Source organism: Wyeomyia smithii, chromosome 2, assembly GCF_029784165.1.
Source record: "Wyeomyia smithii strain HCP4-BCI-WySm-NY-G18 chromosome 2, ASM2978416v1, whole genome shotgun sequence".
NCBI lineage: Eukaryota > Metazoa > Arthropoda > Insecta > Diptera > Culicidae > Wyeomyia > Wyeomyia smithii.
Window position 1 is genome coordinate 268,990,184 of NC_073695.1, and position 72,089 is coordinate 269,062,272.

Sequence of the window (72,089 nt, forward strand, 5' to 3'; positions counted from 1 at the left end):
AGGGCAGCTCAAAAGTTGTAATCAGTAACCGATTTTGTACCGCAAAATGCTTTTTTCAAGGAAAATAAAAAAATAATTGAAGGTTAATAATTTTCTGGCATTAACACAAGCAGACATTCTGTGCGGGATGCAATCAAATTCTGTTGTAGTTGTCTAATTTTTACTTTATTTAGTAAACCCCCCACTGTAGGGGCAGCGCAAAGGCTGCGATCAGCATAACCGACATTGAATAATAAACTGCCCTGTTAGAAGGCATTCACAAAAGCAGTTAGTTCGACTATGCAGAGCTAATATGAAGTCGATTCAATCAATCAGCAGTAACAGAATTTCGTCGTCTCCCAGTTGCAACATGATGCAACACGCAACAGCGAGCAAACGAAATCGCTTGATGTTACAAACCGCAATAAGATACGGGTTAAAACCGTTGCGTGTGTGAGAGCACCATCGGTGTTTATTCGATGGATACAAAAATCAAACGCGAATTGTGGAATAATTCGTCTAAAGAACATAAGGAAATGGTAAACCTGAACTGAAAGGCGTGGCCTATTACATAGCACCCTTCGGCTATAAAAGAGTGTTTCTGGGAAAACTAGCTACATTCATTAGTCGGAAGGTGAACTGGATGGACCGTCCTTCAAATTCAACAAATCACTTGCCCTGTGGTTGTTCACCACGTCTCAGGCCTCTGCCAGGCTGACTTTCGTACGATAGCGACGGTATTAGCGGTTGATGCATTTGCCAACACTTACTCCAGTAAAGCCGTGTCTAATTTTCAATGTGAAAACACCTTTCTAAGCGGCGCGAACCGATTCGCCCGGCCGTAGGTTAATGTACAGTCGTGAGTAGAGCTATGTAAAAGTATTCTACTTCAACCTTGCGGTCGTGGCTTTGCACACAACCCTCCTGTGATTTTTTTGAAAGCACAAGGCTCGGAAATAGATAATGCGTTCTCCGTGAAAACGCTATGTTATATTTGCTTCACCGCAGCAAACATGAAATATTAAAATATAAGGCTTGATAGAATTCTGTATTCGATTATCTTTTGCCTGTTTCTGAGCGTCACTTACTGTTTATAAGTCCATGAAATTTAGCTACCGAAGAAATATTTGCAGAAAAATTGAGACTTTACATCTCACATATGAACGTACAATAGAGATAGTTAGAGCCTGTATTTTTTAGAACAAAGATTTGCTAGACCAATGCATAGATTATTCACATCGATAAACGTCTGGTTTGGTTAAAAAAAATTGCACACCCCCAAAGCAAAACCAAACGAAGTTAACTTCGGTTGTGCCCAGTGCCAACCGGGTGGCACAAACAAAGTGCTGATCGCAGCAACTGATGCAAAACAGTCCCCATCCATCGAATCGAAGCGAGCAGTAGCAGGTGCAGCGCTGCGAAGCGCAACTACGGGCGCACTGTTTTTGTTTACACAAGTGGATAAAGGTCTAGCACTTGGCTGATGCTGATTTGGCTTAAAAAAAAAACGCGAGTCGCCACCGGGGTTGGCTGCTGGCGTGGCGCCCTAGACTGAGTCTTTCCGTGGTGTGTCCCGGTTGCAATATCTAGTCTCCGCGTTCGTCACCGTGTTTTTAGCGTGTTTGGACCTCGTTATCTATTATACTTCGCTCTGGTCTTTGGCGGCACCTGATAACGGCCCGTTCCATTCATCGTATCACCAAACCAAATACCCTCGACAGCTTGTCCAATTGGTCTGTCAACGAGCTTGTCGGGGTTCAGTTCGTCATCAACGATACGCCGTTTAAGTATGGTTCGGGTAAATTGCTGTCGGTTTCTGATAAGCGAGTAAGAAAATTCAATCTTGAATTTTGATCTTTCTTTACCGCATTCGACGTGCGTGGCACTGGGATGTGTATTAGGCTTTTAAGAAGAAATGGATTGCGGTAGCGTTGCTGACGATTGTGGCCGTGCTCAGTTTGGTCACCCTGTTCGGATCCAGCTGGGAGATTGCCGACTTCCAAAGGATTATTCAAGCAAGACACCTGAAGCACTTCAAATATTCTTTAAACGGAACGGAACCATGGACGACGACTGGATCGAGTGAGCTGCAGATTGTTACAGATTTCTCCTATGTTTCGCAAACTCTTGACCCGAGACTGCCGACTCCACCTGGTGACATGGGAGCGGCTGTGACACTTGGTGTAACGGAGAAACAAGTAGCCGACCTTATTAAGAATGGTTACGACACTCAAGGTTTGAACCAATATCTTTCCGATTTGATGTCCGTCCAAAGACGGCTTCCCGAAACGCGTGACCCGTGGTGCAAGGAACCGGGTAGATTTCTACCTCATCTACCGGAAACATCGATCGTGATTGTGTTCTACAACGAAGCTTGGTCCGTGTTGGTTCGAACGGTACACTCAATCCTGGATCGTTCTCCGCCGAATTTGGTGAAGGAGATCATCCTGGTGGACGATTGCTCCTATTTGCGTGAGTAGAATACTACCCGGATTGTTTCGGTTCTGGATGTAATGATCGAATCAACCTTTTGTTTCGCTGCAGCACACACCAAAACTCAGTTGGATGACTATTTTCGGCCGATGCGGAAAGTGCGCGTGCTAAGAGCCTCCGAGCGGCAAGGACTGATACGAGCCAGGCTGATGGGGGCGAAAAATACAACCGGCCAGATCATCACGTTTCTCGATGCCCACGTTGAGTGCACAGTTGGTATAAACTTGACATTTTTTTTGTTCTATTTTACTTTTATGCTAGATAGGTGGTTGTGGAACACAAACGTTTCATTCAGAAACATGTGTTTCACAAAAAATGCGGTATTGGTGAATAGTGAAACTTATACATGCAGACAAATTTCCAAATATTCCAATTTCGAATATTTAGGATCAATTCGGACTCGCTGAAGTTGAATTCATTGCTGACTTAATCTTTACATTGAGTATCACCTTTGTTTTTGAGACAGATTCTATAAACTTTACAAAGTTCTGGTAGTAATCTTTCGAACTAAAATTATGTGTTTCCGTTTTTGTTTTTGCTCTGATAACGTCGTATTATCAGCAACTAGCTTATCGTTTATGACTTGAAACAAGCTGACCTGCGGCCTTTTTGTTGCCATTGATAAAAAACTGAAATCGTTTTAAAAGCGCATACTTCGAAAGTCGCGAGAAAATACTGCATAAGGGTAAAGGAACAGAAATGCGAAATCCATCTATGAAGATCGCTTAAAAATAATAAAGATTAATAATAAAATAATAAAAATAATAAAGATTAATAATAAAGATTAATAATAAATAAAATAATAAAGCCGCGTCGATTCCAGAGTCAAGTGAAATGACACGTGAATTAGCATCAAGTCCCAAAATCTATACAAATTACACTTATAAATTTTGAAATTTGTGTAAAAACGCGTAAATTTCGAAATCCATGTAAACAAACTGAAAGAATCCCAAAATTGGGGCTAAAATCCTATTTTTAAATTTACGTGTAAGTTTAAACCGCGTACATTATGAAATCTGTGTGGAAAATTCGAGTTCTGCGTTCTGGTGGAATACTAACTTTCGCGTACAAAAAATCCTTAGTTGAAAAACCATCAAATGTGTTTATTCTGAAACCAATGTTTATAAACCTGGGTAAAATCAGAACACTGTGTAGAAACATTATGTAAATTCCGAAACATGCACAAAAAAGTTTCTGAGCTTACGTGAAAACCCGTATAAATTTTGGAGATAACGAAAAACAACTTCAAAAAAATCTCAAATTCGCGTAAGATATTGCGCAAGTTCCTAAATCCGTATGAAAAAAAAATTAAAAACTGAGGGAATTAAACAAAAAATGGGTTGATAAACTTGATAAATTCCTTAATCCACCAAAAACGAAACAAATGCGAGCAAGCCCAGCATAAACTTTGAAATCTGTGCGAACAATTATGGAACTTTAAAATCCACATGAAAAACCGTAGACTCCAAAATCTGAAAAAAGCTACGTTAATTCCTAACCGCGTAAAACAATTGAGGGATTTCGCGTTCACTCGACCAAATAGTGACAGCATCCTGTCAGAATTCAATGAAACTTTGTGTGTAGGCCTGCTTTTACCCATGCTGAGCAACCTTAAGCTGAACAGCTAAAGCCCTTGGTCTCCCCGGGACCGCCGTTAGGCATTACTTCAGGGAGAGGGCCAGTCGTGCTTTTTGCACTTACCTCTACGGGTAGCAGAGCAGCCTATACAGGCCAGTTAGTTAACTGCTAACTAACTGGGGCACATCGATGGTTTTTCGTCGATACTAACGATCTGTGATGCGGCCTTGATGACCGCATCCCAGATTTCCCTATTCTTGCACATCCCACGCACAATGTTCTCTGGCATGGTGTCCGTCCCACTTATTGCCAGCATTTCGTACCTTATCCGCTCGAAACGCAGACATGTGAACACATGCTCCGCGTTTTCTTCCGCATCCGTACAAGCGGGGCACATAGGGGACTCGGCGTACCCGAACCTATGCAGGTACTGCCTAAAGCAGCCATGGCCTGACAGGATCTGTGGATCAGGTTACTTCGCCATGGCGCCTATTAATCCAGCATGCTAACTCTGGAATGAGTCGGTGTGTCCATCTACCTTTTGTAGTGTTGGTCACTCCCGCTGCCACCTGACCTTTGAATATGACCGTATGGTGTTGCGTATCCCCCTCGTGTCGCGTTGTTCGAAGCACTCTACATCCTCTTTGACGATGATGTTGATGGGCATCATGCCAGCCAAGACACAAACCACCTCGTACGACACTGTTCGGTATGCGCACGCGACCCTTAGGCACATTAGCCTGTACGTACTCTCAAGTTTCCGCGATGGCACGAGGTACCCAATATTTTGGACCACACTGGTCCTCCATACCTGAGTATGGACGTGGTCACGCTAGCAAGGACTTTGCGCCTGCTGCTACGGACCGCCGAGCTATTTGCCATCATGCGAGATAGCGCCGCCACAGCCATGGAAGCTTCCTTGCAGGTATAATCGACGTGGCTCCCGAACGTGAGCTTGTCGTCGATCATAACCCCCAAAAGCTTCAGGGAGCGTTTTGAGGCGATAGTGCATGCACCAGCACTGATCGATCATCGATGCCTCCTGCTCCGACTTTCTATTATTTACAACAATAACTTCAGTCTTATGGTGCGCTAGCTCCAGTTTCCTGGAGTGCATCCAGTATTCCACTACGCGTATGGATAGCGCGGCCTTTAACTCCACCATTCTAATTGACTCGCCATAGACCTCAAGAGTTATATCGTCGGCGAAGCCCAGAATCTTGTACAGCGGCGTCGGCACTCTGAGGCTCTGTAGCGCTAAGGCTATGGAGTCCCAGCTGGCACTGTTAAACACGTTCTTCACGTCGAGCGTGACGATCGCGCAGTAACGAATGCCCCTCCTTTTGCGTTGGATTGCAACCTCAGCCGTTCTGGTGACGGAGAGAATTGCATCCACCGTGGACCTACCTTTTCAAAAATCGAGCTGGTTGCTTGATAGACCGTTCTCACTTTCTGTATATTTCACCAGTCTATTGAGGATGACCCTCTCAAGCACCTTGCTCGCGTGTCCAGCAGGCAGATTGGTCTGTATGCCGATGGGTCACCTGGTGGTTTCCCAACCTTCGGCAACAGTTCCAGCCTCTGGCGCTTCCACACGTCCGGGAAGAGGCAGTCGCCAAGGTATTTCTGCATGACCGCCTTAAACAACCCGGGGGATTCTTTGATGGCCGTCTTGATGGCCAAGTTCGGGATTCCATCTGGTCCCGGTGCCTTGCCTATCTTTAGGGACTTTGCGATCTCGATCAATTCATCTTCTGTCACCCTTACCGCATCGTCTGCCTCTGCACGGCTACCGTCACTCACGGTTGGTGGTAACTCGTCAGCCGGAGGCCAGGGACTTGGTTCGTGGTTTGGGAAGAGACCCTGAATGATCGTTTCTAGCATCGTTGGTGATTGTTCAGCCGGGGCTAGCGCACCTCTAGCCTTGGTCATAACGATCCTGTAGGCGTCACCCCACGGGTTCGAATTGGCACTGACACAGAGTCGTTCGAAACAGGCTCGTTTACTGGCTCTGATTGCGCTCTCAAGCGTTGCCTTAGCGGATCTAAATGCGGCACCACGTTCCGCTCTTTGCTCGTCGGAACCCGGGAGTGGTCCACCCCCTTCGTGCTTCCATCTAATTGTCTGCCCAAAAACATCTGCATCGAAATGCAATGTTTTCCAGCCGTAGAAGGATGGAATATTGGCCCTACTCGCTGCTTGCTTCCGCACGCCTACCTCATAGCGGACCGATTGGTGGTCGCGATTCGTGTAGCTGTCTTCTACCCTCCAGTTCGTGATCAGTCCCGGACTGCAGAACGTCACATCTATAATCGATTCCGCACCATTCCTACTGTAGGTGCATTTCGTATCAACGTTAGCCAAGTCTAAGTTGAGCTTTGCCAAAGCTTCCAACAAGACCTGGCCCCTCTGGTTCGTACAGCGACTTCCCCACTCGTCAGCCCAAGCGTTGAAATCACCCGCAACCACCAACGGCCATAGGCCCGTCAGTTCCACGGTTGCTTAATCGACCATCTGTGCGAACGTTTCGGTAGACCAACTTGGCGGAGCATAGCAACCGTCCACTTTGGCTATCACGTATCCCTCTCTGGAGGTCGACACAATCTCCTGAACCGGGGACCTGCCTGTCGTGCAAATGGCCGTCTTCCCAGACTTGTCTGATACCCAGTTACCGTTTCCGGTTGGGATGCGGTAGACCCCTACCAAGACGATGGCCACTTCCGACAACGACTCAGCAGCTGCTTGGTGTAGCAACTGCTGCGCCGCAAAGCAGTGGTTCAGGTTTAACTGTATCACATTCAGGCCTGCGGCTTAGTAGCCGGCCGTGCAGCCGGACACTTGGGGCCTCCCATGGCGTGCTTGGCGTCCCGTTTACCGGTGCATACCAGGCACTTGGGAGGTGCACCGCAGTCCCGTGCTTTATGGCTTGCGCCACCGCAGCGGCGGCATAAATTGGACCTGTCAGGCCCTTTGCACGACCAGGATTTATGCGCCCGCTCAAAGCACCTGCAGCAAACGTCAGGCTGTTGGAAGGTGCCCAGAGGGCAGACCGACCAATCCACCCTCAACGTGGCCTTCTTCAGGGCCTTGTTACTCTCCGCTAGTGGAAGCTTTATGGTATCAACCTGGGTGCCGGCCGGGCCCCTGCGGAGACGAACTGCCTCCGCGGTCACTACCACTCCACACTCTCACTCGAAGGCTTGTGCTATGTCACACCCTTCGGTGATCTCGTCCAGGTTTTTAAGCTGGAGAGTCACTTCAGGGGTGAGGGCTCGGATTTGAACCCCCTCGCCTAGCACTTCCTGGGCCGCCTTTTTATAGGCACAGCCCTTGCCCTTCGCCTCTTTGCGGAGTTCGAGGATCATCTCACCGGTGCGCGACCGACGAATTGACCTGAAATCCGCGCCGAGGTCTTTGAGCTTGGACTCGCCTTTCGTGGCCTTCAAGACTTCAGCTTACTTAGACGCATCTGTCTTGAAAATGAGCGCGTCGCCCTTGATCTGCCTCTTCCCCCCCTTGCGGTTTTTTATTGCGGATGCTGCAGCTGTTTGTGTGTATTTAGACACAGCTGCAGCATTCCCTTTTTGAGGCTGGCTAAGCCTTGCCTCCAGCGCGAGTGCCTTGCTTTCGGCATCGTTAGCCCGCTTAAGGGCTTCCGAAAACTCGGAATTCGCGCTGCAAATGTTCATGCGTAGCAACAGAAGACATTGCTTCAAATCTTTCGGAATGTTGCTACGTTCGTCCGTGAACTTGAGTATTTCATCAAGTCGTACGGCCACAGCCTCTACGCTCGGGAACTTGTTCGTTTGGCTTTCTACCGCAGAGAGTAGCATAGCCTCAGATATCTGTTCCCGTTCCTTGGCGGTCTTAGGTGTTTCCACCTTGCCGCCAGTCTTCGCCGTTCCGGTTGGTGCTGGCTCAGGCGTGGCCGCAATTGCCCCAACTCGGAACTCCCCTGAGAACCTCTTCCTGGCATCCTTTTACAGTCCTTACTGTGACTGTTGAGCTTCCATGATTGCAAGTTATTTCTCTTTTTTATAACATTTCAAATATCCAATCGACGATAGTTTTGTCGAAGTTACGTTTTATCATAACACCTTTCATTGAATTATAGGATGCATTATCAAATTCAAATATTTCTTTGACTTTGAAGGTTTTTTCAATTTTTGTTACTAGTGCATTAAGTGCTGTTACTGTGGATTTGTTATGCTGATAAGCAAATGGATATTTATTCAATGGTTTTGGCTTCAGATATTCTGACCTTATATAATCATTTTTGTTTCCATCAATTGCAACATGAATGACGAAAGGATAATTGGTCTAAACGGTTTTGGGCTCGCTTTGTCCTTTTTATTAGCTTTCGGAGTAAAGACAACACGAACTTGTCGCCAGCCTTTTGGAATATATTTTAGCCTTAAGCTTGCTTTGAACATCTCAGTTAAGCATGAGGTTAAACTTCCTTCGCCCTCTTGAATCATGATAGGACGGATTTCGTCAGAACCTGGTGATTTATATGGTGCAAACGAATTTATTGCCCATTCAACTCTCAAGAATAATAAGTGATATGCGGATAAGCTCCGAAACTGAAGAACATTATGGTTTTATGATTTTTTTAATAAAATCTTGTAACCATTTCAATGGTTTTGATGATATGCTTTTAAAATAGTCCTTCCGGCATAGATTGGGGCTTCTAGAAGTCATGCCATCCAATATTTATTTTCGCAACCAGAATGATGCCCCAGACGCCATTTTGAATTTCAAGATGGCGACTTTAGGTTACCAAAAAACAACCTAAGATGGTCAAATACCTCCCAATATGTGTATTTCCGTAATCGAGATTATGTCCAGAGACTAAATAACGATCCTAGACACCATTTTGGATTCCAAGAGGCAACTTTCGGTTTCTGAAAAACAACAAAATGTGGCCAAATACCAGGTAATATGGGTATTTTTGGATCGGGATGATGCTCTGCTACCATTAAATGGTTCCAGACGCCATTTTGGATTCCAAGATGTTGCCTGCTGGTTTCTAGGGAACAACCCAAAATGGTCGAGTACCCCCTAATATATGTATTTCTGGAATTAAAATGACGCTCTGAGACCGGAAATCGACTTCAGACGTCATTTTCAAATTCTAGATGGTGACTTCCGGTTCGTCTGGAGTCGTGTTCAGGTTTCTTCGCATCGTTCCGATTCTAAAAGTACTCATATGAATGACATTTGGTCAATTTTGGATGTTTTTCAGAAACCAGAAGTCACCATCTTGAATTTGAAAATCGCGTTTGAAGTCAGCTGCATTTTTGGAATCGTTGATTCAGGACCTTTCAAGTACTTTGGTCCGCGCCACCAAAGCTCCGCTTCTGCTAACTCCTTTGGCATTAGTCCTCTGGATATTATGTCGGCAGGATTGTCGCTGGTGCGTACGTGACGCCAAGTTGTCGTAGTTGTAAGCGCCTATATTTTCGTGACTCTATTCGAGACAAATTGCGTTAAATTTTCGGGACTGGTTGCAATCCACGCCAATGCAATCGTTGAATCGCACCATAACACAGTTAAATCGGTTGGTTTTTTTAAGGATTTCGTAACATCAGTGACCAATTGAACCAAGAGCAAAGCACCACATAATTCCAATCTTGGAATTGTAACACTAGGTGAACAATTAAAGCGTTTTTTGGACTTTCCGATTGGAGCCACTCGGGACTTTGAGCACAGTAGAGAAATGTTGACCTGACCTACCTCATCACACGACCTAAGATATATGCATATTTAAATGCATAGCAAAAGCCATGTAATTGGATAAAGACGGATTTTAAAGGAAGGACACACCTGCACACTTTCACATCTCGTAACTGCTCCATTTGAGATTTGTAATTGAGTCATTTCTGTAGCTCTTCCTCGTCGACACATTCGTCCCACTTAACGTTTTTCTTCCAAAGGCTCTGCATGATGAGTTTGGCAATCAAAATTACCAAACCAATTGGATCGTAGAACTTAGAAATCTCCGAAAGAATCGCCCTTTTCGAAGTCTCCCGAGTTGCTTGGATGGCAGAACTAATATTGAACATAGAGACATCCTCGTCTGATTTCCAAATAATGCCAAGGGTCTTCACTGCATGTTTCTTGCCGACAAGCAGCTTCTGTTCTATTTTCGCATCAGGAAGCTGCTTGTAAAATTGCGAACCGTCCTCTTTCGTGTCTGCTCCTTTAATCCCCGATCAGAGCCGAACGTCTCCGCTTACACGTTCACCAAAACTCTCCCACTCTCAAGGTGGTTACTCTTTAGTTCGTACACCGTAATTAAAGAATAAGTAACATTAGGTGAACGGGAATTATCTTTCATAAGGGCGCAATACACTACAACCTCTCTTCTTTTTTAGAAAATGATTGCATTCATTTGTACTCAACAAATTTGAATGTAATCTGATACTGTCATGTTTTTTTTTTTGTTCACACAACATTTATTTGACACGGCACAATACAAATTAATGTTTTACGGAGCCAATTAAATCTAATGCCTTATGGTCTAGAATATCTTATAATCTAAAAAAAATTCTTTACCCTCGCTGCCGACTACGAGCTGAAACTAAATCTAATACTAAAACTAACATGTTTTTTTTTTGTTTCGCTGTTAAATTGGCACCTTGATGCTCTTCAAGTAGCTATAAACATGTAGCATGTATGGCAAGTTTCGCTGAGCGAGAATATCACGAACTGGCACATAGGGCTGTATTCCTCGGGCCCTGAGGGTATCCAAAAGTAGAGATCTGGCGCCGCAGAACTCAGCACACACCCAAACCACGTGTTCAATGTCTTGATACCCCAATCCACAAACGCAATGATTACTGCTCGCCAGCCCACGCAAGAGATGTGCATCTAGCCCGTAGTGGTTGGACATAATCCGAGGCATCATGCGAATGAAATCTCGTCCTACATCCAACCCCCGAAACCAAGGTTTGGTGGAAACCTTGGGGATGATGCTGTGTAGCCACCTCCCCAGTTCTCCCTTATCCCACGAGGCCTGCCAGTTGACAAGTGTACTCTGACGTGAAAATTTTAAAAATTCATTGTAGGCAACTGGCCTGTTATAAATATCACCGTTTGTTGCGCCCACCTCAGCCAAAGTGTCCGCTTTCTCATTGCCCGGAATGGAACAATGAGAAAAGACCCACACTAAGTTAATCTGAGAAGATTTTTCGGATAAAGCACTCAGATGTTCCCGTATTTTCCCCAGGAAATACGGTGAGTGCCTTACATCCTTCATCGATCGGAGAGCCTCAATAGAACTGAGACTGTCCGTAAAGATGAAGTAATGGTCCGTGGGCATTGTTTCCATAATCCCTAAGGTATACTGAATTGCAACCAATTCTGCGACGTAAACAGAAGCAGGATTATCGAGCTTGTAGGAGGCGGTAAAATTATTATTGAAGATACCGAAGCCAGTGGACCCGTTGAGAAGTGATCCATCAGTATAAAACGCATTGTCGCAGTTGATGTTTTTATATTTGTTATAAAATATTTTAGGGATCTGCTGCACGCGTAAATGTTCCGGGATTCCACGAGTTTCTTCCATCATGGATGTATCGAAAAACACAGTAGAAACAGAAGTATCTAATAAGTTGACACGATTGGAGGTGTATGAGGAAGGATTTATACTTTGAGACATGTGATTGAAATACACAGTCATGAAACGGGTTTGAGAATTTAGTTCAACTAGCCTATCGAAATTTTCAATTACCAAGGGGTTCAAAACCTCACATTTGATGAGAATACGAGTAGTCAGATCCCAAAAGCAGTCTTTTAATGGGAGAACGCCCGCCAAAACTTCCAAACTCATCGTATGGGTCGAATGCATGCAACCTAAGGCAATACGCAAACAACGATACTGCAATCGTTCCAGCTTGATTAAATGGGTGTTTGCAGCGGAGCGGAAGCAGAAATACCCGTACTCAAGCACCGACAATATCGTTGATTGGTAAAGCCTTATGAGGTCTCCTGGGTGGGCGCCCTACCATCAAGTAATTGTCCGGAGAAAATTCACTCTTTGTTGAAATTTTTTCATCAAATACCGAACGTGACATCCCCAGGTGCCTTTCGAATCGAACCAGACACCAAGATATTTAGATACCAAAACCTGAGAAATCGTTTCACCCATTAATTGTGTTTGAAGCTGAGCAGGTTCATGCTTCCTAGAAAAAACTACTGTCTCAGTCTTCTCCGGAGAGAACTCGATACCTAGCTGTAAAGCCCAAGCAGACAAATTATCCAAGGTAACTTGCAATGGTCCTTGCAAATCCACAGCTTTGGCTCCTGTAACAGAGACCACGCTGTCGTCTGCAAGTTGTCTTATCGTGCATAAATTTGCCAGACATGCGTCAATGTCATTCACATGAAAATTGTAAAGAAGGGGGCTTAAGCATGAGCCCTGGGGAAGACCCATGTAGCTAATACGAAAAGTTGCCAAATCGCCATGCGTAAAATGCATATGCTTTTCGGACAACAAATTATGCAAAAAATTGTTCAAAATTGGTGAAAATCCTTGTCGGTGAAGTTTGCCCAAAAGAATGTCAATAGAAACGGAATCAAAAGCCCCCTTAATGTCCAAGAACACAGATGCCATTTATTCTTTGCGAGCATAGGCTAGCTGAATATCTGTAGAAAGCAACGCAAGACAGTCATTCGTTCCTTTGGCACGGCGGAAGCCAAATTGAGTATCTGATAGTAGACCGTTTGATTCGACCCATTGGTCTAAATGACGGAGTATCATTTTCTCCATCAATTTCCGGATACAGGATAGCATTGCAATCGGCCTATAAGAGTTGTGATCAGAAGCTGGTTTCCCTGGTTTTTGGATGGCGATCACCTTCACTTGCCTCCAATCCTGCGGTACAATGTTTTGCTCCAGGAACTTATTGAACAAGTTCAACAAGCGCCTCTTGGCATTGCCGGGTAGATTCTTCAACAAGTTGAATTTGATTCTATCTAACCCAGGCGCGTTATTGTTACAGGACAGGAGGGCAACTGAAAATTCTGCCATCGTAAAAAGTGATTCTATCGCATCGTGGCCCGGAGACGTATCGCGAACAATGTTTTGCGCAGGAACAGAGTCCAGACATACTTTCCTGGCAAAATCAAATATCCACCGACTTGAAAACTCCTCGCTTTCGTTGACCCTTATACGATTTCGCATTCTTCGGGCTGTGTTCCAAAGAGTGCTCATCGATGTCTCCCTCGACGTTTCGTTTACGAACCGGCGCCAATATCCCCGTTTCGTTGCTCGGACCAAGCTTTTGAACTTGGTCTCAAGCTCCAAATACCGCTTAAAGTCGTCGGGTTGACCTTTCACCCAAAAGAAGGCCTTAAACGCGTCGGATTTTTCCGTGTAGACATCGGAGCACTCTTTGTCCCACCACGGAGTGGGAGGCCGCTCTTTGATCGTTACGCCGGGATATTTCTTCGTTTGGGCTTGCAACGCGGCGTCGAGAATCAAGCCCGCGAGGAGGTTGTATTCTTCAAGTGGTGGATGATGTTGAATCGAATCGACCGCTTTTGAAATCATTTCCTCGTATAACTTCCAATCGACATTCCGTGTGAGGTCATACGGAATGTCAATTGGTCGCATGCGAGTTGACCCTTTGTAATTGAAATAAGAATAGGCAAATGGTCGCTACCGTGAGGGTCGAGGATTACCTTCCATGTGCAATCCAACCGTAGCGACGTCGAACATAAGGATAGATCCAAAGCGCTTGGGCGCGCTGGAAGTTTCGGGATACGTGTCATTTCACCGTTGTTTAAAATAGTCATGTCGAAGTCATCGCAAAGGTTATAGATTAAAGAGGAGCGATTATCATTGTAAAGGGGAACCCCAAGCCACACCATGAGAGTTGAAGTCTCCCAAAATCAAACGTGGCGAGGGAAGAAGTTCTATTAAATCAAAGAGCAGCCGTTGCCCAACCTGTGCTCTGGGAGGAATATATATTGAGGCAATACAAAGCTCTTTACCTTGTATTGTCATTTGACATGCGACAACTTCGATGCCTGGAATCGAGGGGAGGTTAATACGATAGAAAGAATAGCACTTTTTAATCCTAAAAGTACTCCTCCATATGGGGTGTCTCGATCAAGGCGAATAATATTAAAATCATGGAAGCTAAGATCTACATTTGAAGTGAGCCAAGTTTCACAGAGGGAAAATGCATCGCATTTATGCACATTAATCAAAACTTTAAATGAATCAATTTTGGGGATGATACTTCTGCAATTCCACTGTAAAATAGAGATAGAATCCTTCATCTCAGCCGATGAATTAGCCATCGAAGGATATGATCGCTGCAAGGAGGGGCCATTTAGCAGTCAACTGCTTCAAAAACGTTTTAACTGTTGGTAGAAATGCCAGTAGAAGACTTTTAAGAGGATCAGTTATGTTGAAATTTTCAAAAATCCAGTCCACAATATCTGAAAACTTCAGCAGTCCAGATTCTGGCTGAATCTTGGACGAAAAAGAAGGAACAGTTGGGTTTTTTGATGTTCCTGAAAGTGCCGGAAACTCCTTACTTGAATTCAGTTTTGCCAATCCCGGAGGAGTTTGCTTCGGATTTTCTACAGCACTTTTTTGTTTCTTAGTATCAGTCACTTCAGATGGAGACCTTCTCTGTCCTTTCCTAGGAAGCCTAGGAGAAGAAAGGTTTTTCCTCTTCCTAGATTTCCTGGGTTCAACAAAAGAAGATTCCCCAACTGAATCGTCAGAATCAGACTCTTCGGATGGCAAGACCTCGAAGAGATTCGGGGAAACCAGTTTGGTGGCAGCGGCCTCTTTGAGCATTTCTGCGAAAGTGCGCTTAGAGCGCTCTTTCAGAGACCGCTTGATCTTGTCTTGGCGCTGTTTGTACGCGGGACATGCAGACAGCTCATGCGGAGCCTGCCCACAACAAAGGCACTTTTCAGCACCCTTATTACAGGCGTCATCCGCATGTTGCTCTCCGCACTTGCCACAACGTGCTTTATTGCCACAGTGGGAGGCCGTATGGCCCAACTGTTTGCACTTGAGGCAATTCATTACCCACGGTACAAACAAGCGCACAGGCAGACGCACCTTGTTCACGAGCACATAGCTCGGCAGAGCAGACCCGGCGAAAGTCACGCGAAAAGAGTCTGAAGGGGTGTAAGTTTATACACCCTTGTCGAGCGATACTGAATGTAATTGCTTACATTCAAGTATCTTGGCAGGTTCAAGGCTAGAATCCTTGAAAAGGCCTTTTCCAGCCTTCAACAGGTCCTCGACAGTCAGACTCGATTCGCTGACCACACCGTCAATCTCAACTACGCGAGCTGGAATGTACACGTGGTACTCCCGCCTGAAGAACTCACAAGCAGCAATCTCGTTTGCTTGCTTGAGGTCGGACACCAAAACACGCAGCTTATTCGGGCGTACTTTGGTAATTTCTGTCACGGCTGTAAACCGTGCCAGATCTTTACATATTTGCATTGTGTTCAATGCTTTCACTTTCGGCCGGAAAAATACAGCCCCAATACCAACTTTGCCCTCCGGAAACTGCTTAAGCCGATGGGTAGCTTCCTGCGGGGTTCCATTCTTAACCCTTGGAACTTTGTATCCGGGAGGGCTAGGCGGTAAAACGAGCGGGTTTTCATCCCCGCGTTCGTCGTCCATGTTGGACGCGAAAGCCACACACGCAAAATGCCAATCAACAAATAATATTGTAGAAAAAAACCAAGAAAAAAAAACTACTTATCTTCTGCAGCCGCTTTCCACCGCAATCAGCGCACGGGCGATGCCAATCTCCAGTCCTTCACACAAGAGTCCGGTAGCAAAAGCTGCAGCTGCTCCAGCCACACAGCAGCACCAGTACAGCCAAACAGCAGTACGCCGGGTACTGGATCTCTCGCAGTAGCGACACAACGTACAGTCTGTGGCGTACGGTAGCAATAGGCGATGATGCGTTCCTTTGTCTTCAATAGACGACGGCAACGGGCAGCAGTGCACACGCAATATAATGCACGGTGACCTTGAAGGCGATTAACTGGTCGGCACTATCGAGATCGAAATGAAATTGCGACCGAACACGACGAGAGCACAATTCGGAATGATACTGTCATGTTATGGTATGTGTTAATAAATATTTGAATAAATCAATGTGGCATGTAATCACGGAATTTAACCGGTTACTGTCTGATCCGCTTCATTGCTATAGGTGAACTTGTTGCTTTGTGCCTAGCAGTGTTTGGTTCTGTAACAGGGACTTCGGAACCATCGACATTCTCCAATAGTTCACCTGAATCGCTATTTCTGTCAGACTCCGGTTGCACACCAATTTTCTTCAAGTGTGCCGAACTACGTCTGTATTCTTTGCCTGTTCGGTTAGATTTGATCACTGTATCTGCGCCTTTTTTCTGACAAACGATAAATTCCTCATTCGCGAATTGTGCATCAAGCTTATTAGATTTCCCCATTCTTTTTACTAAAACATTATCTCCTTCTATTATATCACTCTCCTTCGCTCCACGTCGCTTATCTGCATACTCCTTACCTTTTTGTTTTACTACAGCATCTCTTTCCCACACTTCTACATCTTCCTGAAAAGTCGAAATAGTTGGTAGCTTGCTGGGCCAATAAGGTATCGTGTTTAGAAGCTTCACACCATGCGAATCGCAGAATTCTTTGAATTCGAGGCAGTCTGAGCTAAACTGCGGTGCATTGTCGGCTTTTAACAATGTTGGTATTCCATACCTACTTAACGTGAAGTAAATGACTTGTATATTAGATTCTCAATGAAATCAATCAAATCAAATACCTGCTTAACATGACTGACAGCTCTCTAATGACGTCGCCGGCAGTTGTTTTATCCATTTCGCATATCTCCATGAAACGACTATAGCAGTCGATCACAACTAATAGAGATTGTCCTTCAGGAAGAGGGCCAAGAAAATCCAATGCCACCGTATGCCACGGAGAACTGGGAAGCTGGCTTCTTTGCATCGGTTCTGGAGGCACAGGAGCCGCCACCAACGTGCATCCTCTACAGTTTTTCACTAGATTCTCCACCTGCGAATCGATTTTAGGCCACCACACATTGGACCTTAAATGGTTTTTCATCATTGTAATCCACGGGTGCCCTTCGTGAGCCGTTTGCAGCACTCTATTCCTTAAGTCTTCTGGTATCACGTTGCGATCGCCTCGGAGAAGAACTCCCTGTAGCTCGCACAACTCATTAACTAAAACTCGATAAGCTACTGGAAGGTTTTGGATTTCGCCGCTAGCCAAAAGGTTTAAAATTTCCTGAATTTCCGGATCATCTCTCGACGCTTTCTCGATCTCTTTCCACTGTAGAGCAGACAAGCTTATGGCATGAGAAGCAACTTCTCGAACTAAGATTTCTTCCGCCGTGTCGAAAGGTGTGGGCTTTAACACAGGCAAGCGTGACAAACAATCAGCTATATTATCTTTGCCTGACATGAAAACAACCTTGTAATCAAAGGCCTGCAACCGCAACACCCATCGTTCGATGCGAGCGCACGGTCTGGATCGCACCGAGAAAAGGAAGCATAATGCCTTACAGTCGGTAAAAATGTCAAAAGATCTTCCCAATAAATAGTAATGGAAACGCTCGACCGCCCATACCAATGCCAGCGCCTCCTTCTCTGTCTGGCAGTAACGGCGCTCTGTCTCTGACAGTGATTTGGATGCAAAACTGATGATTCTATGCTGATTATTGCTATCGAATTGTATCAAGATTGCACCAAGACCACATGGGCTGGCATCAGCGATAACTGCCGCGCGGTCTTCCACTTTATAGAAACCAAGACATTTGACGTTTTCCATAGCCTCCTTGATAGTTTGAAATGATTTGGATTGTTCCTCAGTCCATTCAAACCTAACGTCTCTATGCAGAGGTTCATCGATCGAGGACAGCATCGGGATGAACTTGTTCATATAATTCGCGAGCCCAAGGAAGCTACGAACTTCCGCCTCGTTGCGTGGTTCCCTGAATGACAGTATAGCACTTATCTTCACTCTGGAAGGTGTGATTCCCTCTTGAGAAACTCTGTGGCCCAAAAAGTCGAGTTCACCTACCCTCAGTTGGCATTTCTCCCAGTTAAGCTCTACTCTTCGATCGTTCAATCGGGATATAACCTTATTTAAACGTTCATCATGCTGTTTCAAATCTTCCCCCTCGACGATCACATCGTCAAGGTACCAATAAGTTCCATCGCAGCCGCTGAGAATTTCGTCCATGGACTTCTGAAATAACTCAGGTGCCGTCACCAGACCAAACGGCAAACGCTTGAAGCGGTAAAGTCCTCGCGCCGTGATGAAAGTAGTTGCATCCCGAGACTCCTCATCTAGTTCGTCTTGAAGGAATGCCTCCTTGATGTCGAGTTTGCTCCACAAACGTCCTCTTCCAAGTTTCGCAAAGTAATCTTCGATGACAAGCATGGGGTGATGCTCATGCATAACTGACTCGTTTACTCGACGCAAATCGAGACATAAACGGGGCTCTCCATTAGCCTTACCCACTATCACTAATGGTGATACCCATGACGTAGGACCTGTTTTTATTTCAATTATATCACGTCGCAACATCTCATCTAGTTTTCTTCCAACGGCTTCTTCAAGTGGTATCGGAATTCTTCGCATTGGTTGAAAAACTGGCACAGCCTGAGGATCGATACGAATGTGTGCTTTAATACCCTTGATTTTGGTGAAAGGCTGTATCTTTATGCTATCGATGTTCGTGCCAACTTTGAGTACTCCCAACCTTTTCGCGGTATCATCGCCTAATAGACATCGCTGGCCTCCCGCCACAACGAAGAATTCTGCTTGAACGGTATTTCTGCCAGCAACTATGTCTGCCACGAATGATCCTCGAATTGTCAGCGCATTATGGCTGCCATAAGCACGAAGAATCCGAGAGCTGCCTTTTTTAGTCGATACTATTGTTATTCTTTGGCTCTTCAATGCCTCCCAAGCTTCCTCGGTAACAAGATTGGCACACGCCCCAGAGTCGATAAGCATTTCAACACGGACTCCACCGACCATGCCAACGATTACGTTTGATTCATTGCCTGAATAGAAGGCATAGTAAACTTTTGTTTCTCTCTCGTCTTCGGGTGCAGATGTCGTGTCTTCCGATCGTAAAACCTCATCTATCGCTTGAACGCGTTTGTCTGGTTCACGACCCATCGAATGTCGTCTCGTCTTGCGACATAGCATCGCGAAATGGCCGTAGCTTTTACAATTTCTACATTGCTTTCCACGAGCAGGACATGCAGCTGAAATAGCAATATGTCCTGGCCGACCACAATTATAGCACGACTTCTCAGATGATCTCACAAATTGCGATACGGGTTGTCCTTTCTTATGCTTTACCTGCTCTACTTTGAAAACTTTTTCCGGAGGCTGTGAGGGAGACATGTCCTCGACTTGTTTATTTACACTTTCTTGCGCGATGCCCAACGCTTCAATTTCAGGAAAACTCAACTATTTCATCAAAACTATTCTGCGTACTTCGTTTGAAGAGCATCCCTCAACAACGGCGTCCGTAAGATAAATCTCGCATAGTATTTGGCTGATTTCCCAGCCATACTTCTCAAAACCGCACTCTGCGACCTGTTGCTTCAGGCGAATGATAAAGTCGGCGAAACGTTCCCCCGAATTTTGTTTGATCGACCGAAGCTTGCGGCGCTCCGACGTACTTTGGTGACGCGGCTCGAAAAATTCATCTAATCTTTCAACCGCCAGATCGTACCACTTTGGTTGCAGCGGAACGTGATCATGACCTTTCAAATTTTTGAAAATCAACTGCAGCGCCGGGCAGCCGAAATGCAAAAGTTTTGCCCGCATGGCATGCTGGTCGGTTATATCGTAAGCCGCAAAATAGCACTCTAGTGATTCTTTCCACGATTTCCATTCTCGTCCCAGTTTACTCGCTTCGATTTGGTCACATCGGAAAGGCGGAATCGGTCGTGAGTCTTGCATCTGCAAATGGAAGTGTGATACAAGTTGATTATTTCACTCTACACACGTAGGCCAAATCTCAGATACAACAACACGCACACCAAATTACATTCTATTCAGGTGAATTCTACCAATTCACGCTAGCAGGAGAATTCTGAGAATTCTCGCAATTCGTTTTCAAAACGCTCACTTTATACTCAGGGAGATTCTTCTAAACTCCGCCATTATTGAAATTATTAACTGGAGAATTCTGCTAATTCTCGCAAACCTCGGAAATTCAATTATCTCCGCTACTACTCACTGGAGAAACCTATCGATTCTCGCTAAAATACCCGCGCCATTTTCGTGGGATATTTTTTTTTCTTCATAATTTGCAATGTGTACCAAATTGTCGGCGTCGTTCTATTAGAAAACTGTACTCTGACGACCCGAAAATTGCACTTTGATGTTTTTCCCATCTTTTCAACAACACTTTCTACCATTACTTTTGAAGGAGAAAGAACTGTGTATTTGATATTTTCGATTAATTACCTTTTCTGCTATATCCTCGTCGCCAGATTGTAAAATTGCGAACCGTCCTCTTTCGTGTCTGCTCTAATCCCCGATCAGAGCCGAACTTCTCCGCTTACACGTTCACCAAAACTCTCCTACTCTCAAGGTGGTTACTTTTTAATTCGTACACCGTAATTAAAGAAAAAGTAATATTAGGTGAACGGGAATTATCTTTCATAAGGGCGCAATACACTACACTGCTCTAAGAAACTACTACTCCACTTTCAAACATTGCGATTAACTCGTTCTTTAGGTGGATTGCGTCGTCAAGACGAATCGTCTTGGACAATTTCAGCAGCCAGAGGAAAGGTTTTTGCTTCGTCGATACACAACTGTTTTACGGCACGAACAGCTTGAAATGGAGCACTAGATAAGCCGTACGTTACGGTAGACAATCGGTACACATCTGGTTCTTCTGTTTCGTTGGTTCGCCACAAAATTTTTTGAAAGCTGTGATGCTTTTGGGCCAAGTTGACTTGTCGATACATCTTAGAGAGATCAGCCATGAAAGCGATTTTGTGTCGGAACCTTGATACGATGTCACTAAGCTTTGATTGAATTACCGGACCAACAAGCAGATTGTCATTCAATGATCTTCCATTTGTCGTTACTGCCGGGCCATCGAACACCACGCGACATTTTGTTGTGCTGCTATCAGGTTTTTCGACTGCATGGTGAGGCAAAAAGTAATGCTCTCCTGGGGCGAGATCCATTTCGTTCAGACAAACAACTCGATATATGTGACCCAAAGCGATGTGTTCGTTCATAAACTCCTCGTGATCGTTTGCCAGCAACCAGTTTTGTTTTACTCACCTTTCAGTAGATTTTAGACGTCGCAACGCTAACACCTTTGATTCACCAAGGTCTGGACAATTGGGTTAAAACGGTAATTCGACTACATAACGGCCATTTTCTTGTCGAACATGAGTACTAACAAAATGTTGTTCAGCTAGAGTTTCTTCAGTAGTACGCTTGGTTTCGTCACCGCAACTTTCTAACTCCCAAAACAGCCTCAAAGTATTGTCCAACATTTCATTTGTCACTACCGCTGCGATTATCGGTTTTTGAATCTCCACCCTTCCACCAACGACCCATCCAAAAACGGTTTCTTGTAGAACAGGACTGCCATTCAGTAACGGAATACGGTTAGACCTTAGTGTAAATATCCATGCCTAGCAGTACATTAACGCGATCGGGAGTATTAAAGGTTGGATCTGCTAGCGTAAGTTTCTCGGGAATTTGCAGCAAATCTGATTTGAAAGATTCCACCGACAACTCGACAGGTTAACGGTAAACGACAGCAGTATTGAGTAGAATATGGCGTCTAATCGAAATGGAACGATATGGCTCTGAAATGCTAGGATTCGACACGATTGGATTTCTGGTTGTCTGCAACGGGTTTCGCAGAAGCGCTTGGACCTGGCGCAACCGGTAAAGATGTAGCAGGATCCAAATGCAGTAACGTATGATGCTCTTTCTGGCAGTTCCAACAAAGGCTTCGAGTACATTGATTAGCAGTGTGATTAAGCGACAGACAATTGGAACACAAACTCAACGGTTGATTTTCTCGCAACGTTGTTTGGGCGGTAGCTCCAAGAACGCTTCGCATTGGTTAATGCAGTGATTTTTACGACAAAGAAAGCAACTAATCCACGTGCCACAGTATTAGCTGCAACCGGTCGCTTTCTCAGAGGAGAGCGACCCTTGTTCAAAGGTGTGAAAGAAGAACGACCACCTTGCGAGGATTCACAACTCTTGGAAATGCAGTCCAGATTCTCCAGCACTCGACAATGATTACTCAAAAAATTCACCATTTTTCTCCAGGATGGCACTACGGCTTCGCCTAAATCTGCTTCATACGATCGACATGTTTTCGCATCTAGGCGCATCATTACCATCTGAACGAAAATTAATTCCGATTAACGATCTAACTCAAACCCCAAGGAAGACAAAGCTCTAATGTGCTTCAAAAAACTATCGACTAGCGACCGTCATAGTTGGGATTCGAAAAATATTAGTCAAATGCTTCTCCGTAAGCCACCGTTAATTTTCGTAACGACGAATTAATGCATACCAAAGGAAAGTGAATGTCTCCTCATCGCACTGTAAGTCGCGAGCTTCACCACACAAACACATTCGCAAATAATGCAATTGAACGATTGCATCGTCGTCTAGATTTTCTCGTCGTTGAATGAAAGTATTAAACTGGTTGCGAAAATAAAGCCAATGTTCATAATGGCCATCAAATTAGGGAGAGGAGTATCGGGCAACTTGGCTTGATGGACCTTTTCAGAATTTTCTGCTTTAACGGATGTGTCAGACGCATTGGGCTCGACGGCGGATTAGAAATCGACACTCATCAAGCAGCTCCTCGATTGCAAAAATTTGCTGATTCACCTCGTCGAGATTGTCCTGTTTTACAAGACAATACAGCTTCAACCGGGCCTCACGCAGCTGAGCACTTAAATCGACGACTACCTCCGTCTTATCATCTAACCCATCGACATCGCCATCAGCAGGGAAACTTTTCACCGCGTCTAACAACCTGGTCGCTCGTTCCTGCACGGCCCCAATCACTCTATTGAAGGAAACAATCTGGGTCTTTTTTTTTTCAGTCATATTTGTTAACGGTAGGTCATACACGGTTACGCTCAATATGGATTTTGCGCTTGCTCAAAATAAATTCAAAGCGGGCTCAGGTCACTTACCTTTTGCGATGGCGGATTCCTATTGTTGTATCGGCGTCAACTGCCGTCTTTCTCTGCAGCGATGGCCGGCGACGTCCGTAGGCACACGGTTTGATAATTTCGGCACACTTTTTATGTGCTTTTTGGCACTCAAACCAGCTTCAATTTTCCTTTTTCGATACTTTTTCCGTTTGTTCACTCGGTCAAGGTCAATAGCAATGTTACTTGGCACGATAAATGTTCTCGGTACACACACGGCACTGTCACTCGATAGGTAGTTACAAAATATCACGACGAATATAGTTTTTCCACTAACGATTCGGCGGTAAAATTTGTCCGGACTTTCGATTTGCAAGTGGGAACACAGCCACAAATTGCCTCAACACTCGAAAAAATCACGCGTCTCGCTGAACGTGTCTGAACACAAGGGCGAAATGTGCCGGCGCCAGGCACTTTCAGCGCTTAGAAGAGCGAATCCCTTGTTCGGGTGTCTCACTCGGTATTGTTCGCATGGCTTTGCGTGCGTCGTGTGCTCAGCGCACACTAGCTCCGGTACGACTATAGTCTTTTTCACTCGGAGAGTTTCATTTGTCGAAACGATTGCCACGTTGCCGTTTCATCCATCCGACTCGAAGGACCAAAATGTTCGGATCATAATGGATTCGAGACGGTGGACTGTATTTCCTATAGATCGCTGAGCCAAGGATGGATGAAGGGCATTTCAAATTTGTTTTTCGTATCGATCGGCACACAATGTAGGAACAAATCGGTGTAATTTTTAATATCGAAACAACACAATTTATTCGGAACGTCGGAACTTTTATTTCTTATCTCGGAACACGTAATTTTAGGTTATATTGTACTTATCTTTGCAACGGTCGAAGTAAAAAGAGAGCTTGACTAGATAATTCTTTGGTTTTTATAGAAACGTTTATCAAAGGATTCCCATATATTCCCGCATCTCGTCTAATATTGATTGCGATGTTTTCTCTTTGGGTCGTCAATAAATTTCGCTGCGTTGAACATTGATCGGTACACCCAACGCAAACGGGGAATATTTTATTACTTTTGGGCAATTTTTTATTACTTTTTGTGTCTTATGACTGCGCATTATACACAAAAAGTAACAAACAAAAAGTAATAAAAATTATGACGGCCACACGCTTGTATGTGTTTCTGCAGAAGAACATACAACCAAGCACCGAAATGCATGTGTTGGCAAGACTTCACTCGCTGCATTTGTATTGATGCAACGATCTGGCTCATTTTTGTCTCCCTTCATCCACACACAATCAGAATCTCAACCGTCAACCTCAAATGTCCAATTAGAAACACTTTCGTTTCGTCCCCCAGTGTTTACTTGAAATGGAAATATGTAATACTGTCTGACCAGAGTTGCCGAAGTTGCGAATATTGTTCTGGATGGGCACGAGTTTTGTATATTCAAACAGGTCCAAATGAGTTTTCATGAACCAATGATTATGTGCTGTAAATAGCTTGCAAGAAAGCGAATGTTTTTATTTTTCTCTAACGCAGTTTACAGATCGTGATGTCATTTTAAAGCGCATTTCAAGTCTTTGAAATCATCAACGTTTGCATACTCTATGACGGGGAAATGTTTCTTGGCAGCTCTTGTCATATTTTTTCGCTACTCCGTATGCATACAACGAGCGAACTAATACACGCCCACCGGATGAATTGGAGATTGAAAAAACTTGTAAGGCTAATGACATACTGAGGCGTCAAATGAAGCGAAGCAAAAAGCGTCGCAAAAGCGTCAGAGCTACTTCTTCGAACGTCTATATGAAACGCTCGAACCGGTCATACTGGAGCGGCAAAGACGCGTCGATAGAGGCGGCGAAACAGAACGAGTAGTGTTTTGACGCGCGTATATGTACGCGGTAATACCATATCCAGACTAAATCTTTTACCGCCAGGTGCTTTATATTTGCTTTGTTTTGGTTTGGTAATTAAAAACAGCAAATAAATACATTTCCGTTTAGAAAATGTTAAAATGTTTAGAAGAGGGTTGTGCAGTAAATCCATATTCAGACTAAACCTGATATCGCCAGGTACTTAATATTTGCTTTATTTTGGTCCTAAATCTTAAAAAAGAAAAAAAGTAGGATAGAAAATACTATCGGGAAAAATTTTCAGGTCGTCGGGAAAATAGCATTGATATTATTGATTGATAGTGTTGAGTTTTGATTTGAATGGCCAGAAATCTAGCATGCTGAACTTCTTTGGTCGCGAAAATGCAAGCCGCTGAGTAACTAGCTGTGCTCTCATTGGTTATTCAAATCCTAACAGATATTATAAACTAGTTGAACGTTGCTCGGGGACAACGGGTTTAAAATTTAGAATAATTTCTTATTTTTTTTACTACGTCTGTAGCGCAACTCACTTCAGTAATATCATTTTATTTTATAAAAAAATCTCTGTTTACTAAAAACGTAATTTACCGTGCTTGAAGAAGCAAAAAAATCTTCATTGGACGAATTCATATTTCCTTTAAACAAAACCGCTATTGGAATCTAGGAATATGACAACACAACGCAATTGCGACGCTCGCTCCAGTATGTCATAGGAAGCTTCACCCAACGCTTCTGTTTATTCCGCTTCTCAAACGCTCAACGCTTCGCTTCATTTGACGCCTCAGTATGTCAGTAGCCTAACATGTGCAACTTATGCGACGGTGTGTGATTTTTTTTGACTTGAGGTGGAGAGGGAGCATTTTTCGACAGAAAAAACGTTGCATGTGGTTGAAACGACCATTATTAGATAGCCGTACTCTCATAACACGTGCTAAATATATGACAGTATGTGTTGTTACTTGACTGGAGAAGAATTTTATTGCTTTTTAAGTAATGGATTTGTTACCTAAAAGGTAATTTTGCGCTATTGCTTCTAAAGTAATAAGGAAAAGTTTTGCGTGTACTTACTTCGCTTCGGTACGAACAGAATCTCTGGATGCTTTATAAGCATCCCAGTTGGACGTGATTTTGGCCCTGTTGAACAAGCGTCTAGCCTTCCGACAAAGGTTACTAAGAGCTTCGTTCCACCAGGACACATCACGGCAGACTGTCCGTTTCGTAAACGGACAGTTTGAATCTGAAGCTTCCGTGATCCTATGCTGTTGGTCACTAGCTGCGATATCCAGTTTAACCGGAGTTCGAATTTTTATATGGCAGGATGTTCTTGAGCTAACCAGATGTTCCTTGAAAAAGTTCCAATTGGTTTTCTTAGGATTCCTTAAGTGTTCTTCTCTGAGAGGAGTAGCCTCGATGTCAAATCTGATATGTCCATGATCTGATAAACTAGGTTCATCGGAGGCCCCGCAGGCCGTCTTCCACTTGATCGAGCCACTTTGCTCGCTGCGCGTCCCGTCGCCTAGTTCCAGTCGGGTCGTTATCAACAACCATTTTCTCCGGGTTGTCGTCTGACATCCTAAAGACATGCCCAGCCCACCGTAGTCTCCCGATTTTCGCCGTTTGAACGATGAGTGGTTCTCCCAGTAGCTGATGCAACTCGTGGTTCATCCGCCTCCGCCATGATCCATCTTCCATCTGCACTCCACCACAGATGGTACGCAGCACGTTCCGTTCGAAAACCCCAGGGGCGCGTTGGTCCTCCACGAGCATGGTCCAGCTTAATAAACTAGGCAGAGTTTGTAGTTCACGTCTTTATTGATAAAGGTTTTGAAGGAGAACGCTCAACCGAACAGTCCCAATTTTGTTCGCAGAATTCGAAATGGCCCTTGTGGCAGCGGCTTCGTGAATATATCTGCAACTTGCTCGTTGGTTGGTACATATAAAATCTTGAACAAGCCTTTCTGGATCTTCTCACGGATGAAGTTGTACCGGATATCCACGTGCTTCATCCGCTTATGGTCCCGAGGTTCCTCTGCGATTCGTATACAAGCATGATTGTCCTCGAATATCGGCACTGGTTAATTGAATGTAGTTCCGAGCTCACTCATCAAATTCCGCAACCATATTGCTTCACAAATGGCTTGGCTGAGCGAAACATATTCTGCTTCTGTTGATGATAGTGCCACAGTTGTCTGGTTCTGGTCATCCAAGACACTGTTGCACCGTATACTTGAAATAGGTTTCCGGAAATCGACTTACGATCTTCCTTGTCTTTTCCCCAATCAGCATCCGCGTAACACAGTAAGGGTTCGGCATTCTCATGTCATTGGTACACCAGTCCAAGGTTGATAGACCCTTTCAGATACCAGAGTACTCGCTTCAGTCCAGTGTGTATCAGTTGGTTCCGCTTGAAACTTACTAAAGAAGTTGACAGCTGTGCATGTGCAAATGTCCGGTCTAGACGACAAGGTCAAGTATGTCAGGCAACCTATTAGCTTCGTCAGGGGTTCATCTTTTCTGCAGTCCAGCCTCGGTTCCAATGGGGTGCTTACCGGATTACAGTCTGCCATACCGAAGCGCCTTATCAAATCTGTTATGTATTTCGGCTGGTTGATTTTTATGGATCCTTGGTTAAAGTCACGATTCACCTTTAATCCCAAATAGGGCTTCAACTCGCTCATATCAGTCATCTCAAATCGCTTGATTAGTTCCGATTCTATTTTCGCCACCGCGTCCAGGCAGCTTGAAACTAGGATAATATCATCTACGTACAGGAGTAGCTAAACGACCGTCTTCCCCGCTTTTCTCCAGTACAGGCAGCTATCCAGATTTGACTTTTTAAAACTCAGCTTCAGCACGTAAGCGCTAAATTGCTCGTTCCAACTCCTCGGAGCCTGCTTCAGTCCGTACAATGACTTTTTCAGGCAGCATACGAGCTGTGGATCACCATTCTCTAATCCTTCAGGTTGGCGCATGTAGATTTCCTCCTTCAGTAGACCATTTAGGAAGGCGGTTTTAACGTCCATCTGATGAACGAAGAACCCCGCCTGGTTTGCCACCGCCAACAGCACACGAACCGTAGTGATCTTTGCCACAGGAGCATATGTGTCTTCGTAGTCGAATCCTTTCCTCTGGGAACCATCGATCCTTTGGACTTCCTCACTGCGACCAGAATCGTAGATCTATTGTGAGATATGCCCGGGTGTCTGCTGTATCCCGCACTTCTGTTAATAGCAATACCTCTATTGATAAGTGGCATGCTTATTATTATTGTTCATCAGTGCTTGTGTGTAAATGTGCTACTCTTCCTTACACGCTTACTGTTCTACTATACCGATATATTCGTTCCTCTTGCCAAATATCACCAATTATAATTCCCAGGAGAAGTTTCGTCGTGCGTCCTTCTGGCCAGTTTTATTGATAAGAGGGACTTATTTTTTGTAAAAAGGACTTCCACGCAAAGGTATTTGTAGATTTCAGCGTAAAGGAAGGGTAACTGGTGGGGAGCCTGAGAATAAACCCATGCTTAAGTCCTTTTTGACATCGGATGGCCTGCCTGGTTCTACTAAGATTCGAACCCACGACCATCCGCTTGACAAAGCGGACTCTGTAACCTTGCGGCTACGCAGCTCCCCTTCACAAACGGTAACAGTCGACGGTACAGAATTTGAGAGAGTACCTTGTAGGTAGCGTTCAGCAACGTGATTGCCCGGTAGTTGCAGCAATCCAACTTGTCTTTTTCGTGGATGGGCTACACTGTACCCTCCATCCACTCCTCCGGTACTACCTCCTCCTCACAAATCTTGGCAATAACCCAGTTAAGAGCCTTGATTCTCCACCGTGTTTTAACAGCTCGCTGGAGAGTTGGTCAGCTCCAGCGGCTTTATTGTTTTTCAGCCGGCCGATCTCCTCTCTAACCTTCTTGGTCGTGAGAAGGTTGCCGTCCAAGTCCCTGCACATGTCGGCTTGTGGCACATAGCTTTTGCGGGAACTGTTCAGCTTCTCGTAGAACTTTCGTATGTCATTCACACGGTACAGTTCCTCCATCGCCGCGCGATCTCGATCTTCTTGCTGGCGCTTCTTCTTCCGTAAGACCGTAAGTCGGTAACGCTCCACGTTCGCCCTCGTTTGGTGTTGCAGCATTCTCGCTCGTGCTGCATTCTTCTCTTCCACTAACTGTTTGCACTCGTCGTCAGGCCAGTCGTTTTTTCCTGTTCGGAACCGTTGTACCAAGTGCCGCTACAACAGTACTACCTGCGGCTGATCGAATGTCCCTCCAGCCATCTTCAAGGGTAGCTGCGCCAAGGTGCTCTACCATTGGTAATGCTGCTTCCAGCTGCTGCGCGTACTCCCGTGCAACTTCGGCGTCCCGTAGTTGCCCGATGTTTGGTCGCGGTGGGCGACTTTGACGCGTGTTTCGCACCGTCGAAAGTTTTGAGCGCATGCACTTGTAAGTCAGGTGATCTCCAGGTGGCTTTGTGGATGTCTTCGCGGGGGAAGAAGGTACTTCCGACTACTATACCGCGGGAGGATGCAAAGTTCACACATCGTTGGCCGTTATCATTTGATGCGGCGTGCAGGCTATCCGGCCCGATCACCGGTCTGTACATTGCCTCTCGTCCTACCTAAGCGTTCATATCATCGACGACGATCTTAACGTCCCGTTGCGGACAGCTGTCATACATCTGCTCCAGCTGCGCTTAGAACGCTGCTTCCTCATCGTCGGCTCTTCCTTCGTGTGGACAGTGCCCGTTGACGATGCTGTAGTTGAAGAACCGGCTTTTAATTCTCAAATTACACATCCTCGAACTGATCGGCTGCCACCCGATCACGCGTTGGCGCATCCTACCCAGCACAGCCCGTTCCGAGCTCGTTGGTGGTGCCACAGCTCAGATAAAAGGTAGCCTCTCGATGTCCGCTTTTCCATACCTTCTGCCCCGACCAGCAAAGTTCCTGCAGTGCCACGATTTCGAAGTTACGTGGATTGAGTTCATCATATACGATCCTGTCGCAGCCGTGATAGCCTAACGATCAAAGCTCTGTTTAGAGTCCCACGCTGACACCAGGACGTTGATCTGCCGCTCCTAACATGGAGATCAGACGCTGTTTTGAGCCGCCCCATCTTAGTGTACAGACGCTCAGGTTGGCGAAGCATTTCCTCTACCGCCTAGATATGGTTACCGCGTCAACGATCGCGTCGCACCTTCTCACATGGCAACATTGCCCAGGCAACGCCTACCAGTTGGGTCCATGTTTCACCTGGCAGTCTATTGTATCATATGGCTCGTGGAGGCGTGAGATAGGAACTTGTGAAGACCGGAGCTAAGTATGACGCTCCTTTTAAGTTGTCAACTCACCATTTGAAGCCCAAACAGAATAAAAAAAATGTTAATTATTCAATCAAAAGAAACACACGAGTTTCAAAATCATAGTTTTTTTTTTCAATCCCATGAAAAGAAACTTAGTCAATTCGCAAATCATCATAAACAATGCGATGGTTGAGCTCTTTGTAAAAACCGCATAGAATCCAAAATTCTTCGAATCTGTGTATAAAACTACGAAAGTTTTCATCTCTTTCTATGAAAAATACACTAGAAAACAGCATAGAATTCGGAATCCGTTTAGGAAAACTGTGTCAATTTTAAAATTTACGTAAAGTAGATTCCTAAATTTTTCCCGCATTACGTAGTTTCTAACTAAATCACACTTACAGGCTGGCTAGAGGCTCTGCTGGATTCGGTGGCCCGGGATTGGCGAACGATCGCTATCCCAACGATCGACTGGATCGACGAGAAAGATATGCACCTGCGCACGGATAACGCTCCCTCCTATTACGGTGCGTACGATTGGGATTTGAACTTTGGCTGGTGGGGCCGTTGGAGCCGGGTGAATCAACCGAAGAATAAACTGGAACCGTTCGATACTCCGGCGATGGCCGGAGGTTTGTTTTCGATCAATCGCACCTTTTTCGAGCTGCTCGGGTGGTACGACGAGGGATTCGATATCTACGGCATCGAAAACATTGAGCTGTCGATGAAAAGTTGGATCTGCGGAGGTCGAATGGTGACGGTTCCCTGTTCCCGGGTGGCACACATCCAAAAAACCGGTCATCCCTATCTGCAGGAGGTGAAGAAAGATGTTGTTAGGGCAAATTCATTGCGGCTTGCTGAGGTGTGGATGGACGAATACAAACAGGTTATTTTCGACATCTACGGTATTCCCAAGTATCCCCAAGAAGAGCTGGGGGATGTCTCTAGCAGAAAGGAAGTCAGGCGAAAAGCTAATTGTAAAACTTTCCGCTACTACATCGAAACCGCCTTTCCGGAGATGAAGAGTCCTCTCATAGAAGGCGCTTTCCACGGGGAGGTAAGTTTGATCTATTTCTGTCTCAACCATAAAGCTCTACAGAACTTATTTTAGGTAAAAAACAAAGCCCTCGGAAATGACACCTGCCTGGAGTATGACCCGGACAGCAACAAGGTCGCCATGGCCGCCTGCAATCACAACCAAACCTATCAGTATTGGGCGCACAACTATTATGAAGAGCTGAACACCGTCAAGCACTGCCTGGACTACACTGGAGATTCTCTGGGGGTGTACAGATGCCATCGATCGAGACAGAATCAAGCCTGGCAGTACGTTATCGAAACGGGACAAATCAAAAGTCCAAAGTATGGCGGCTGTTTGGGGTTGAACACGGTGGACCACAGGACGCTAGTGGTAGAGCCGTGCGATGACAAGCGAGACTCGCAAAAGTGGCTCGTAACGCTCGTAAATCTGGACGTGTCGTTTTTTGGCCAAACCCCAAAGTAAGGTTTTGTGAAGTGGGTGCGTGCAATAGAAGCAATTTTACTAGCGATAGGAACGTTTTTTTTTGTGATATATTCAAACTGCCATGTATAAACTTTTTACTGAATCATTATTTATATCTGCAGTTGGAAAAACTTTTTCCATTCTTTCTTTAACTTTTATTTCGGCTACATTCCCTCTTCTGGTTTTATTTTTTCACTAGCCAGTAACACAAGAAACGGTTCATCACTCTGGCTCGATAGGAAAACGGTCGCTTTTCCATTTTCATCAACCAGCACCGGTGTTCCGGTGCACTCATTGTTCTCCAGCTGTCCGCTGATGATATCACAGTAGATGCCCGCCTCCAAGCAGGTGTGTAAGGTCGCAAACAAATTGAGTGAAATCTCGGCATTGATCGCAACAAAGCCGACCTTTCCTCGGCAAAATGCCAACTGATTTTGACCATTGTCAACCCAACTGGTGACCGGCAGGCCAACAACTGCAGTTCTGAATTTGAGCATTTTACGGACCACACTCCAGCGATGTTCGCAGTTCCATCTGCCGTCCCACAGGCCTTCATCGTTCCAACCGACCGACGCGATTTGTCCTTTCGCATCGACGGGCGGACCATCGTCGGTGTTTGTGAAATCGTAGGAACTCATGATAACCGGGGTACCGTAGCGATGCGCCATCATGAACACCAGCGCGATCATTTACGAACGAGAATACTTGTGGCTAACGACCGCTGGCAGGTCGTCAATTCGCTGTTGGCGTTGTAATACTGGATTATCAAGAAATACGATCGATTTCTCCCTAGGAATGTAGCCTAGTCTGGTTCCGAGGTTGACCATGTAGTGAAATGGTTTTCGCTTAAACATGATCGCACCCATGTCGTACGCAAAGCGATACTCCGAAATCATTCCCATCGCCACGTATTCCTTCCGATACAAACCCTCGACAGTCAAGTCTTCAACATCCTGATAAATGAAAGGTCGACTGCCTGCTGGAAATCCAGCCGTGGTGTTTAAATTTTCCAGCTTTGAATAAATTGCCTGAAAAATATGGTTACTTGTGGTTACTTGTCAATGTGATCATAGCGAAAACACTTCTCACCTGCAAATCGTATGGCCACATATTTTTCGCAAACCTTATATTAAATCCTGCCACACCCATTGCGATCAGCTTATTAAGAAAGTCCGTAATTCTTTGTCGAACCCTCGCGATACCCAAGTTCAAGTCAGGACGATCATCGAGCTGACAGTTACGAACTTCGTGTGGTTCGCTAATCTCTAATACTGTGCAAGCGTCATTGAAATCACCTGCTCCGTAAGGAGCGTCCGGATAGTCTCGAATGCTAGGATTAGCAATAGATCCAGCGGTACCACGAGCGGACCCATTCCCTGCTGCCATATGATTAAGTACAACCTCCACGTAGATTCTTACCCCAGCGTCGTTGCAAGCCGCAATCGTGGATCGTAGCTGCTGCTCATCGCCGGATCGTCCTGTGATTTTGTACGAAATCGGTTCGTACCGTTCACGCCAGGATCGATTCGGCAGGATGCGGACCTCATTCACCGGCGACAGTTGGACGGCCCCAAATCCACCGGACGGTCCCAGATATTGTCGACATTCCGCTTCCACGTCAGCGAATGTCCATTCGAACAGCTGCACGATTGCGGAGCGTTTGGGAGAGTCTGTAAAGTGCGGATTAAATTGGCCATGAATCGTAGTTGACTGTGATAGCAAGAGTAAAATTGGTACTACAAAGATAGGTGCTGCCATGGTGACTAACAACTGGGTAGAGCGAGTGGTTTGCCGTGATGAACGACCGATGAAATTACTGTTGATAAGTTAGCATCTTGTTGCGCTTCCGTTCGATCTTCAGTGGTACATGCGATCGACAATGACAGGCGATAGTGGGAACAAGGGTATATTTAAGCTCAGTGCACATTTCATTTGGCGTTATTTAGTTATAGGTGGTTATTTTCCTAAATTATTAAGTTGATCAACAGATTTAAGCCAGTTTTTGCTCTTACGGTTGAGTTCAATGGCGACGTAGGTAAACCGTCTTGAATACATTGTCACTTTTAGTTTTCAATTTTGTCGTGCATTTTGGAATGATTGGGGCTAAACGTTGCTATGCAGCTTCTTCTTGACTTTTAATTTTTTGTTTCAAAACATTAAGTTTACTCTGTTCAATTACAGATGGGCTTAGATCATAGACAACGCCTACTGTGATTCGTGACATGCATAAAGCTTTCTGACAGCGTAGTTACGCACACCAATAACCGATTTTTTATTTCACAATCGATTCCCACACTTAATCGAATGAGAAGTTTAAGCAATAATGGTTGGTCGTGCCTAGACTGAAAAGCTCTCTTCTGACATAAAGATGGCGTTGCAAATCAAAACTTTTTGAAGTTGCTGGATTACACTAATCTTAACTTACCGATACCTAAAACTGATTTATTAACGTAAACTTCGAACACTAAAGAATCATCCATCAAATAATTGTTTGTGAATTTTTGTGTCTAATCAAACTAACAAATTGTTAATATTGGAAACCCACTGGATCTACCTTTTTTTCTGGAAAACATTGAAATTGATCAGACAACAGTTTTATAATCTAACTGATTTATTGAAATGTTCAGATCAGCCTAGGACACTAATTTTTTTAAAACATCACTTTTTTATTTGTGGCGGCTTAAATTTATTTGTAACAATATTGTTCTGTAATTCTAGGTTTTCACCTTATAACTTACACTAACAATTCTTACAATTCTTTTTATTTCCGTTCAATCCATGCATCAAATTTTTCATTCAATTTTTCGATCTCTATTCTTCCAAGGTTTCGAAGTATATTGTGAGTAGCTGTGGTATCAGTATTTTTGATTTAATAATTTTATCCGCACAAAACTCTTCCGCAAAAAGTGGATTCACTGGATTGATGGAATTCTCTGCCCTACAAAATATAACGAAAAATTTTGCTGGTTGCCTGTAATAGACCCCGTTTCAGCACTTTTCGTTTCAACCTAGTTATTTAGCAATAAATAACTGAAGAGAAAACTGTCAAATTTTTATGACATGCCATTAATTTGTTTTCAAGTTATTACTCTCGCAATGACGCTACTTTTGCTATTGAGTAATTCTCGCTGAGACTAGGCCACTAGATGCACAAGGTCTTTCAAATTTGATATAAATGCACATAGTTATTAGAAATAGAGAAAAAATGATAATGCCATTTTTGTTTGATCGAATTTGTTGACCCCTTGGTCACCAAGGGGTGAAACAGTTTTCAGAAAAGTTGAAATTTTAGGAATTCTTGATGTATTATTTGAGCTATATCTCTAAAATTCGTTATGTAAAGTACTACAAGTAGCACTTTTCTGTAAAGAGGAATGATAGGGCTTTCATTTGAAGTAATCAGAATTCAGGCCGCCATCTTGAATTTAGCCACCATTTTGCATTATATCAGAAAAATGCAATTTCGACCATGTTCGCAACTACCGATTTTCGATCTGAGACCAGCATTGGAATGCTGAGAAAAAATGCTATAAGATGCAAGAAAAAATTAGGTGAGCATCAGTGTTGACCCATCAATTGAAGCTATTTTCCAAGCTGAGTGTTAAAATATTCAACGTGCACCGCGCGATCGACGTAGTAACTTGTCTACTAAGGGTGTGCGAAACTGGCTTTTCTGGTGTCGAAACGAAACGAAACGAAATTAACCCTTAATTTCGGTTTCGCCAAATTAGTCGAAACGAAATCAAGGTGGATTTCGAGTTCTCGAGACGAAACGAAATTGGTCTCCAAATTTCGCGAAATTTCGAAAAATATAAAAAATGTTTCTAAAACATAGCAATCCAATGATTTGAATCACAAGATGCTTACCTGGTGACGAAGAGTAACGTAGGTATCAGATATCGAAAAACCGACAATGCACAATGGTCGGAAAATTGAGATTTCCGGCCAAAATTCATTTTTTTGTGCCAAATTGTTGGTTTTCCATTGCAGATGATTATAACATATAAAAAAAAGTTTTGTACTGACATGGGGCTGTTTATAAACCACGTAAAATAAGGCAAATGTCTTGTGTTTTCGAATAAACGTAAATAACTCGTTAGTGGAACGAGATAAACGATTACTGTTTTCAGCAAAGATGCACATAATAGTAAAACGCTTCTTATGGCTTTGAGAGTTAGTTCGCGATTTGTCCGCAGAGATTGCGCACGAATTTGACTTTTGATAGGAGCATTCAAGAGATATGGTTTCTTCAGTAAAGTTGTAAAGCAATTCAATTCAAACAAAACTACTGAAGACGAAACGATTTAGCAAATCTCGATTGTAGAGCCAGCAAATGTTGATACAATTCTCTATGGTCTTGTTTGTTAAAAACTGTTTTAAAACGGTGCTTGATCAATTAAATGCAATCATTTATAACATTTTCTGTTCTAGGTTGTATGAACAAACTCACTAAATCGATCTTATGAACTTCCTCGTTAGACAAGCTCGCTTCTTCGTAAAACACTTGAATAAAACTTCAGAACTATAAAGCACACATAAAACCTTGTTTCCTCCACATACACAAGCAATCAGACCGACTCAAAGGAATGAACTAGAATCAGTCAGCCATAAAAGACATATGAGCCGCATGATTCAAGAGTATGATAATATTTGTGAGATTGCGGGTTTATGCGTGGGAGTAGTTGTGAGATTGACGGTTAACTCAATGCAATTTCGTGTATGAAACACCTGACTGCAGTGTTGTAAAGTTCGACCATGAGAACCTCCATTTGTTTATGCTGTATGCCGACATATCCGGTACACAGCTTCTACTTCGGCTGTAAGGCCGTTCACATACTGGCGCGTCCTGCGTTGCGGAGACGGTTCGCCTTGCCGTGGGTTAATGTACAGCTCTGCTTAGCGCTGTACATTAACTCACGGCAAGGCGAACCGTCTCCGCAACGCAGGACGCGCCAGTATGTAAACGGCCTAACTGGCGAGTAAATGCCCAAATGCAAGCTCGAACCATTTGTTTAACTCTGGCAGTTATATTTGTGTATGGTGAGAGAAGTTTGCGTGTGGTGTTTCATGGCCGTGTTTTCATAAAACAAACACTGGGAATCATTTTTGGGATAATAATTCATTTTTATATTCGGTTAAGTAAGGTTAAGGTTAAGGTTAAGTTCACATGAATAATCGCTAAGTCTCTTAAGCAGGTATTAGACGACGCAAATATTTGCTATTTTCGGTACGATTTTATTTGCAAATAAAATCTGTATTGAAAAATAGCAAATATTTGCTTCGTCTAATACCTGTTTCAGCGATGTTGTAATGGGTAAAGAAAATAAATTTCAGAAAAAAACTTTGGGTTGGTAAAAAAACATCGATACACGCGAAAACCAATTTATTGCTAATATTAACCATTTTTTTTCTAACAAAATGAAAAAAATATTTTTTTACTTAAGTGTGTACAACTGAATAATCAAACTAAGTTTTTCCAGTATATTTTTGAACCTAATTGCTATGACATACGTTGATAAGTCTTCATAAAACTCCAAAAAATTACATAGAAAATTAAAAATTTTAAATTACCTTTTTCTACAAAAACCCAAATTTTACTCAAACTTTTAACATATGTTTTAAACAACGTATATTCTAATGAACCAATTAATCTAATAATTTCATGTGTGTTTTGTACCAAATTGCTCTAATATACGAAAAACTTTGTTAATAAATCACCCAAAAATTCAAAAATTGCAAAAAAATGGAAAATTTTTAATCATCTTTTTCTACCAAAACGCAAATTTTCCGCAAGTTTTTAACACATATTCTTAAAGGGCACAAGTAGGGCTCTCAGACACACTATCAGGTGCTGTGCTTACACGTGCTTACATTTAATGTTTTTGATGGTCAAAATTAGGAAAATTACGCATATTTTCAATGTGGCTTGCGACTGACTCTGTAGGGTTGAAATCCATTACCCATTTTGTTTTAGGGAATTAATTTAATAAGCTTTCAATCATATGTGAACATATCATGATAGCTTTAGTAGGTTTTTATATATTCCAAAATATTCAGAAAAACTATTTTTCTCCGTTTCTGAAATAGGTAACTTTGAAGGCATTTTTCAACATGAACCGTTTTTTGTATCAAGATTTCATTCAACAATTATGAAAGTATAGATAAAATACTACAAAATCATGTGCTCAAAACATCCTGAATAGGAAATTCGCATTTTGGTAATTTTGGCCACTCTTTTATATAGGGACCGTCTTATGTGCAATGACGGGAATATCAAAAATGGAAAACTATAACCTTGAAGGTTATACCTATTCATTTATATTATTTATATTGAAGGTAAAAAAAGCGCGATAGATACAAATGATTTAAAGTACACACTTGAAATATCTTTGTAAATAATGATTTAATAAACTTCTGAACTGATTATTTTGGTTTGAATGAAACTATGTTTAAAATAGTAATCCTTCTTTCATAGCACTTTCATTATTCAAAATCCAAGTTTTGTCTTAGAGCTCAAACTGGAAAACATGAGAGATGGTAGGTAGATTGTCAACCATTCCTGTGAGTTTTGGTGTCCCTAGCAAAGATAACTTTTTCAAAGACTTGACTGCGTTTTTCCCTAAGCAACCATGTATGTCACAAAATATCAAAAAATTGGTCGCAGTGACGATCAAAGGATTAAGAATAAACTTTTGAAAATGATTTTGAAGCGTCCTCCCTGGTTTAGCACGAACGAGCTACATAAGCTCACTAATGTAGAAACATTAGAAAATATGTCAAGCCAAATTATCAACAAATTCCGACAAAAATCGTTGCAATCCTCAATTGCAACGATTAGCTCACTTTATAGTCATTAAGATAGTTTTAAGTTTATTTTAAGTTTTGTTTTATTCCTTTTTTTTCTCCTTGACAAGTAGGTTTGATAATTTTCCTACAATTACATTAACTCAACTGCGAAAGCTAATAACATTCAATTTCAATAATATAAAAAAGAGTACAAATACATATATATAATAGTGTTGAAATGTCACCATTTGTGGCAGAACACACAATAATAATTCTGAATAGATATTAGTACATAAATAAATCATAACAAACATTCCCCCCCCCTATTAAAAAAAAAAATGGTCGCAGTGACGGAAATACCCAACACGGAGAAAAAAGGACAACCATTTTGAGCTTTAGGGAAACTTTTTTTCGCTTTTGTCGACCAGTGTTATGAATTTTTTTTTTGACGCCGTTTAGTCAGATTAGACCAAGTGACATCTTCATCAATTCGAGGAAAACAAACTTTAAGTTAACTATTCTGTAAACTTTGAAGTTGTCAATATTTTTGCGCAGTTTTTTAAATGAGTTAAAGTTGATTTTGAACTGAGCAGTTCGACAAAAAATGTCCAGTTTCAATATTTTTTGTCATTTTTGGTTTGGCCCAAACCTTGCATAGATGTTTCTATAGGCTGAGAAGCTATTTAAAATGCTATTTTAGGAGAATTATTGTGATTACAAATATTTTCAGAGCCAAAAGTGTTTTGATCAGTTTGACGTCTTCGGCAAAGTTTTCGATAGTAATTTTATCTCTCCGATAAAAAGAACACTAAAAAATTCATTTATTTTAAATGTAAGAGAAATATTAAAACTAATATGAAAAAGCTTATTCTTCAAAAATCTATTTTTTTTTGTATAAAAATTACAGGAAAAATACCGCAGCGATGAAGATATAAAGAAAAAAAGTTATATTTTTTCAAAACAATTTTTTTTTCACAGCGTGTTTATTTTTGGAAGGACAATATTTTTATCTACAACTTTGCCAGAGACACTATGCCAATCAAACAAACTGTTTCGGTTGTAAAAATATTTCAATTACACACAGAGTGCTCTATTGGAGATTAGAAATATTTTTTCAGCTAAATCGATTTGTTTGACTGGCATAACTAGTGTCTCTGGTAAAGTTGTAGAAAATAATTTTGTCCTAAAGAAATGACCTGTTAGTTTCAGCGATACCAAAAATAATAAAATGCATTTGGGGCCATTCCTAAACTACGTGGTGATATTTTGATCCCTTTTATTCCCACTACCCCCCTCCCCCCCGTGGTCGTTTGGAAAGCCCCCTCCCCCAGTCCCCCTCCAACTTTAACCAGGTGGTCTTTTTATTTGCCAAGTGCCCTAACGAAAAATAGTCTGATTATACATGTTTGGTAAAAACTTTGAAAAAGCAATTCTAATCAGACTGTTCCTGTTCGCAATACGGATAATTTTTTTTATAATTTTTTGCCTAAAATGTATGACGAACGGGCCTTTCAAAAATGCACTATTTTATTACCGTAACTGAATAATTAAATATTCTTCAAATCTCGTTGTTTTTATTTTTATTGTATTTTAATACTAATTGTGGATAGGCCTGTTATCCTAAATTTTCCAGAACAAATAAAGATAAATAAAGTAAAAGGAAACGCCATGTCTAAGTAAAAACAATCAGAAACTTCGAAGAGCAAAATGTTACTCATTCTGATTTTCATAAAAGAATTGATTTATGATCTCATTCTACAAATATATGTACAATAAAGTATGAAAAATTTATAAAAAAATAGGGTATCGAACGTCTTCGTCAGTGGTTTTCTTCGGCCCCCTTTTAAATAAGATCGCTGCAGAAAAACTGCCGAAGAAAACCACTGACGAAGACGTTCGATACCCTATAATGATTTCCTTACCTGAAAGTAATTAATATACGCTATTCTGTTGAGTATATTCAGAATCATTTTCAATACAATTTGTTGTTGAGTATAAAAATAAATAAAATTTGTTTGAACAGTTTGATCATCTACGATAAATTGTACAATGGCTTTTGAATGTCGAACAAAATATAAACATCTTTCTTTCTTCCTTCTGTTCACGAGCATCCAGGTCATATATATTGTATTTAAGACCAAGGCGTTGATTTTTTTGCCGATCGTTGAGTATTGAAATACACTTCCAGGAAAATGTCACAAATCCTGACGCATTGCAAAATAGAATTATTATTCTGTAGAAGTAAATGCCATAATTGCTGACAAATCGCAAACTTTCCGTGACATTTACTAATTATCAAGTCGTGTCAAATAAATTTATTAATCAAAAAAAAAAAAAAAAAATGCGAAAGCTATATTCTTGGTGGCAATAATAAATTATAAGTCAGAAAAAAGACCACGTGGTCTTTTCGTCTTCTATATCTGACTTTAATTAGTAAACCAAATATCTGTTGAGATTTATTCAATTAAATTTATAGTCGCAACGAGCACAACCCAGAAAATAATGTAATAATGCGCATCGGAAATTTGGTCCGAAATTTCGCGAAATTTCGTACTCGTCGAAATTAGAAGTTTAATTTCGCGAAATTTTAGGCGGAGTTTAGCGAAATTCAACGAAACTTTCCGGTAATCTCGCGAAACCGAAATTTCGCGAAATTTCGGAAAATTTCGAGTTTTGCGAAATTATACGAAATCATTCGAAATCTCGCACAGCCTTATTGTCTACGATTGATGCTACAACTAGTACGCCACTACTGTTTTTTTTTTAGTTTAGTGAGAATAATGAATACAACACTAGCATGTTTGATACTAACAAAGCGATAATTTTTTTTATTACTGAGCAGTTCCACAAAAATGTCCCAGTTTTAATATTTTATATAAATTGTCGTTTTAATTTGGCTGAAACTTTGCATAGACGTTTCTATGCGCAAAAGATGTCATTTTGTGCTGCTGGTTTGATTTTTTGCAACACGACTCATTTTTGTGAAGCTATAAAAATTCCATTTTGGGAAGGTATTGATGATTACAAATATTTTCAGGGCCAAAATGGTTTGTTTGATCGGTATGACGTCTTCTATAAAGTTGTAGATAATATTTTTGTCTCTCCGATAAAATCTACACTTTAAACATTTTTTTTACTGAAAAACAAATTTTTTTTTGTATGCCTGAAGGGCATTGGGTAGAAAGCGCCACTGCGACAGGAATGTTTGTCTTTTGTGGCTGGTCCCGATTACTTTACACAGATTACAAGATGCTCGAACTCATTGATTGAGTTGAGCTAGTTGGTTGTAAGCCTGTGCCCCAATCCGGAACTACATGGTTGATGAAACCTGTGGCCGTTTTGGGATTGGTGCTCCATACCTGGTATGGAGTTGAGAGGTAACTTCCAAAGAAGTTAAACCTCGATGAAGCAAGAGCCCCGCAAAAGCAAAGCAAATGCGCTGAGCTCTCAGGTTCAGCGTTGCAAAAGCGACAATAGTCGGTTAGGACTTTGCCGATTTTCTTTAAATGATAAAGAGCAGGACAGTGTCCAGTGAGAAGTCCCATGATGATGCGTAGCTCACTACGAGATAAACTAAGTAGCCGTTTGGTAACCGTAGGGTTAGGGTAGATAAACTGTTTAGCTTGCCTGCAACCCTGCGCATGTTGCCATTGAGATGCTATCTTTAGCTTTTCCCATGTACTTAGTTCGCCTTTAATGGCGGATGTGGAAGTACCCAAAAACGGTTCCGGTCCAATGAATTGCTGAGCAGATCCTTGTCTTGCGAGGCTGTCGGCATGTTCATTTCCCTCGATTCCGCAGTGACCGGGTACCCAAAGTAGCATAACTTTGTTGAGGCGGGAGAGTTCCCTGAGTGTTGCGATGCACTCCCAGACTAGTCTGGAGACACATGTAGCAGACTTTAATGCCTTTAGTGCCGCCTGACTGTCCGAAAAGATTCCGATTTTCGCATGTCTATATTTGCGATGTAGACATGTTATAGCACAGATATATATTGCGTATACCTCCGCCTGAAAGACGGTTGGCCACTTACCCATTGAAATAGTGGCCTTTATACCTGGTCCGTAGATCCCTGAACCAGTCTGGGGTCCGATTTTTGAGCCATCCGTGTAGAAGCGGATTGTGCCCGATGGAAGACTCCGCCCTCCATTGTTCCACATGGAGCGATCTGTGTCGATCACTATATATGGAACGTCCATGTTTGGCTTCGCTTCCATCCAGTCCGAGACTGTTGTTACTAAAGGTGTCAGCTTAAACTCCTTTAGGATGCTTAGGAGACCCGTTAGGTCACCTTCGAGCATCGTTGTATTTCTTTGCAGCCTTAGTGCGCCAAGCTCTGCTTCCTTCTTCACATGGAGATGTAGAGGAAGTAAGCAAAGCAAGGCCTCCAAGGCTGCTGTCGGTGTTGTGCGCAGGGCACTGGTAACTGAGAGACAGGCCAATCGTTGGACTTTGGTAAGTTTCGCCTGAGCTGTCTTTTCATTTACTTTAGGGCACCATGCGAGGGCTGCGTAGGCTATACGTGGCCGAGCAATGGTGATGTAAGACCAGAGCGCTAATTGTGGTTTTAGCCCCCAGGTCTTGCCAAACAGTGTACTGCAAGCCCAGATAGCTGAAGTTGCCTTCTTGATAGCGTAGTCTAGGTGAGCAGTCCAGTTCAGCTTCTTATCCAGAATGATTCCAAGATATTTGGTCTCATTACTGAAACATAGTCTTACCCCATTCAGTAGCGGAGGAATGATTGTGTGCATTCTTCGCTTGGTAAATGGTATAATGACCGTTTTAGCGGGGTTAATGTTCAGCCCTTCTTCTGAGCACCACTGAGAGGTGGTGTCAAGTGCCGTTTGCATACGACTAGATAGAGTTGCATCACATTTTCCCCGAACAATAAGGACTATATCATCAGCATATCCAATGACTTCGAAGCCCAGCTGTGATAGCTTGGCTAGGAGAACGTCTACCACCAGTGACCATAGCAGTGGAGAGAGAACTCCTCCTTGAGGACACCCTTTCACTGCCCCTACTGTGACATACGTATCCCCCAATGCAGCTGTGATCTTCCTGCTCGAAAGCATTGCTTGGATCCAGCTCATTGTAGTATCGTCGACTCTTTTATTTTGTAGAGCCGTGTAAATTGATGCAAAGGACGTGTTATCGAAAGCTCCCTCAATATCAAGAAAAGCGCAGACCGCTGTCTCTTTATATTTCAAGGACTTCTCGATCTTCGTCACTAGGCAATGCAAAGCGGTTTCAGTAGATTTACCCTGTTGATAAGCATATTGATGCTTGTGTAAGGGTAACTCTTTCAGAAACTCACTGCGGATGTAGTTGTCCGTAATTTTCTCCATTAACTTGAGAAGGGTTGACGTCAGACTTATAGGTCTGAAAGCTTTGGGCAATGTTTTGTCTTTTTTGCCCGGCTTTGGTATAAACACCACCTTAACGTTCCACCAGTTGACCGGGATATGTCCCATAGTAAAGCTGGCTCGAAAGAGGCTGATGAGTTCGGACATAACGACTCCGTCCGATTTTTGTAGAAAGATTGGTAGAATGCCATCCGGTCCTGGTGACTCAAAAGAGCTTAGTGCCCAGTTGATAGAAGTCTCCGTGAAAATTCTACGAGCGAGCGCTGCGGAGTCACGTGACGTTATGCGTCTGGATTCGAGGCTCTGTAACTCTTCGACGTTCGAACCGGAGATTGCTGTCGATCCAGGAAAGTGAATGTTCATAAGAACATCCAGCGTTTCCTTGGTGTTGACAGTCAGACTACCATCTTCCTTTTTCAACTGCCCAAGACCATTCGTGTGATCTTTGGACATCGCTTTTTGCAGTCGCGTTGCCTCAGGTAGAGTCTGAATGTCTTCACAGAATCGAATTCTAGACCTCCTTTTGGCTTTTCGTAGCTCAGCGTTGTATTTTGTAAGGGATGCTCTATAGGCTTCCCAGTTGGACGTGATTTTAGCCCTGTTGAACAAGCGTCTAGCTTCCCGACGAAGGTTGCTGATAGTTTCATTCCACCAGGGCACATCACGGCAGACTTTTCGATTTGTTAACGGACAGTTTGACATAAAAGCTTCCGTGATCCTGTGCTGTAGGTCACTTGCTGCGATGTCCAGTTCACCTGGAGTTCGAATATTTTGGTGGCAGGATGTTCTCGAATTGACCAAATGTTCCTTAAAAGAGTTCCAGTTGGTTTTCTTAGGATTCCTGAAATGTTCTCTTCTCAGAGGAGTAGCCTCGACGTCAAATCTGATGTGTCTATGGTCTGATAAACTGGGTTCATCAGAGACATGCCAGTTCTTGACTTTCTCCGTTATCGAGGCGCTACATAGAGTGAGATCTAGGACCTCTTGTCTAATAGCATTACTGAAAATTGGCTCGTTTCCCACATTGCATACATTAACATTGTTGGAAGTAAGATATTCAAGTAGGTACTCACCTCGAGTGTTGACATCCGAGCTGCCCCAGACTGTGTGATGCGCGTTGGCATCGCAGCCGACGATGAGTGGCTTGTTGATGCTTCGGCAGTATCGCACAAGTGCTGCGACTTCGGATGGCGGTATATCGTCCTCGTCCCCCGGGAAGTAAGCGGAGGCAACAACCACTTCTTGAGTGCCGTTGGTTGTCGGGACTTCCACCGCAATGGCAACCAAATCCCGTTGGATGAACTCTGTAATGGGAACAAATTTAATGTTTCTGTTCAGCAGAATTGCAGTCCTGGGATTTGACTGTTGATTACAATAGACCAACTTACTGTTTGTGTTGGCTAAGCCAAGGATCCTGGTGTCGTGGACCCATGGTTCCTGGATCAGCGCCACGGATAGCTGATCCTTGGTGAACTTCCGGCAAAGAACACCAGAGGCGCCCTTTGCGTGATGGAGGTTCACCTGAACGCAGCGTATGCTGCTCATTTTGTTGGCAGCGCGTCCTTCGTCGGATCTAGTTGAGATCCGATTGGCGGACGGTTGCCATCAGCGGTGACGCTGGGATGGGTAGTCTGCATACCCTCAGCAACAGGCTCCCGTTGCAGCAGACAGTAGGCGACAGAAGTGCTACTCTCACGTTTAGGCGGCGGAATTTGGCTCTGAGGGTCGCGACTGTTCAGATGCTCACGCTTACTCCTCTTTCGATTTTTCGGCGGAACCTTCTTCGCTATCGCGGGAGTGCGTCGAGCAGGTGGTAGCGATACACTCCCTGAGGGAGTCTCTGAACGTACCGTTCCTGCCTTCGCACCAGAACCTTTCGCGCCTGTGTTTGAGGACTTTCTGCCAACCTGCCGCATGCGTGCTTTGCCGTACTTGTAGTTCAGCAGGAAGCTCTGTGCCACTATGAGGTTAGCAGACTGTTGGTCCAGCTCCACCATCAATTCGACAGTGTTTCCAGTAACGTTGCGATGACATACTCGCCATGCACGTGTGGAGAAACCGTCGTTCTGATTTTGGAGAAGACGGAGAATTCTCTCATTTGTGGTGTCCACACTGTCCTGGAAGTACCCTACAAATTTTAGGGCCTTCGGCAGGTCCTTCGTGCGAAAGACACTAAGGTGTGCTCCCTCCCACGGTATGAGAGAAGACGCCGTGGTCTCCAGCCATCTAACTGTGTCGTTGTCGGCACAGTCAAGTTGTAGGGTACCGTTTTTTAGGCGGCAGCTCCTAAACTTGGGCCTGATGGCCGGTGACTCCTGGTCCGCAATGCAGTCCAGAATGGCATCTCGAACAGTTTTTAACTATTCAGGGGTAAGTAGGGAGGCTGGATAGTCTATCGTTGTGATAGACAGGCTCGTGGCCTCCAGCATCTCCCTATATGTTACCCCTGACGTTTGTCGCGGTGCAGGGGGCTCCGCGCAAGCCAAGTCCCGGGGCTTTTTGCTGCTCGGGCCCTTAGCGCTTGTGTTTGGCGACGCTGTCTCAGTCGACCGCTGTCGCTTGGTTGCGACCTGACCTGAGCGGTCAGCTTGGTCGACTGGTTGACGAACTATGCCTATGGCTACCTCGCGTGAGTGACCCAGGCTTAGCAGTCTTTTAAGACGCCGCCGTTGCGATTGGGAGAGCCGTTTGACATCAGCACGAGGTGACTTAGGTTTCCCCTTGTCAATCGGCTGTGTCTCCGGATCGGGAAGACTGTCCGTCGGGCTCTCTTCTTTCCCGCGTGGCGAACCGAGGATTAGTGATGAAACTGGCTGTCGAGGTTGAAATCCATCTCCAGTTCCATCTCCTCGGTTCTGCCTGTAGCGTGCAGCCTTGTGGGGCTGCACGCCATGGAGTGTGTTGGCTCCATTTGTTCCGACAGGTTGAGGTTGCCGGGGCCCTTTTTTGAAAATTTGTTAAACTCCAGTTTTTAGTCCCACGAGTTTGCCACGAAAGAAGGGGTCATCTGCGTGTCACGATAGCCTAACGCAGGAGGCTAGGTTACTGTGGAAGGGCGCCAGGTATTCCACAGGCTCCGTTAGCGGCTGGGAATTTATTCAACCCCCTCCACCATTCATCTCTCGGCACGGGTCGCGTCACACCTTAGCTTAGGGGGTTAACCATTATTTTACGTAACAGCCATGGTTAAGAGCTGTTACAACCATCCTCCTTTCCAGGGGCTTTGGACCCTCTGCGCCAGTTCTCAATAATTTAAGTCTATTCGTACAGGCTACACTAAACTAAAGAGAATCGTCACAGGCGGAGTTAAAAAAACAAATTAAAAAAAATGTAAAATTATCGTCAAGTTCTGCCGGGGGGTTAATGAAGACATAGAGAACTAATCTTTTGTAGGAAGATGCTCTGCATTATGAAGAACCATTATGCAAAAAATTAACGCTCTACGACATCATTTACTTGACGATAAAACTGGACGATAATAGAGCCGATACCTATCTAAAAGCTCTTTTTTTTAAATCTATTTTTTTTATCAAGACTACAAAAGATTATTTCAACATTGCAACCAAAGAAAAAGTTATAGAGTGTATATTTTTTTCAGAAAGACAAAATTATTATCTACAACTTTATCGAAGACGTCATACCGATCAAACAAATCTTTCTGGCCCTAAAAATATTTGTCATCATCAATACCTTCCCAAAATAGCATTTTTAATAGCTTCTGAAAAATAAGTCGTACTCTAAAAAATTAAACCAATAGCACAAAATGACATCTTTTGCCTATAGAAATATCTATGCAAAGTTTCAGCCAAATTAAAAATGACAATTTAATCGTTATGTACTCGGCAGAGTACCCGGGTACCTTTTCAGACTTCATTGCTTTAAAAAAAAAACAAGGATAACCTCAACTCAGCCAGCTAAAACTTATGGAATGATTCTTATAAATCATTTTTCATCATCAGACAAACAATGTTTGTGTAAACAATGTTTACGAAGATTAAAAATTAAAAAGAGTAGACAAATTTTCCAATCTTTTGACGGGTCAAGATCGAAAATCGGTCAAGAAATGAAAAAGCAAGAAGCATTTCATTTTGTGGGTACCCGGGTACCCTGCCGACTACTTACGTGTGTTAAAACTGCCGTGTACATAACGGTTAAATAAAATATTAAAACTGGGACATTTTTTATGGAACTGCTCAGCAATAAAAAACCTATCGCTTTGTTAGTATCAAACATGCTAGTGTTGTATTCATTATTCTCACTAAACTAAAAGAAAACAGTAGAGGGTCTCAGTAGACAGGTTACTACGTTGATCACGCGGTGTACGTTGAATATTTTAATACTCAGCTTGGAAAATAGGTTCAATTGATGGGTTAACACTGATGCTCACCTATTTTTTTTTCTTGCATCTTATAGCATTTTTTCTCAGCTTTCCAATGCTGGTCTCAGATCGAAAATCGGTAGTTGCGAACCTGGTCGAAATTGCATTTTTCTGATATAATCCAAGATGGCGGCCAAATTCAAGATGGCGGCCCGAATTTTGATTGCTTCAAATGAAAGCCCTATTATTCCTCTTTACGGAAAAGTGCTATTTGTAGTACTTCACATAACGAATTTTAGAGATATAGCTCAAATAATACATCAAGTATTGTCAAAATTTCAACTTTTCTGAAAACTGTTTCACCCCTTGGTGACCAAGGGGTCAACAAATTCGATCAAACAAAAATGGCATTATCATTTTTTCTCTATTTCTAATAACTATGTACATTTACATCAAATTGGAAAGACCTTGTGCATCTAGTGGCCTAGTTTCAGCGAGAATTGCTCTATTCTGGTTACTATGGAGGAAAGTGAATTTCATGTTTTGATTGAGGGAACTAAAAAAATCGAAACACATTTTATATCGTTTAGATTCAAACTTAGAGTAGTCTCAAACTTCGAACACTTCAGTATAAAAATCACATTATTTCAGCTAGAGTAATCAGAAGTATGATAACTGTATACCATTTCGTTCTTCGGAATGACATTCACCCGGTGATGTATACCTCTTTACTGTAGGACCAGTCAGAAGACCCCGAAAGACCTTGCACGGGGGTGGGGGGGTTAACGAAATGACCACGTGGTCTTTTTTCCTGATTAATAATTCATCGTTGCCACCTAGTCAAGAATCAAGCTTTTGCATTTTAGAATTATAAAATGTACTGAAAGTTTAATATTAAAAATGTAAAAATTTAAGTGAATTTCTGGCACTTGACAATTGAAAAGACCACGTGGGTGAAGACGCAAGGGGGGGGGGGGGTTGTCCAAAAGTCCACCAAAGACCACGGAGGGGTACGGGGGGTATAAAAAGTGTTCGAAACATGACCGCGTGGTTTAGGAACGGCCCCAAAGATAAAAACATCAATACGATTTTTAGCACTCAAAAGCCGGATTTATGAGGAAAAAAAAAACGAAAAACCTATAAAAATGATCGTTCACTGACCCGGAAAAACTGTAAACCAATGAAATTTTATGGGTTCGATGTTTTCTGGTGACCTGTCGAGCCTTCATCGAGATCACAAGCTTCTGAAAAAAAGTTTCGTAATTGACAGTTTTCTATGAATAAATATTTGTTTTGTAGTTTAAAAACTGTTCTGTTGAAAATGTTAACTTCGAAATAATAAAAAAGTTTCTGCATACGAATAATACCCATACTTTCCTCATTTGCCTTGAGCAAACAAACAGGGTAAGGGTTCCAATAGTGGTGCATTCATTTACCACAATCGGAGAAAACAGTCAAAATCAAACTACATTTATCCTAATGCCCAAGTAGCAATACAGTAGTAGAACTAAAATTTATTTGTTTTTTCAATAGTAAACTATTTTTTACATTAAGAATACAAACATGTTGAAGAAAATGAGAATTTTATAATAATGTCTATGTTCCAATAGTGGTGGCATGGTTCCTATAATGGGGCGCCGGGTTCCTATAGTGGATACTCGAACTCGGTTCCATATGAAACTATCTTCTCAATGCTAAACGAACATAAAGCAAGACGGTATCCCTATTCAAACCAAAGTAACACACGTTGTTATAGAACAGTTGGGATAACTCCTCTAATACAACCGACGGTTATAGATCTCAGTTGACATTACTTTTTCCATGACATCTATATCACCAGAAAAGCGCAGGCTACTATAACAAGTACTGGTACAATATGAAGTATTATATAACTTCATGAAAGCAAGCCAACTTGCTAGACTGAAGCTGCAAAATACATCTCGAGTACCAATACGGTAAGAAAACGTTCAAAACAGGTTATTTTCAAATTGTAATTGCTAACTAATCAGAACATCGTTGACGTAAGCATGAAACATCAAAATAAATAGATTGCTGCAAAACGGCGCTGATTTATATTAGGAACAATAAACGTTTCGAATAATCACCGAAAAATAAGAAACAATATTAGATCAACCTTTCGATGCTTGTAATGCAAAGTTCTACGTGCGCGTCAAATTTCATGGTGAAACATTGTGTTTTTCTTCTGAAAAAATCATGCGCCATTCATTGGATACCGTTTTCTATTTGTCAATAAATGGAGAACAGATTATGCATTACAGAATGTTCGCTGATTTATTTCATTGCGAAGAGTCAATTTACCCCACCACCGCATGGATTTAGTTCGTAAGCAACTATTTGGCATCTCTTTCTTACATGCGTAGTAAATCGCAATGTCGTTTTTTTTTCTTGGAAAGATGTGCACTGACCCAGTGGAATGAAGAAAATCGCGCATTCGTGGGTCTGAATTCGCCATAACAAAGCGCATGCGCAAATGCGTTGCTATGACAACATTCAACCTAAGGGGAGACAACTGGGTATAGATTTGCATCCACTTTGGGAACCACTCGCTGATTGGTTGAAATTGAAAACCCCGAGTGCGTTAAAATTTATTATCAGGCTTGCTGGCAGTGTTGCCGAACAACATTGTTTGTTGTTTTGATTTATATTTTTTATCGATGTCACCTGTTATAATCTGAAATAATTTCAAGTGAACATTTGAAAAAAGCACAAATATGGGCGTAGTGAGAGATCCGACTTGGATCATTACTAATATCAATTACCAAAAGATCCAAAAGATCAAGAAGTGCGCAAGGAGTTATTACGGTTTTGCGTGAAGCATAAGAACAGCATACCGCTGCTCAATATCGGGAGCAGTGCTGATAAAAGTCATTTTCCTCAGCAAAATTCTTCGAAAATTACAATCTTTTTTTTTTAATTTTTTTTATAGGGGGTGAGTTTGTAATGATTTATTTATGTACTAAAATATCTATTCAGAATTAGTATTGTGTGTTCTGCCACAAATGGTGACATTTCAACACTATTATATATATTTGTACGCTTTTTAGTATTATTGAATGTTATTAGCTTTCGCAGTTAAGATAATGTTATTGTAGGAAAATTATTAAACCTACTTGTCAAGGAAAAACAAGGAATAAAAGGAATAAAACGAAACTTAAAACTATCTTACTGACTATAAAGTGAGCTAATCGTTGCAATTGAGGATTGCAACGATTTTTGTCGGAATTTGTTGATAATTTGGCTTAACATATTTTCTAATGTTTCTACATTAGTGAGCCTATGTAGCTCGTTCGTGCTAAACCAGGGAGGACGCATTCAAAATCATTTTCAAAAGTTTATTCTGAATCCTTTGAAGTGTCTTCTTCCTGGTTGCACAACAACTTGTCCAGAAGGGAACTGCATATAACATTGCTGGTCTAAATATTTGTTTGTAAATTAACAGTTTATTCTTGAGACAAAGTCTAGAATTCCTGTTGATAAGAGGATATAAACATTTGATATACTTATTGCACTTTGACTGGATATTTTCAATGTGCTCCTTGAAAGTAAGATTCTTATCATAAATTAGCCCTAAGTATTTAACTTGATCAGACCAGTTTAAGACCACACCGTTCATCTTAATAACGTGGTTATGGGTGGGTTTGAGAAATGAAACTCTTGGCTTATGAGGAAAAATAATTAACTGTGTTTTTGAAGCATTAGGGGAAATCTTCCATTTTTGTAAGTATGAAGAAAATATATCTAAACTTTTTTGAAGCCGACTGCATATAACACGAAGGCTTTTTCCTTTTGCGGAAATGCTTGTATCGTCACAAAACAGAGATTTCTCACAACCTGGTGGTAAATCAGGAAGATCAGAAGTAAAAATGTTATATAAGATTGGGCCCAAGATACTCCCCTGAGGCACACTAGCTATAACAGGTAAGCTATTAGATTTACCATTTAGATAGTTAACCTGGAGAGTGCGGTCAGTTAAATAACTTTGTATCATTTTTGTGAGGTAAAGCGAAAAACAGAAATTTGACATTTTAGCTATTAAACCTTTATGCCAAACACTGTCGAATGCCTTTTCTATATCTAGAAGAGCAGCTCCAGTCGAATAGCCTTCAGATTTATTAGTTCGAATCATATTTGTTACTCTAAGTAACTGATGAGTAGTGGAATGCCCATGGCGAAAACCAAACTGCTCATTTGCAACAATTGAGTTCTCATTAATATGTGTTATCATTCTATTATGAATTATTCTTTCAAAAAGTTTGCTAATAGAGGAAAGTAAACTAATTGGTCGATAACTTGATTCCTCAGCTGGATTCTTTTCGGGTTTTGAAATTGGAGTGACTTTGGCATTTTTCCATTTCGTAGGAAAATGTGCTAGTGCAAAGCATCTGTTAAAAATTGTTATCAAGAAATTTAAAGAGTTTTCGGGAAGTCTTTTGATGAAGATATAGAAAATCCCATCATCTCCTGGTGCTTTCATGTTTTTGAATTTTTTGAGAATGGTTCGCACCTCATTCAAGTTTGTCTCCAATACCTCTTCGGAAAGAAATTCTTGGGTGGTGATCTGAACATACTTTTGGTTTACTTCATTTTCAATAGGACTTACTACGTTCAAATTGGAGTTAGGAACACTCTCAAACTGCTGAGCAAGTTTTTGAGATTTTTGTTCATTCGTTAGAAAAATGCAATCACCATCTTTAAGGACTGGAATGGGCTTCGAGTGTTTCTTAAGAACCATCGAAAGCTTCCAGAAAGGTTTTGAATAAGGTTTTAGTTGTTCAACTTCTCTCATGAAATACTCATTTCGCAAGAGAGTGAATCTATGTTCAATTTCCTTTTGTAATTCTTGAAAAATAATTTTCAAAGCGGGATCACGAGATCTTTGGTATTGACGTCTCCGTATGTTCTTCAAACGTATAAGAAGTTGAAGTTCACTGTCAATAATTGGTGCATTTAATTTCACTCTTGCCTTAGGAACTGATAAATTCCGGGCATTGAGTATTAAGCTGCTAAAATTTTCTAATGCTCTGTCAATATCAGCACTATTTTGTAAAATAATATCATCATTCAAATTTTCCTCGATCGTAGAACGATATCTATCCCAATTAGTCTTGTGATAATTTAACACAGATCTAGTGGGATTTAAAATAGTTTCATGGGAAATAGAAAATGTTAAGGGAAGATGATCAGAATCAAAGTCAGCATGAGTTAATAAATCACTGCATGAATGGCTTTGATTTGTTAGTACCAAATCAATTGTAGATGGATTCCTAATAGAAGAATAACATGTAGGACCATTTGGAAATAAAACTGAATAATATCCAGCCGAGCAATCATTAAATAATATTTTTCCATTGGAATTGCTTTGAGCATTATTCCAAGATCGATGTTTCGCATTAAAATCACCGATGATTGCAAATTTAGATTTATTTCTTGTGAGTTTTTGCAAATCTCCCTTGAAATAATTTTTTCGCTCACCAATGCATTGAAAAGGCAAATACACTGCGGCTATAAATAAAATGCCAATACTTGTTTCAATTTCAATTCCCAAACTCTCGATAACTTTGGTTTCAAGATGGGGTAAAACACGATGTTTTATTCGACGGTGGATAACTATTGCAACTCCACCACCGGCAACATCAATTCTATCAAACCTATGAACTATAAAATTTGGGTTCTTTTTTTAGTTTAATATTTGGCTTTAAAAGCGTTTCAGTCACAACTGCAATATGCACATCGTGGACTGTTAAAAAATTGAAAAATTCATCTTCTTTCGCTTTTAAAGAGCGAGCATTCCAATTTAGAAAATTTACAGCATTATTTAAAATCATTGCTGAATTTCAATTTCATAACAATATTAGTTGTAAATTTTATACCTTCTTGAACAGCCTCGTACATCGAGTTACAGTTCAACAAAACGGACATTAGCTGCAGCATGGATTGTTGTAGGTATTCAATCTTTTCGGGAGTTGGATTACCTAAATCAATACTGGCTGACTTTTCAGCACCAAACACGAATGGTTTGTTACCGTTTGAATTTGAAATATTACCTGAAAGGACACTGGCATATGAACAGCCTGGTGTTGCCTGAACAGGATTATTTTTCTGAAATTTGTTATCTGAATTTAAATTATTACCTACATACACACCTGCTAATGAAAGTGCTGGTGATGCCTGAACAGTACTGAAAGTCTTTCGATTACCCACATTGACAACAGGTTGTTTAGAATTCCTACGTTGTCTAGAAGCAATAATTTTTGACCTTACAGGACAGTTAAAGAAATTAGATTTGTGATTTCCCCCACAATTTACACATTTGAAACTAATCATTTTCAATTCTCACTTCCAATGATCGCCGCACTCTTTCAGATACACTAGATTTTCGTCCTAGTAACGTGCTGTTATACTCAGATGAAAAAGATCGCGCGCATCGTTCACGGTTACGGAATAAAATTTGACGACAAATCCAACCAAATGATCTTCACTTCAAAGCTAAAAAGAAAAACAAACAGTCCACTCTACCAAAATGAACCTCACCGAAACACTTTTTCACTGACACTGACCGATGTCTTGAGAATCTTCGTTAACTGATAAACTGATTTTGTTGTCTTGCTTCCATCGCATGAAATATGATGAGGTGTTTTGACAGTTCACTTTTACGCAAAAAGCGGGAAGGGAGAACTCTGAAAGGATTGTAAAAAAATAACGTTTATGGATGCTTTTTTTCACTTTCACTAAAGAGTTTCAACAAATATCAACCCTGGTCGGGAGTAAATAGTGTAGTGTGAGCTTATTTCTACTTTTGAATCCGTTCTGGATTAAGTTTGAAACATACCTGTTGAGGCATATTGCTTGTGCGGAAAGTTCAATTCAAATGGGTCAATGAATGAATCATAATCATTGATGGATGACACGTTCGATTTTAAATATATGAAAGATGCAGATTCCTTGGTAACCCTCAGACGGTAAAACTATCGCCTGCAGGAGGAATTATGCATAATTAAAAGCATTAAAACATGCAAGTATTTTCCGACTGAATGGCATCACTTACGAAAAATACAACAGGGATCATCGAGGTGGATAAGGAAGTAAGAAGCCAGATGACGCCCCTTAGCATTTACCCAGCGCATGCGCAAATGTATTGTTACGCGCAGTGTAACTAAATCGACAATCGTCTCGTCAGTGGCACTTTCAATTAATTATAAATTGATTATAAAAAGCAATGTACAACCTTTCAAGATGGATTGTTTCTGTAGCTTGAATATTAAAGTTGTTTTCGCATAGTTTCAACGTTATCTAGACTTAAAATATAATAACGCTAGAAACATTGTTAGATATACGGTAACAAAAAATGAAATGATACTGGTTGCACTGCAAGCGTTTTGTTTATCTTTTCATGGCACATTTTACCCCACCTCGAATAGTTTTATTGAAATCGTTCAAATGATTTTTATTACAATTTGATCAAGTAATTTAGCGTTGGCTGCTGAATACTTAGACCAACCATAAGGAAAGCACTTTGCAGGTACGTAGTATTGTTATTAGGCGTGTAATATTGAACTGTTGCGGCTGCCCGATAACTCTCCCTCATCTGACGTGTCACACGATTTGCTGCCACCATTGTGCGAGCACGAGCTCGATTTTTCTTATCTGTCACTTCTTGGCACTCCGCATCGAACCACGTGCTGCGTGTGGTTCTTGCAGTCGTGCCCAACACCTCTCGCGCTGTGTAGCTAACCGTGTCGTGGATGTGTTATCACGGTTCGTTCAGATCTCCAACCGGTTCACCAATCCGCTCGTTAACCTTTCGAGTGTACTCAGCAGCAACTCCGTCAGCTGACAACCTCTGGATGTCCAACCTCGAAGTGCTCGATTTTTTTACGTTGGCCAACCAAGCGCGAATCGATCCTACCGCGAGATAGTGGTCTGAGTCGACGTTTGGGCCTCGGAAGGGCCGCACATCGGTTACATCTGAGAAATGTCGACCGTCAACCAGGATGTGGCCGATTTGCTTCGCCATTAGGGTGTTGCCATGTGTGTTTCCTCATAGCTCACAGAACTCCTCCTTCACCTCATCGGGTTTGTCGTTCGACGGTGCGTATACGTTGATCAGGCTGTAATTGAAGAATCTGGTTTTTGCTGAAGTGACCGCCGATTCGCGAACCGAGCTGCTTTTCGTCGAAAAAGGAGTAAAAATCGATGATGATTACTACCTGAATGAGATTTTTATTATTATTCAAAATTTATTTGTAAAGTCATCTGACACAGGCATGGTCTTAACGATAGAATAAATCTAAGTTACAAACACAATTACACTAAACATCTTAAAATAGTTGTCGTCTACAAGAGAGCCGTCGTTTGAAGGCATCAATCGAAATCCCAAAGTTGAAACGTTCGTAGACAGCAATGGATTGTGCGGCCATAAATCGAATTGGATTAAACAGCTCATAGTTCACTCTGCTTGGCTCGAGGTAGCGGTACAGTCTCTTGTGCGGAGTGGTCTCTCGGGTGCGTAAAGGTTCATCTGTTGTAGTATTGCAGGGCAGTCAATTTGTCCGGAAAGGATTTTAGCAACAAAAACGGCTTGAGCAGTAGCTCGTCGCTGCTCGAGTGTTTCAAGTCCCAGTAGCTTACATCGAGCTTCATACGAGGGTAAGTCTAACGGGTTGTTCCAGGGTAGCATGCGAAGTGCGTATCGGAGAAATTTTTTCTGGACAGACTCGATTCTAGCGATACAGTTTGCTTGTGATGGGCACCAGACTACCGATGAAGACTCGAGGATAGAGCGCACTAGCGAACAGTAGAGCGATCGAAGGCAGTAAGGATTTAGAAACTCATTAGCTATCTTGAAAATAAATCCCAGCTGACGATTAGCCTTTGAGATCATTTCATCAAAGTGTGGTCGAAATGTTAGCGCACAATCAAGTTTTACACCAAGATCACGAATGTGAGCTACCCGTTGCAATGTATGATTAACTATGATGTAATCAAATAAGACTGGATTCAGCTTGCGGTGAAATGTTATTACGTTGCACTTCTGAACACTTAGTGTCAACAGATTCTTCGTGCACCATGTCTCAAATCGTTGATCAAACGTTGTAGTTCCAAGCAGTCGGATAAGGCTTTGATTACCGCGAATAATTTTACATCATCTGCGTAAAATAGTCGACACCCAGGCGGCAGTAAAGAGGAGACTTCGTTGATGAAAATAGTGGAAAGCAGGGGACCTAAATTGCTTCCTTGTGGGACGCCGGAAAGATTCGTGAAATATTCTGACTCTTCCGAACCAATTTTCACGCAGAGATCTCGGTCCGTCAGGTATGATTTCATCCATTTTACGAGATCACCAGAAACCCCAAGTTACTCTGTCCTACTCAGTAGAATTCCGTGGTCGATTCGATCGAAAGCAGCTTTCAGGTCTGTGTAAACAGTGTCTACTTGTTCCCCGTCACCCAGACGGCTCAAAAAAAACTGGACTTTCATGCAAGACGGTGCCCTGCTCACATAAAGAAAACTGTTCGGGACTAGTGCAAGTCCAAGTTTTCCTCTGTCATCACCAAGGATGAGTGGCCTCCAATTTCACCAGACGTGGTGGACATCTCAATTTGGGGGATGTTAGAAGCACACAAAAATACACAGTTAAACGACTCGAAGAAGTCTTTGCTCAAAGCTTGGAAGAAAATTCGTCAAAATGACATCCGGTCCGCCGTCGAGTTAAATCCTAAGCGTCTTTGAGCTATCATCAGACCTTAAGGAGGACATATCGAATGAGTTGTTGTTTTTTTTAACTGTTTTTACTCGATAAATTACTGTTATTTCAAAAGTTTTCTCTTACCTACCAAAAACGTGGCGGTCCTCTGTTTCTTGTTACACTAGTTATGGCGCACCCTGTAGAACACTCCACAGGAAGAATGATAGGGCTCAGTTAAGATTTTATCTATAAATTAGACGATTGACAGCAAATGATAAGAACAGCACCGCTGCTCAATGTCGGAAGTAAATAGTGTAGTGTAAGCTTATTCCTACTTTTAAGTCCGTTCTGGCTTAAGTTTGGAACATACCAGGCTTGTGATGTGCGAAGAGTACAATTTAGATGGGTCAATGAATGAACCATAATCATTGATGGATGAAACGTTTGATTTTAAGGATATTGATGATGCAGATTCTCCGGGATCGAAGCAAGCCATGGCAGGAAACGGACGTCAATATTTTCGCTCGCGCGATATTTCGGAATAAAATTTGCTTAATATGGTATTTCGTGTAAGGTATTAGTGTTATCGCGAAGTGAGCTCATATTCGAAATTTACAAGTGTTTTGAGGAAAGTTCACGTATAGCTGTATTGTTTGTGCTACGAAACATTCACTCTTTTACGGTGGTACCGTGAGCATCGGTCGAAAAAATTGCAGCATCTGTGTGTTATGTGTATATGTGACATGGAGTGAATGCGTTTGCACTAGCCAGCAGATGATGGCAGTGAAGAAACTTCGTTCAACATCGGAACGGCTGAGTATAACTTGGAGCCAGTTTAAATTTATTTAAATTTATATATTTTTTCGTGGATTTTCATTCATTTGATTTGAACAAGGCCAACCAAGTGTTGTGCGCGTTCTACCTCAACGTAAAATTTAGTGACAAAGGCAGTTTCCCGAGGAATACAAATGAAGTAATTGGTGAAATCGCGAAGTTCCGGTTCCTCTGATATCTAGAAAAGTGAAGAAGAGCATCAACGGACCGCTCTGGGCATGATAGGTATCGCTATATTTTCGAAGTGTTTTGTTTTTGAGGAGCACCAGCCACAAAACTCATCGACCAAGAAGTAAAATTTAATACGTTCGAATACGAATTAGCTGCCATGGAAAACGTGGGCAGATTCGAATCTGTATACTAATAGCGAAGAATTTCTTTAAGAAGACGTTGGTAAGATCGTTCTGACCTGTAACTGTATTATCAAGTAATATTAAATACGAGCCACTAATGTAAATTAAACTCTTTACTCAAAGCTTGGAAGGAATTTCGTCAAAATGACATTCGGTCCGCCGTCAAGTTTAATCCTAAGCGTCTTTGAGCTATCATCAGACCTTAAGGAGGACAAATCGAATGAGTAGTTGTTTTTTAAACTGTTTTTACTCAATAAATTATTGCTATTCCAAAAGTTTTCTCTTACCTACCAAAAACGTGGCGGTCCTCTGTTTCTTGGTACACTTGTTATGGCGCACCCTGTAGAAATAAACTAAAATGGAAGAAAGATAGGGCTCAGTTAAGATTTTATCTATAAATTAGACGATTGATTGTCATACCACGGATTTAGTATGCAACTGGAAAAAGGCGAGTATTTATGCTGAAATTCAACTTCCTAACATGTTTATAATATTTCAATACTCGGGTCAAAATGGTAGAAAACAAATTGGGATTATTTTCACAAGAAACAGCCTCAAATTTGTTTTTAGGTTTTTGTAAATCAATATATATTTTCTTTTAGTATTGACCACGATCACTTTCAAACAGGGTGAATTCTTCAAACATACAATTGCATTTTATTCAATTTATCTGTCTCAGCATTCAATCCATTGCGTAATACACTACACTCCGGTACCAAAATTGGATTCTTTCTTCCAGTATAGCAAGTCACATAATTCATATCTTCTTCAGTTACATTAGCACGTCTCATATCTGCCAGAACTGAATCTCTCCATGCATAGTCTAACGGATTGTAACCCAAATGAGGAAGTTTAAGTTTTGGAAATTGAGAACCTAAGTTTCCGACGTATTTCAAATGTTTTACACTCAGCAAAAGCTCTTACAGAGAAGGCATCTTCCTCCTACAGATGTCTAGTTCCGATAATCTATTACCCATTAGAGAAAATACACGCAGCACTGGTAAACTTATCATTGATTCACTTTGGATGGTTTTAATTTCATTGTGTCTAGGTCGAATTTCTTCTAAATGCATGCCCCCAGCAAAGTTAGCTGTGTCATGGTTCCTCGAATGATAAGTAAACTTTTTGTTCGAAAACCCTGCAATAAACACAGATTTTCGGTGGATGGGCTGCCGTTGTATATCTTAATCGTTTTTTTGTTTGCGAGCTATGAGAAAGGGCCTTCGTGGTCGAAAAATTCACTAACTGGCAGTGAGGCCAGATTTTCGACGATACTATTTGCATAATGTATTTCAACAGTGATGGCAGATGGAGTTAGCGTAGTCAATCTAGAGGAGAGGTGCGTCAATTTAAAAGGTTTTATTATTGAAATTAAATTGTACTTACATAACTGCGATCAAAAGCGATGCCAACATCATCCTGTTTACTCGTTTCACTAACAGTTCTGTTTTATAATTTTGATAACACAACACGTTAAACACTCTACACCGGAGAAATGTTAGTCACTGAACTTTAGATTTTTGTACTGTTTATAAGCAACGCAAGTTTCAAAGTAATCTTCTGCGGCCGTATTTACGGTTTCATTAGTGATAACATTCTTGAAAAACGACGAAATTATGATTTTTAATACACAACAATACAATGTTCAACTATCAGATCAGAAAAAAATGCTGCTTTTTCTACGCTTCATTGCAAAATTGTTTATTTTTAAGATAAATCCCACACCAACATAATCAACAAAGCTTGATCCTGTAGAAGTACGATATCTTTCCTCTCGAGTCTGTGACCCGGCGAAAGGCGAAAACAAAAAGAGAAATAACAAACCTGAGTATTATATATATTGACATTCGTTTGTATTTTCATTCCCTAAGTACGTTTTGATTAAACTAGACGCAAAAGTGTACGCTCTCTTTGTTCCATCGATACACGCGGCATCCGAAAAGTCCCCGGTTCATTTGGTGCTTTCTGACGGAGAATTGTCCACTTTGTAACCTGTCCGGGATCGAAGAACTACGTTCTCCAGGTTATGGGCCCAGACCGGTGGTGAAAATTGAGTGTATTGTACTTTGCGTGTGAGAAAATAGTTGGCTTGGGGGACGTTCAATAATTACGTAAGCATATTTTTCTACTTTTTATGACCCCCCCTCCCCCCCTTGTAAGACAACGTAAGATTTTTTGATACCCCCCCTCCCCCCTAGTAAGATCTTACTATATATACTATATATAGATTTTTACTATAGTTTTATCATTCTGAAGCAAGCACAATACTTCGTTTCCTCTTTTGTCCTTAATTCGAGTAAATATTCCTTCCGTAATTTTCTTTTTATGAATTTTACCGTCCATACTTTCATCAACATGATTTTTTGAATAGTTCCATTAACAATGTTTTTCTTACGTAAGATAATCAATTCACCCCCCTCCCTCCCCTGTAAGATAGCGTAAGAAAATTGCACACACCCCCTCCGCCCCCTATTTGCTTACGTAATTATTGAACGGCCCCTTGAGTGCGCACCGAGTGCGGCCATTTTGCTTTTACGGCGTGGATGATTAATTGCTGCAGGTAGCAGCGGAGCGTGTCACGGTCAGTGTATTAGTGCGACAGCAGCTTTGTTCGGTTCGGGTCAATCGGTGTGAAGTGGTGTACTCAGATAACGGTTTCTCTCTCGGGTGTCGAGTCGGTGGACACCAACGGCCTAGTCGTGCGTTAGTGTGCGTTTCTATTCAAACCGTGTGGCTGAACGTGCGTTGTCAGTCCTGAAAGTATTTTCTCGTGGTGCGTTTCGGTAAATAGAAGAATATGGCTGAGAAATACTTGTTTGCCCGTTTGAATAACAACAATTATATGGAATATATATGGAAGCCGAGAATGGAAATGCTTTTGAGGCGAGAAGACCGCTGGTATGTGATCGACAGTGCGAAACCGACGTGTGGAAGAAAGACGATTCGACGATGTCACTCGTCAAGCAAAAGTGTTTGGACGAGTATCAGAGGCGCGTTGAGCGGCATCAAGATTACAGAATCGGGGGGAAAAAGCCATGAAGTTTCAGCAAAAGAAGAAACTATGTTTTCACTGCCAGAAGCCCGGCCACTTCCGAAAGGATTGCCGCCAGTGGCTGCAACAGCAGCAGAAGAATAGTGATGGGGAATCATCAAGAGCGAAGGCAGAAAAATAATCCGGGAAGGAAAATAATGTAAAAGCCAAAATATCGTCCGAAAAGAACGTTCCGATATGTTTCACGATCGGCAATGCGCGTCGAAAGAATTGTTGGTATATAGACAGTGGCTGCTCGAGCCATATGACCAACAATCGGGCTTTCTTTAGTGAGTTGAACGAAAGTAAAGAAGTGCAGGTTGTGCTTGCCGATGGCTCTGTATCGAAGTCACACGGAATCGGGGAAGGATTCATGAAGTGCCTCGATAAAGATGGTGAAGTAAACGGTAAACGGTAAGATGGTGAAGTAAACGGTGAAGGTACGAAAGCTGACGAAAAAAGGTTTTCAAGTGAACTTTGCGGGGTCAGCATATTCGATAGTGAGCACCGCCGGTAAGACTGTCGCGATGGGCGAACTGAACGGGAATTTGTGATGAAAACAGTGGAATATGCTAAGCTCAGTAAGGAGTTGCATCATCTTCCGAATTGCCAGGATATGTGGCATCGGCGGTTCGGACACCGGGATCCAGCCGTCTTGGAGAAGCTGAATGAACGTGATCTGACCGTTGGCTTCGAGATGCAGGATTGCGGTTTACGGCAGGTTTGTTGAGACTGCCTAAAAGGTAAGCTTCCACGCACTTCTTTCCCTAAATCTTCTGAAAACAGAGTCAGTAGAATACTCGACCTCGTGCATACTGACGTATGTGGACCTATGGTCAACGTGACCCCAGGCGGCTGCAGATATTTGATGACGCTCATCGACGATTTTAGTCGCTATACCGTCGTATGCTTGCTGCGGCAAAAATCTGATGTAGCTGACTGTATCAAACGTTATGTGGCCCATGCAAAGTCGCGCTTCGGTAGAGCTCCATTTATAATAAGGTCCGAGGAAGGCGAAGAATATGTTAACGCCACGTTGAAGGCGTTCTACCAGAAGGAAGGTATTCAAGCTCAGTACACCGCTGCTTATTGTCCGCAGCAGAACGATGTGGCGGAGCGGAAAAACAGCACATTCTAGGAAATGGCAACGTGTATGATGCTCGACGCAGGACTCGGAAAACAATACTGGGCCGAAGCGGTTATGACCGCCGCTTACGTCCAGAACCGGTTTCCCTCTCGGGTGATAGATAAGACACCATTCGAAAAATGGTTTGGTAAGCCGCCGAAGATAAGCCACCTTCGTGTGTTCGGATGTTCGGCCTACGTCCAGACGTTAAACGATCGAAATTCGACTGTATAGCGCGATAACTGACATTTGTCGGTTACTGTGAGGATCGCTAAGCTTCTAGATTTCTTGATTCTGGAACCAATGCTATCACGATCAGTCGTGATGCGCGCTTTATTGAGCAGCAAGACAGTCCTCACATAGTTAAGCTCGAAGTTTGTGAGCCAGGAGACATCGAGGTCGATCTCGAATGGCCCGAAGCTGAAGCGTCTCAGGAGGAGATAAACCCTTTGGAAGAAGATTGCGATCAGGAGGAGCTATCCGTTCCAGAAGATCACGACCACGATTCAGATGAAGAGTTCAACGATTGTGAGGAGCCTAGTGATGACGGTGGCGAACAGTCAGGTGACAAGCGATCAACTAGAGGAGTGCTTCCATTTAGACTACGGGACTATGATGTTGACGTGGCTCTGGTGGTTGAAGGCGAACCTGTTACCTATTCAAGGACCGGAGCACGATTTATGGCAAATAGCGATGAAATAGGAGTATGATACCTTGATGCAGAACGAGACGTGGACTCTCGTAGAACTACCTGCTGGCCGAAAACCGATCGACAGCAAATGGGTATTTAAGGAAAAGGAGGACAGTGCTGGAAATGTCACCAAATACAAGGCACGTTTAGTAGCCCAGGGACACTCACAACAGTTCGGAGTAGACTATGATTCCGTCTTCGCACCTGTAGCTGCCCAAACTACGTTGAGGGTCCTTCTGACAGTTGCCGGCCATAAGCGGATGATGATTCGTCATCTTGACGTTAAAGCTGCATATTTACATGGACGATTAAAAGAGGAGCTGTATATGCAGCAACTCCAAGGCTTCCAGCAACAAGGTAAAGAAAAAATGGTGAGCAAGCTCCAACGCAGCCTTTACGGCTTGAAACAAAGAGCTAGAGTGTGAAATGATACGATCCGTTAAATACTCGAGACGATGGGTTTCAAATAGGCAGAAGCAGACCCCTGCTTGTTCGCGAAGCGTACTCCAAACGGTTTGATCTTGCTTCTGATTTATGTGGACGATACTCTCGTTGCCTGTGTGTCGGAGGAAGAGATTGCGAAAGTGGAGAATGCGCTGAAGAAGAAGTTGACTTGTCGTCGCTGGGGGACGTTAGCTGCTCCCTGGGCATCCGGATCAGCAAAGACGTCAACGGCCACTACTCGATGGATCAACAGGGCTACATTTTAAGAATCGCTAATCGATTCAACCTTGACCGTGCTAAAGGATCTAAAATTTCACTGGATACCGGTTACTACCGTAGCAGGGAAGGCAGCAAAGTAATGTCCGATAACAAGCAATACCAATGCCTGATCGGAGCACTGCTTTACGTGGCTGTCAACACAAGACCGGATGTGTTAGCGAGCGTTGCAATTCTGAGCTGAAGAGTCAGCGCTTCAACGGATGCTGATTGGGTGGAGCTGAAGAGGGTGGTAAGGTACCTCGTAACTACCAGTAGCTATGTACTACAACTGGTCAGCAGCAGAGAAGAAGCGCTTACATTGGTCGGCTATAGTGACGCCGATTGGAGTGGCGATTTGGAAGATCGCAAGTCCAACACCGGAAATTTATTCCAACTTGGACAAGCAACGATTGAATGGATTAGCCGCAAACAGACATCAGTGTCTCAATTCAGTATGGAGGCCGAATACATTGCCCTGTCGGAGGCGTGCAGAGAAGTCTTGTGGCTGTGGAAGCTACTCGAAGATTTTGAGGTGAAGCAGGGAGGACCGACTACTGTACTGGAAGACAACGTCAGCTGTATTGACTTCGTCGCAATCGACCGCTCGCAGAGCCGGATTTAAGGGGGGGGGGTGGCAGGGGGCCCGGGCTCCCACATTTTTGGGGCCCCCACAAAACGAGAAAAAGTTCTTTTCTCTATCAAAAATGAGATTCAATCAAAAGTTCAATTTACAGTAAGAAAATTTGAACCAGTGCTCGGCTAGCAGTTGTCGTGAACAGACGTATTTATCAGCTGTCTCCCGTGAACTGTGTACAACCGAATTGTTTGGAAATCTATTGTTGGAAGGCTTGATCTACGCTCAGCTAAGTATTCCATTATTTATATAGTGTACTGTACAAAAGGTTTCGGTTTTTGGTGATTCTTTTCTTTTGTCTCCTCGAATCCATTGTTGCAATGGACTGCGAGGAGGACGGCGACCCTGAAATTGACTTGCTAGATCAGCCTGGTGTGCAGTCCGATTCCCGCTCCGATTCTGCACCCGATCCTAAGTCCGTTACAGATTCTGGTTCGAAGCCTGATTCATTTCACGTATCGCCTCTCTCTCCTGACCCAAGAGATGTTAGAATTAGGAAATACCCCGTGAATGCTAAGGGCCTTTTTGTGGTGTATTTTCGTAGGATAACAAAACCGATCCAGTTACTGCTAATTTCAGCGGAATTACATAGTCAATTCACTTCGGTGAAAGAGATTTCGAGGGTTAACAATTACAAATGTCGAGCTATTCTTGGTAAACGAGAAGAGGCTTATCAGGTGGTCGATTTGAAACGTTTTCAGGGTCTGTACCGCGTGTACATTCCTTGTGACCAAGTTGAAATTGATGGCGTCATTTATGATGAAACCCTTACTCCTCAGCAGGTAATTGACCTCGGGAAAGGAAAATTTTATAATCCGTATCTACCTTTGCTGCCCATTTTGAAATGCGAAAGGCTTACTATGCTGGACGCTACAGATAACAGAGTTGCCTCTAACGCCATGAGAGTCACATTTTCTGGTACAACGATCCCAGATTGTGTTTGCGTCGAAAAGGTTCTCATTCCTGTTCGGCTCTATTCTCCCAAGATAATGCTGTGTAAACGCTGCAACGTGTTTGGACATACCGAGAAATATTGTACCAATAAAGTGAAATGTATCAGGTGTGGAGAAGCTCACGAGTCCTCTGCCTGTACTAAAAGTCAAAACAGTTGCATTCTTTGTAAAAACAATCACGATACACTTACAGTGTGTAAAGCGTATCAAGATAAAAGAAAAGACGTTAAGAACAAAACTGTTTCACGTAGCAAAGCATCTCTAACTGAAATGCTAAAAGCTTCAATGCCTCCAATAATTACATCAAACAGTTTCTCACTTTTAGAAAATCAAGCACACTGTAGTTATAATCCCCCAAAGAAAAGAAAAAATAATGCTGGTTTAGCCATTAGTAAACCTGTTGCTTCTAATGGTTCGAACAACAATAGCTCCGCTTGGCCTTTGCTTCAAAAAACAAAAGACGTACCAGGATTCCAGAAAGTGGAAGACAAACAGGCAACCAATGTAAGTAATTGGTTGACTGAATTGCTGAATGGTGTGTGTGATCTACTCAAGATTGATCCGGTGTGGTGTAAGTTAATCGAATCACTCTCCCCTTTATTATCGAAGATCTGGGATATATTCAAGTCTCGTCTGCCGCTCAGTGAACTTCTTCTTAGTGGAAATGGACAGAAGTAATCCGAAACGTAGTTTGTCGATTCTGCAATGGAATTCCAGAAGTATCATTCCGAAGATTGATGGCTTAAAAGCCATGCTTTCAAAAATGAATACCGATGTTTTTTGTGTATCAGAGACATGGTTGACTGATGCAAATTTTCTCAACATCTCTCGTTACGTTATTCTTCGTAAAGATCGATCCGAACCCTATGGAGGTGTTCTTATTGGAATCCGCATGGGTATCGAGTTTCAGTCGCTTCCCATAGCCAATGCTGGTACAATTGAGGTTGTGGCCTGTAGAATTAAGTTAAATGAATTCACTTGCTCAATTTACATTCCACCAAATGGAAAATTTACTGATACCGATATGAAGAAAATTCTCAATTCTGTTCCTCAGCCTTGCATAATTCTAGGGGATTTCAATGCACATGGAACTGTCTGGGGTTTCTCTAGAGACGATGAAAGATCGAAAATAATTTTGGTTATCATTGACGACTTCCGTTTTAGCATAATGAATGACGGTTCATTTACCCGTGTGGCGGGTCCTTCTGGTAGGCCATCATGTGTTGACCTGTCACTCTGCTCCGCCTCGATCGCGTTGTACTGCACCTGGAAAGTGTTGAATGACCCATTCGGAAGTAATCATTTACCTATACAAATTTTGTATTCCCAATCTGATCATGTGCTAAAGGAACAGATTCAACTTTATGATCTAACTAAGAACGTGAATTGGAATAAGTTTAGTAGTAATGTAACTAATACCGTAAACAGACTGCAAGACGTGACTGATATCAATGAGAGATACGACAGGTTTTCTCAGGGTATCGTCGATGCATTAACAAACTCACAATCCAAACCGATTCCGCCTCCTCAATCACGAAAAACATCTCCAACTCTCTGGTGGGACATTGAATGTTCCGATCAACTGAAAGCAAAATCAAACGCCTACATAGAGTACCGACATACTGGCTTGGGAAAAGATTACATAGAATATAAAAGACAAGAGGCTATATTTATAAGAATTACAAAAAAAAAAGAAACGGAGATACTGGCGAACGTTCGTGGAAGGTTTAGATAAAGACTCTTCATTAACAACATTGTGGAGTACTGCGCGCAGACTTCGAAATAGTAGTCAATCAACATCTCCTACGGAAGGATATTCTGAAAAGTGGGTGGATAAATTTGCCGAAAAAATTTGCCCTGACTTTGTTCCAAAAGACAACATCTATTTTTATGACAACACACAGAGATTCAACAATTTAGCAGCACCTTTCACCATTGAAGAATTTGAGCTAGCTCTTTAGTTGTACAAAAAACTCCAGCTCAGGGCTGGATGGTATAAAGTTTTGTGTTGTGAATAATCTTCCTGAAATTGATAAAATATTTTTATTAAACTTGTTTAATAGTTTCTTGGATGAAAACATCTGCCCAGAAGCTTGGCGTAATGTAAAAGTTGTCGGTATATTAAAACCTGATAAGGATCCGTCTTCTGAGGACTCGTACAGACCAATTTGCCTATTATCATGTCCTCGTAAGCTTCTAGAAAAAATGATCCTAAACCGTTTAGAGCCTTGGGCTGAAAAAGAACGCATCCTGTCACCTACTCAATACGGATTTCGACGAGGAAAAGGTACTCTAGATTGTTTAGCTCTGCTAAACACACACGCTCATATTGCTGTAAGTAGAAAGGAAGAGCTAGCGGCTGTTTTCGTTGATATTTCGGGGGCCTACGACTCGGTTCTCGTAGATAAGTTATGCAGCAAGCTAAGTTGCATGGGTGTTCCTTCCTAACTAGTGAACTTTCTGTTGAACCTCTTATCAAAGAAAGTGATGAATTTTCACCTTAACAATATTGTCAAAGTGGCCAGATTCAGCTATTATGGCCTCCCTCAAGGTTCCAGCTTAAGTCCTTTTCTGTTCAATTTGTATACAAGTGATATTGATGAGAATATTGCTCAAGACTGCGTTCTTGTTCAGTACGCTGATGATAGCGTGGTGTGGGTTGCTGGTGAAAACCGTATAAAAATGCAAAATAGCTTACAAAAATCAATGGATAATCTTGTGCAGTGGGGTAATTTGCATGGATTCACATTTTCAGTATCAAAGACGGAAATGATGGTTTTCTCCCAATATACCGGTCAAACTATACAATGTAACAATCAAGCTAGTGTTTGAGTTCAAATACCTGGGTATTTGGTATGACGCTAAATTAACCTAGAAATGTCAAGTGCAATATTTAGTGCAACGTTGCCAAAAAAGAATTAATTTTCTAAGAACTATCACAGGAACTTGGTGGGGTGCTCATCCTAAACTATTATTGACTCTATACAAAACAACTATTCTATCAGTACTAGAATATGGATGTTTTGTTTTTGGACAATCCGCAAAAACTCACTTACTGAAGCTCTGTCGACTGCAAAATCGCTGTATTCGAATTTCGCTGGGTCTAATGCAATCAACTCACGTCCAATCGCTGGAGGTTTTATCTGGAATTCCTTCCTTGACACTGAGGTTTTTTGAACTAAATTGCCGATTTGTTGTTAAATCTTTCAATGAAAGAAACTCAGTTGAAAATGCATTGGATAAACTATTTGACATAAATCCTTCCAGCAGAATTTTGACATCCTATCGACATGTTATTACCATGACTATCGATAAAGCTCCAACAAAAAAATATTTTGATTACAGTATTGAAATTCATGCATTTACACTGCGAGTAGATTTATCATTCCATTCACTGTTAAGCAACGTACCCACTTGGCTAGTCCCTAGAATCGCAGCAAACGTACTCAGCGAAAAACTGTTTGATCTTACAAACACCCAAGTATTTTATTCGGATGGCTCTAGAACCAGAAATTCATCTGGTTTTGGAATCTATCACAACCAAGTGGGGTATTCCTTCAGATTGAATGACCCTTGCTCTGTTTTCGTATCTGAATTGATTGCAATTTATCACTGCTGTCAACTGATTCAACGGCTACCCCCATCTAAATACATCATTTGCTCGGATAGTATGAGTGTGCTTTGCGCACTTAATACAAATCGAATAAGTGGGAAAACTTCTCATATCCTTTCGCAGCTCAAACAATTAGTTTATCAGCTAAACAAACTTCGATACACAATTGTTTTCATGTGGATCCCTGCCCATAGTTCAATCTATGGTAATGAAAAGGCCGATTCATATGCAAAAGAAGGTGCTTTACGAGGTTCTTTATATGAGAGAGAAATTCAAGCGTCAGAGTATTTCCCAAAAATCACGGAACATGTTAGATCAGAATGGCAAAAATCGTGGGAGTCAGATGAATTGGGAAGATGGTGTTTTTCAATTTGTCCTTCAGTTTCATGGATATCTGGTTTAATGATATCCCAGCATCCAGAAGCTTCATTCAAAACATGTCTCGTATTATGTCTAACCACTACAATTGTAGATCTCACCTGTTTCGCATAAATATTTTGCAGGATAACAAATGCTTATGCGACAAGGACTATGAGGACATAGATCATATAGTATGGTCATGCAGCCGCCACGAGAATGAGAGAACCAAACTGGTTTGCTCGTTGACGAAAATCAAGAAGCCTATTGGGAAATCGATTAGAGATGCTCTTGGTAGTCAGGACATTGAGTACCTTAAACTCGTACATACGTTTTTACAAGCAATCGTTCAAAGAAACTGATCAGATCTGGAGGAATGAGAACCCAAGGTCAACAAAGATATTGCGCAGTTCAATAATTCTATTTTCTATTATTATATATTGTTACCGTTATTCCAAATTCAATTATTAATTAGCTCTGTTATGGTGATAAATGTCACCGGTTGAGCTGATTAGAATAAGTAGATTAAGTTTCTTTCGCGGTAAATAAAAAAAAGAAAATTTGAACAGACCATTTCAATCTGAAACTTTCCTTCAGTGTTATTTTTTCGCGAGCGCCAATATCACAACTACATCCATAAGAGTTAACCTTCGATTCTCTTGGAATGACACACATTAACACACCATTTGAATCGAACCAGCGCGCATGGGAGATCAAGCAGGAAAGAAGATAATCCACGTGTTTTGACGTGGGACACGTCTTTGTTTACTATACTGGGATGCATTCTGTAAAATTGGAAATGAAACGGGCAAATGTTGCGTCAGATTTCAAACGCTAATAACAGCATAACCACATGATGGATAACAATAACCAATATGTTGTTGGATGAATAAAATGTATAACAATTTTGTAATGTGTTAATTATCACTCTAATTTCATTGCTAAGCGGTAAAATTGATAATAATTTCAATAACAAATTTACGCGAATAATGAACCAATTACATGCGAGCATTCCTAGCACAGACGACGTGAATGGACACCATCCGTTCCCTGTGATATTCCCTGTATCAATTTCGAAATAAAAATTGACAGAGTCTCCCCGTCCCAATAGGTCAATTTATTTTTGCTTCCATGAGCTTAGACTAATATGATGTCTCGAAGGTAAAAGTTTTCCTAAAAGTTTGAAACAATACCCATCCTTGAACAATCTCTAAACCTGCGTGTTAGGTACTGTAGAACCTAATAAAAACTGATGTCTTGAAAGAAAACATGCCAGTAAAAGCAACAGTACCAGTGGTGTATAGTTCCGCAGGTCTCTCGTCGTCTATGATTGCAGTGGTACTCTTCTATTCGTACTGCAGCAGTACTATTCGTATTGCAGTGGTACACTTTTGTTCGTACATTTCTATTCGTATGCAATTGAGGAAAAACTACAATTCTGCTGTTGATGGTGATTGAAAGTTTATTTCATAAATATGATTGCCATAAATTACTCAACAAGGATTGTAAATTTTTGCAACGGATATTTATTTAATTTTATCTTCGATATTCACTAAATAATCGTGACCGGATAGTATCGAAAGAGTAAATTCCTAAATATATACATTTATAGAAGAGTAAGAACCTGCGAATGCTTGTGATTTTTTAGTTTATTTAGTAAGATTCGTACAGAATCT

General features: G+C 42.1%; 1 protein-coding gene and 1 pseudogene across 1 annotated transcript; one reads left to right on the forward strand and one right to left on the reverse strand.

The window, feature by feature from the left end:
- Window positions 1–536: 536 nt before the first annotated feature.
- LOC129722652 (putative polypeptide N-acetylgalactosaminyltransferase 9) lies at window positions 537–32,018 on the forward strand. The gene is made up of 5 exons (XM_055676262.1): window positions 537–1,777; window positions 1,881–2,451; window positions 2,524–2,688; window positions 30,844–31,496; window positions 31,551–32,018. The coding sequence occupies exons 1-5, from the start codon at window positions 1,769–1,771 to the stop codon at window positions 31,941–31,943; spliced, it is 1,791 nt and encodes a 596-aa protein (XP_055532237.1). The 5' UTR covers window positions 537–1,768; the 3' UTR covers window positions 31,944–32,018.
- Window positions 32,019–32,107: 89 nt separating this feature from the next.
- LOC129720600 (alpha-amylase 1-like) lies at window positions 32,108–33,701 on the reverse strand (annotated as a pseudogene).
- Window positions 33,702–72,089: the final 38,388 nt, after the last annotated feature.

What these genes read in the sequence shown, in the direction of transcription:
- LOC129722652 (XM_055676262.1), top strand. An exon ending in GGACGATTGCTCCTATTTGC is followed by an intron (nt 2,452 to 2,523) that starts GTGAGTAGAATA and finishes GTTTCGCTGCAG; the next exon opens with CACACACCAAAACTCAGTTG. An exon ending in AAGGCGCTTTCCACGGGGAG is followed by an intron (nt 31,497 to 31,550) that starts GTAAGTTTGATC and finishes AACTTATTTTAG; the next exon opens with GTAAAAAACAAAGCCCTCGG.